This window comes from Phaseolus vulgaris, chromosome 4 (genome assembly GCF_051622355.1).
Source record: "Phaseolus vulgaris cultivar YP4 chromosome 4, ASM5162235v1, whole genome shotgun sequence".
Lineage (NCBI taxonomy): Eukaryota > Viridiplantae > Streptophyta > Magnoliopsida > Fabales > Fabaceae > Phaseolus > Phaseolus vulgaris.
Genome location: NC_143501.1, coordinates 10,884,025 through 10,956,113, shown reverse-complemented (window position 1 = coordinate 10,956,113; position 72,089 = coordinate 10,884,025). Strand labels below are relative to the sequence as shown.

General features: G+C 34.5%; 5 protein-coding genes across 6 annotated transcripts; 3 read left to right on the top strand and 2 right to left on the bottom strand.

Moving 5' to 3' along the window:
* Window positions 1-11,293: 11,293 nt before the first annotated feature.
* Window positions 11,294-12,367, bottom strand: LOC137837206 (ribulose bisphosphate carboxylase small subunit, chloroplastic 1). Its single transcript, XM_068646135.2, has 3 exons — window positions 12,184-12,367; window positions 11,950-12,084; window positions 11,294-11,839 (listed from the first exon to the last, which is right to left on the bottom strand). The coding sequence occupies exons 1-3, from the start codon at window positions 12,358-12,360 to the stop codon at window positions 11,609-11,611; spliced, it is 543 nt and encodes a 180-aa protein (XP_068502236.1). The 5' UTR covers window positions 12,361-12,367; the 3' UTR covers window positions 11,294-11,608.
* Window positions 12,368-21,782: 9,415 nt separating this feature from the next.
* On the top strand, window positions 21,783-22,262 carry LOC137838263 (uncharacterized). The gene has a single exon (XM_068647513.2). The coding sequence runs from the start codon at window positions 21,783-21,785 to the stop codon at window positions 22,260-22,262; it is 480 nt and encodes a 159-aa protein (XP_068503614.2).
* A 21,240-nt stretch (window positions 22,263-43,502) lies between these two features.
* Window positions 43,503-44,474, bottom strand: LOC137836350 (ribulose bisphosphate carboxylase small subunit, chloroplastic 1). The gene is made up of 3 exons (XM_068645081.2): window positions 44,242-44,474; window positions 44,008-44,142; window positions 43,503-43,897 (listed from the first exon to the last, which is right to left on the bottom strand). The coding sequence occupies exons 1-3, from the start codon at window positions 44,416-44,418 to the stop codon at window positions 43,667-43,669; spliced, it is 543 nt and encodes a 180-aa protein (XP_068501182.1). The 5' UTR covers window positions 44,419-44,474; the 3' UTR covers window positions 43,503-43,666.
* A 10,020-nt stretch (window positions 44,475-54,494) lies between these two features.
* Window positions 54,495-59,183, top strand: LOC137836422 (uncharacterized). Of its 2 annotated transcripts, XM_068645139.2 has the most exons (3): window positions 54,495-54,551; window positions 58,469-58,739; window positions 58,823-59,183. In XM_068645139.2, exons 2-3 carry the CDS (start codon window positions 58,473-58,475, stop codon window positions 59,057-59,059), a joined length of 504 nt encoding a protein of 167 aa, XP_068501240.1. In that variant the 5' UTR covers window positions 54,495-54,551; window positions 58,469-58,472; the 3' UTR covers window positions 59,060-59,183. The 2 variants fall into 2 exon arrangements, with proteins under 2 accessions (XP_068501240.1, XP_068501241.1); XM_068645140.2 differs by lacking the exon at window positions 54,495-54,551 and having other exon boundaries at window positions 57,881-58,739.
* Window positions 59,184-60,042: 859 nt separating this feature from the next.
* LOC137836420 (uncharacterized) lies at window positions 60,043-60,644 on the top strand. The gene is made up of 3 exons (XM_068645138.2): window positions 60,043-60,076; window positions 60,161-60,396; window positions 60,473-60,644. The coding sequence occupies exons 1-3, from the start codon at window positions 60,062-60,064 to the stop codon at window positions 60,642-60,644; spliced, it is 423 nt and encodes a 140-aa protein (XP_068501239.2). The 5' UTR covers window positions 60,043-60,061.
* The last annotated feature ends 11,445 nt before the right edge of the window (window positions 60,645-72,089 follow it).

Sequence of the window (72,089 nt, the reverse complement as noted above, 5' to 3'; positions counted from 1 at the left end):
TAAACTTTAGTTTCTTAGTTAGTTCGCATTGTTCTAATTAATTTCTTGGGTGCATGATTCAAGGGAGAGGAGGTAAGCATTCCCATGGAGTATACGCATGGAACAAAGTGGGTATTGATTAAACCAGTAAACGCATGCTTTACTGGTGAGTTTCAGTTGAATCAGATCGGCGCATGTTCAATCTGGTTTAGCTCTGTTGGAGGATTGAGAAAAGATTAATCTTTAGAGAACCTGTGAAGAATTCAATGGTGGAAGAACTTGGGATCAACCGCTTTTTATTTGTTATTTTAATTTTTTTTTTATATTTTCTGCACAACTATCTCAAACCCCCTTTTTATCTTTATTGTTATTGCAAACTTGTATTGTCTGCAGATAGATTTTAAACCCTGATCAACTGATTTTACTATTGGATTCGTTGGTAGACGACTTGGGGACATTTGTCCACAATTATACTATCATCTCTCTAGTGTTAGACAAGTCTACGCTAGAATCATATTAATTTGACAGCAAAACGACAGCTATCAAATTTGGCGTCGTTGCCGGGGAATTCAATTTGATTTTGGTTATCAGGTTTTTCTTTCTTATCTGCATAATTTTTTTTTCCCAATTTTTTTTTCTGCATATTTAACCTTTATTTTCTTCCTTTTAGTTTTTATTTATTTATTATAGCAATAAAAAAAACGAAAAATAAAATTAAGAAAATAAAAAAAAATAAAAAATCTAATATTTAGGATATCTGTTATTTTATTTTATTTTGATTTGTTTTTATTTTCTTTATTTATATTTTTATCTTTATTTTGTTTTGATTTGTTTTATTTTCTTTCTTTATATCTTTTATCTTTATTTTGTTTTGATTTTATTTTATGTCATATATCTTTTATCTTTATTTTTTTATTTTATTTTATTCCTTTATATCTTTTATCTTTATCTTATTTTTCTTTTATTTTATATATTTTCTGTTTTTAGTTATTTCTTTTGTTTTGTTTTGTCATCTTTATTTATTTCTATTTTTGTTTTTGTTTACTGTTTTTATTTTCTATATTTTATTTATTTTTACATAATATTTTTTTTCTTTTTTCTTTTTTTCTCTCTAACTATTTTTTTTAAAGCATTAAGTGTAACATTTGCATTAGTTTTTATTTTTATAGGATTTTGCATTTAGGGTAGACACTTCAGTTGCTTCTCTTTAAGTTTTTAAATTGAAAGCAATTCAGGGAAGACTCTGGCTAGGAAAGACTTGGTTTTTAAGTTTGTCCGCTTGTGACTCACCTCTCTTTCCTGGGAGTTTACTTGGTTTGCTTTTCAATTAAAAAAAAAAGTTTGCTCTGAGGCGTCTAATAGGTGTTGGTGTCCATTACATATCTCCCCTGTTTTCAATTCTAAAATGGAAAGGAAATTAGCTGAACAAATTTACAATTATGATAATCATTGTGAGCCATATTTGAAGCAATCTTCACAGTTTTATAAGCAATTTTTACAGCAATGTGAACCCTACTCTCAACAGCCTCAAAATTATAATTCATATTATCAACAATGTGAGCAGCCTTTGCAACAATGTGAACCCTACTTTCAATCGCCTCAACATTATAATTCATATTATCAACAATATGAACAGCCTCTGCAGCAATGTGAACCTCACTTTCAGCAGCCTCAACGTTATAATCCATATTGTCAACCATCTTATGAGCAACCTCAACAACAATCATATTATCAACAAAACTATTTTGATGAAAGTCAAACATCTTTTCAACCATTTGTGCAAACTGATAATACTCCTCATAATCTTGAAGAACCAACTTTAGAGGAGTTGATGAGGAAAATGACGGAGAGTAACACAAAATTTCAAGAATGGGCGACTGACAAATATCCAATTCAAAAGGAAGAACCAAGTCAAATAAAGGAGGTCAACATGAAATATGATCAAGAATGGGCGGCTAAAAAAATTGCAATTCAAAAGGAAGAACCAACTTTAGAAGAGTTGGTGAGGTGGATGGAGGAGATGAACATGAAATATGATCAAGAATGGGAGGCTAAAAAAATTCTAATGCAAAAGGAGGCTGATGTTATAGCAAGAAGAGAGAAAACTGATCAAATGATTGGAGAGATTGCAGATTATGTTCAAGAGATGAAATCACCTCATGATCCAAATATAACTCTTGATCCAGGCATTTATGGAATGTCTAACCTTGAAGCACCTACCTCTGCCATAAACACTCTAAAAAAGAAGTGGGGCATATCAACTGTTTTTAAAGTTAATCTGAATGATTTGCATGAAGTTGAGCTTGCTGAACCTAAGATTGCTACACCATTGAATGTTATTGTCCAACCTCTACTGATGGAGGAGAAATCATTGCTAAATCATGAGGGATTAAAAGTTGTGACATGTGAAGATCATTTAGTGCATCACATAAACACTGAGGATGAAAATGTGCTTGAGTTTCTAGGAGATTTTAACTTCTCCAATCCAATTAAATGTACAAATGTTGAGATAGAATGCACTAACTCTTGTGATGCAAGTCTTGATAGAGAAGTTGTTGATGCTGCTATACTTGCCGAATCTACTAAAAAAGATTGTGCACTAGCAGATGGCTCTGACATAGTTTTGGAGGTAATACAAGAAGAGGAAGAGCAGATGTTACCCATCCTTCAAGTAGACACTGCTAGTGGAGAAGAAGATGATATTATTCTTCCATCCTTAAAGCTTCAAAGAATACAACCTCCACTATTTAAGGTGAAGCCCATATCACTCATTCCATCATCTCCACTGGCTACACCTTCTACCATAATTGGAACGTTTGAAAGCAGCCTTTACCAGCCACCACCACCTCCTAACTTACATTTCATTCCATCTCCCACCCCAACTAGACCGTCTACTCTAGCTAGACTGTCTAGCCTTAGACCACCACCCTTAGACGATCCTCAAACAGCTAACCATATCAGATCGTCTATGATGAATAAATTTTTGTCTTCCATCTATACTCTAGAAAGTACCATCATCCATTCATGGAAGAAACTGTACCATTTCACACGCCCTCCAGACCTACCCCAGTTCCATCCACTATTTCAAGGCTTCTTCATCATAATATTTTTGTTACATAGTTTACCAAGGTACTGCATGCTTTGGTTAGATGCTCCAGCTAATAGTGTTTCTACACCATTGTGGATGAAGAGTCTTGGCTTATACTGTAGAGGGGATGGTTGAAACAGCTGCGACTGCCACTTCCCTCAAGCTGAATGAGGGAGTACTTCTTCTCTCACTTTTATTATACACATTTATTTATTGATTTTACATTCAGGACAATGTATGATTTAAGTGTGGGGGAGGAGAATCATAGTTTAGGATTTATCTTTTGTTGATTTATTTTTGTGTTTTTTGTTTTTTGTTTTAATTGTTTGAGTTTCTTTTTGCTTCTGTTAATAAATAAGCTTTTTAGGATTGTCTAATGGCTGACATGTTTTATAATTCTTGAAAATCTTGGTTTCTTGATCTTTGTTGTTTGGATTTTCTTAAAAATTGATAAATAAGTTGGTTATGAGAAATTTTGGGTTGAATCTTTTGATAGAATGTCCCTAGTGAGTTTTGAGCCTTAATTGATATATCATTTAATACTCTTTTTAGTGTGTTTTTACTCATGTTTGCTTCTACTCTAGAACTTAGCTTGATTCTTTGTTTTACAATTGTGATTTACGTGCATGAATTGATATGATAGAGGCATTCTTTGTTTAAATTAACCCACTAGCCATATTAGCCTACCTTTATGATAATCCATTTGTTAGCCCTTTGAGCCTATAGCCTTTTTCTTATTTTTAACCCTCATTACAAGCCTCAAAACAGAAAAACCATGTTTGTCCCTACCTTAGAAGATAAAGGAGCTTTGAAATTATTTGGGAATAGGTTTTTGAATAAGTGTGGAGGTGTATCTCATTTTCATAGTTTACCTCTTCATTTTTAAAGAAAAAAAAAGAAAAAAAAATGGATAGAAAAAAAAGGAATACAACAAGAGAAAGAAACACAAAGCAAAATAAATAAAATAAGAGTGGATCCTCTAATAAATTGGATTGACTGTCTACTATATGAAAAAAAAAAATATATCTTGAAATGAAAAGAGGAGTTGAATTGTCATAATACTTACACTTGTTTTTAGACCTATTCTTCATTGCTCCTTTGTTTTTCTATGGTTTTTAAGCCTATTTTCCCACTTTTACCTACCTTTACCTTAGCCTCATTACATCCCTTATGAAGACCTCTTGATCTTTGATTGCATGTTTTTTTTTTTATTGTTATGAATATTAGAGTCTTGCTAAGCATATGGTAGTCTTTGTCTGCATGGGTGCTGAGTGTAAATACAAACCCTACTAAACACTGAGAGTTGGAGAGTGTCCAGTGAAGTTCTGTCAATTTTGATTCAACCTTCGATTTCAATTACCTGCTTGTATATTAAAATATACAAATTTCCATTCACATTTTTCTTGATTCCTTGATTTCTTGAAATTATATCATGTTTGTCATTATGCATTCTTAGAATTTGCTATTTGTTATTTGCATTGTTTTTCTTTTCTTTTTAAACCTTAGAGTGTTTTGCCCAGGAGTGCAAAAGGATAAGTGTGGGGGTATTTGATGAGCATATATTTATTCACACTCACTAGCCTTATTCATAGATTATTGGACTATAATAATAAATAAATCCATTGTTTTAATTAATATTCTTATAATTGGGTTTATTTGGGCCTTAACTATTATTATTGTTAATTTTGTGTTTTTAGAGTAAATTATCCGGAGGAAGCATCTACCTTTGTGAATGGGCCAAATATGCAAAAGTCCAAGTTGCTTCTTGAACCAAAACAGAAAACAAATTCTGAGGAGAAGAAAGAGAAAATAAAATCTACAATATCTCAGAAACAGAATTGGAAGCAAATCTTCTGCAAAAATACAAGAATTATGGAAAGATAGAAACTTGGAAACGGTTAACAAAATATAAACTACAATATTCTCTCAAGATCCTTGGAGCAGAAAAGCCTATAAAAGGACACAAGCATCAAGGAGAAAAGGGAGAGCTTCATAGGGTTTTCTTAGTTTATTTTCTTCTTAGTAATTCTTTTGTTTTGCCTCCGCATGGAAGGCTAAACCTTTTTGGTTGATTCTTTTGTAATTCCCCATTGAGTTATGAGGTTTTGTTCAATAAAAGTTTCGATTTTTAATTCTCTATAGCAGTTGTTTTTATTGTCTAATCTCCTGGAAAACTGGTTTTCGTGAGAGGTTGTACTTGAACGCATGATTGAGAGTCTTCCTTATCTTAAACTTTAGTTTCTTAGTTAGTTCGCATTGTTCTAATTAATTTCTTGGGCGCATGATTCAAGGGAGAGAAGGTAAGCATTCCCATGGAGTATACGCATGGAACAAAGTGGGTATTGATTAAACCAGTAGACGCATGCTTTACTGGTGAGTTTCAGTTGAATCAGATCGGCGCATGTTCAATCTGGTTTAGCTCTGTTGGAGGATTGAGAAAAGATTAATCTTTAGAGAACCTGTGAAGAATTCAATGGTGGAAGAACTTGGGATCAACCGCTTTTTATTTGTTATTTTAATTTTTTTTTATATTTGATGCACAACTATCTCAAACCCCCTTTTTATCTTTATTGTTATTGCTAACTTGTATTGTCTGCAGATAGATTTTAAACCCTGATCAACTGATTTTACTATTGGATTCGTTGGGAGACGACTTGGGGACATTTGTCCACAATTATACTATCATCTCTTTAGTGTTAGACAAGTCTACGCTAGAATCACATTAATTTGACAGCAAAACGACAGCTATCAGTACTGCACCTCCCTGATATGGCCTGCAGCGAGGAGTTTTTGTGTTTCGTCTCTAATCGCCTGGCTCCTCTCCTCGTTGAACTTCCTTCTCCTCTGCCGCACTGGTCTCACCAAGTTGTCCATCGCCAAATGATGGCACAAGAAGTCGGGATCGATCCCGGGCATATCCGAAGCGGACCACACAAACGCATCCAGATGCCACTCTATCACCTTGGCGATCTGGTCCTGGAGCTCGACCTCCAGAGATCTTCCCAGCTTGAAGATCTTTCCTCCGATCTCTCTCTCGAGCCACTGCTCGACAGGTTTTGGCCTAGTTTCTCTGGCGATCACCGCCTTGGCGATTCCCAGCTCCCTCGCTTCCTCAGGGCGATTCCTCGCCTCTTCTTCCTCCAGACCGGCGTTCCCCTCCCCCAGCTCAGCATCCACCATCACCACGTCTCTTCCGGCGGTCTCTTCTATTACCGTCGACCTGAGCTTCACACCAGGGGGCAGGGTGGTTGCCACGTCATCACTTCCGATTACCAGGGCGGTACACTTCTGTAGGAGGCCCTTTAACAATATGGATGGACATGGTAAGAATTAGCTTCTGAATACATTCTGGTTCCTTGTGATGTATTTGTAAGGCATTTCTAATACCTTATCAGCCTTTGCAAGGGATGCACATTTATTATGAACCAACAACTCTCATTCTTATCATCTTATGTTATGTAAGAAGAGAGAATACTGTGTATGATACACTGAATATGTTAAATTTTGATGTCACCAAAAAATGTCTTGTTGGAGAGGGCTGGTGCCTTGTATTTGCAAACATCTTTTCTTTATATTATCTATTAAAGAGATTGCATCTTTCAATTTTCTAGATTCAGGAGGCACTGCAACGTGCAACTTATGACAGCAATTCTGAGGTTGGCATAATATTTCATTTAATGGATGCACTGGAATCACCACCTACATATTTTAGGACCAATAGTCTCACAGGTCCATATCAGGAAATTGTTGATGCATACGGGTAAGCCTAATATTTAATATGTTTATTGTGGCAACACAATATGTTAATGGATTGAATGAGATTACCTTCTTCGAAGTAAGAAATGTTGGCAATGTGCTAGGTCATGTAAATAGATCAATGATGTTTTATTAATGTATGTTGAATGTAATGGGCTTAGCTCATAGTTTCTGTTATTCTATTATGTTATCCTGTTATTTTTTCTATCTATAAATAAACCATATGTGTGTATTTTACCAAAAGATCCAATTGGTGTCATATTTGGTAAGGAGCATCCGGGTCGAGTTAGAGGGCTATCATATGGAGCTTGTCCCAGCCTTGCTTTCAAAGGATCCACAACAAGGCTAAGTGGTATGAACCAAGCTTCCTCCAGTTCAACTTCGTTAAATGTGGAGGACAAGGTAACTCAAATGGAAAATGAGCTTGCAACTATGAAAAATCAAATGAACACTTTGCTTGCATACATTATTTCAAGAAAAGATGTTCCAGAACATTTTGCTGCAATGGCAGCTAATTTGGTTCATGCATCAACCAATGAGGTATTAATATATTTAAATATTTATTGGTGTCTTTTATTTTATAATTATAAACATACAAATTCATTTACTTAAAATTATTTACTTCAGGCATCGGATTATGGAAGTGGTGCTCCATCGCCTAACCTAATCAAGTAATAGGATCAAGTGCTGGAAGCAAAACTAATTAGGGATGTGTGTTTTAATTTTAAACTTGATTAGGGATGTATAAACTTTTGAACAATTATGTGTTGTAATTTTAAACTTGATTAGGGATGTATGAACTTTTTGTGTTTTAATTTTCAATTACATATAAACTTTTGAACATTATTATGTGTGCTTTAATTTTCAATGAAATGAATGGATGATTATAACTTTATACATTATTTTATTTTATTATGAAAAAGTGGTGGTTAAATTTTATAATTGTATAAAATAGATTATAAAAAAGTGGTGGTTAAATTTTATTTATTTAGAATTAAAATTACGCCAGTTAAAACTGCCATTACTTACGTATATTATGGCGTCAAAATATTCTTCAATGAATGTAAATTGCGACAATATAACTGACACTACTTATGTATATTATGGCGCCAGAATCTTCTTCAATAAATGTAAATTGCGACAGTTATAACTGACACTACTTACATATAAAAACTGTCACTACTTACACCATGTTTAAAGTGGCGGGTGTTGCGGCGGGTAGCGTAAAACCGCCACATTAAACTTTGTGGCGGCCAGTTCTATGGCGGTTTGGCAAACCGCCACAAGCGTATATTGTGGCGGTTATAAACGCCAGTTTATACGAAAATAACCGTCACAATATACACTTTTTTTTTGTAGTGACGACAATAGTGGTTCTTGTTATACATTGAGTGTAAATGAGACTCAGAATTTTAATGACACCAGCGCACCCTTTTGTTACCCACATCAATGGTAGTAAGATACCTATCAAGTAAGTGTTGGTTAGGAATCTGAGAGGAACATCCCTTCAAGTGAGACACAAAACTCAATTCAGATGTAAATTCTTCAATAAAGACGAAGGAGGATGGCGTTACATGAATGTCTTTTAAATAACATCGAGGTAACTTTCTCCCTTCCCACAACCGCTACCTAACCGCTACCATTACTGACCGCTACCATTACTGTGATATCTCTCCAACCGCCACCACCCTGCGACCTAACCGCTACCACCGCACGACCGCTTTGCTCGATTGCCACCACCGCCGCATTCGTTCGGAGAAGACGCACCACCTCCGCGCACTCCACAGAAGATGCAAAGTGAATCCAATACGAAACGAATCGTGAAACCTAAAGAATGGAGGGAAGTAAAGCAAACGTCACGGTGAGACGCGGAGGCCATGGTCCTGGTCGAAAGTCCCCTGGGATGTCAAATGACTTCACAACGTTTTTCTTCTCGGACTTCCCCAACGGATTTGGAGAGATGGATATGCTAAAAATATTCCAAATATGGGCAAGGGTGCAAAAAGTTCTCATCTCGCGCAGATTGAATAGGTGAGGTAGAAGATTCGGATTCATGAGGTTCTTTGATGTAAGGAATGTGGGGAAACTGGAGAGGGAGCTTGATCAAATATATGTAGGGAATAGAAAACTCAATGTGAACGTTCCGAAATATCGTCGGCACCAAGAAGTACGACCCAGGGTGGAGAGAACGGATGCTCATCATTTGAACATGGAAAGGCCCAAGTTTGAGCATATGAAGATAGGGGTTACAAGTGAAAACATACGTAAAAAAGGGAAGGAGGTATGGGTGGATAACAGGGAGAAAAAAATAGTTTGCAGACGATATTCGAGGCCTCGAACGAAGGGACTGGAAGGAAGTAGGCTTTAAAACACAAACCCTAACCTTGCCTTGGATGAAGAGTAGTGTAGTTGGCCATTGCATTGCGGGTTTGGGTTTCAAACAGCTGGAAGAAGAATTTGTAAGAGGAGGGTTGAATATGGTTAGAGTGAGATCCTTGGGGATAACCTAGCACTCCTAACACCTAGAGAAGGAGAAAACATGGAGGAGCTAATCAAGGTGAATAGAGAGTGGTTTGATAGTCTCTTTGAAAGTATCGAACCTTGGACTGTGTCAAGGGTAACGGGCCACAAAGAAGTGTGGGTAAGGTGCTATGGGTTACCGATCTCCCTATGGAATAAAGATTGCTTTGCACGAGTGGTCGGTGACGCAGCCACTCTCATCTCTATCGACAATGCCACATTGGTGTGGGAAAATTTACAGTTTGGTCGTCTGAAAGTTCGTTTAGGGATAGAACGTTATATAAGGGTGGCAAAGAAGATGAAGATTAACGGTCAGTTGCTTAGTATTTCTATTGTAGAGGAGCTTCCACTCTCCACAGTAGACCATTGCAAGGGTTGCCATCACCTCTATGAGTCTTCTGATAGTATCTCCTCATCAGATACCTATGTTGAAGAATTTATCTTTTCTGTGGAAAGTGGTAAGGAAGAGCACAGTCACAGGGCTGGGGAGGATTTTCGGTTAAACGGAAATGAGGTCGGAAAAGGGAAAGGGGTTGGTGAAGAAAAGAATAAGTCAAAGGTTCTAAAGGAGGAATCTTCTTCTTGCAACAGGGTGTGTCAGCGGAAAGGTGATAAATCTGTCATGGATGAGGAAATGCAGAAGCAGAAGGCTTATGAGGAACCTGGGCTTGTCAACTCCTTTGATCAAACCTGCGGTTTTACCTCTTACATACCCTGCACCCATGCTGATATGGCATGGGTTGTGGTGGACTTAGAAAACATGAATACTTTCAGAGTAAATGACGAGGTTTTGGGCCTAAGTAAGAAATTGGAGGCCCACGAAGTGGAGGGGCAGTCGGAAGCGAGACCTGGTGGATCCAGGTCAGGGACAAAGCTATTGGATTACGGACCGAAGAGTGACGAAGGTAACTGTTCGGATGGTAATGATGGTTCGCAAGGAGGGTCGAGTGTGAAGTCCTTACAGGAGGAGCGAAACGGAATGAAGAAGAGAAGCAAGTCTGGTAACACTGGAATGATGAGTGGGATGGTGAAGAAGAGCTTGGCACATACGGTGCTAAAAAACTGCGAGAAACCCTGCGAAGACGTGGAAGACGCAGTAGGGCAAGTGATGATGTGTGAAGGAGGAGCTCTCTCGCCAAACCCAATAGAGGGTGAAGCATCTGTGGGGAAATTCTCAAGAACCTATCAATGTCGACCCAAATTGAAAGGTCTGATGGAATTGGGAGAACTAAACTCTCATCCTAGGCGCTCCGCAAGACTACATGCAAAAATATCGCAGGCTGGTAGCTCTATTATGTTCAGGCAAGGTATGTCCTATGCGTCTTTATCTGATGGGGATATTGAGAACTGTAACCAACGGTTGTTTGTATCTGACCCGGTGGTGGAACCGTCAAAACTCTGGGAGATCAGTAATCGGCTAGGGATCAAGTGTCGTTGGGATCAACAAGAGGTTGTCAAGGAATATTCGTGTATGGAAACAAGAGACTTGGAGTTTATGGGAATTGTCGAGGAGGGTAAGAAAGATGGGTCTTTATGATTATAGTAAACTTAAACATTAGAGGTTTGGGGGGAGGCACAAAGACACGGTATATGAGACATATTATAGGAAGGGAGGGAGCAGATTTATGTAAAAGGGTTGGGATACCCCGTTTGTATCCCTCTTAATTTAATTTAATTCTTTGCTGATAAAAAAAAAAAACCTATTAAGTAAGTGAAATATGTAAGTGAAATATGGGGAAAATGTTGTAAGAGGTTTGAAATATTTTAAGAACATTCATACATCATGCGTGACAACTATACTGTGTACTTGAAGAACACAGCATGATAACTTTGTTAACATCCATTGACCGACACAATTAACTTCAATTTAGTAAAGATTAGTTTCAACCATCTACAGGGAAATGCAAGTTTAATAGGTTCTTGAAATTCTTTAAAGACAAACAACAAAACTACATAAACTTATTCATTAGTTCTCATCCATTAATTTCTGAAATCAGAAGTAAAAAACACAGGATGATGAATTTCAAAAAGCAACAGCAAATGGGAATTGGTTTGATCCCCAGGTTCGTTTGTATGAAGAGCATCTGTAAGGAGATGTCAATTCATTAAATATATCAAATATATCTCCATACCTTAAGGGATTAAGCTCTAGCTTTCAACAGAAGATAATCCGGACAACAAAAGGGAAAAAACGAAATGAAAGTTTAGTTTAAGTACAAACAAGCAAAGTGGGGTGGCTAGAACTGTTTTGGAAATTTTGGAGACTTAGTAGCCTGGTGGCTTGTAGGCAATGAAACTGATGCACTGCACTTGACGAACGTTGTCAAATCCAATGATACGGATGAAACCATCGGGGTGAGCAGTCTGAGCCTCGTAAAGCTCCTTCAACACCTGAGAAGAATCAGTGCACCCAAACATAGGCAGCTTCCACATCGTCCAGTACCTTCCATCATAGTATCCAGGTGACTTGTTGTGTTCACGGTACACGAAACCATGCTATCAACACACATCAACATCAAACACAAACATCAACATCATTCATTCATTCATTCATTCATTCATAAATTAACCATAATAACCCTTTCAATTCAATTCAACAAATTCACCTCCAATTCGAATTCCAAGCACGGAACCCATCCTTTCCGAAGAAGGTAGTCTACTTCCTTTGCCAATTGTTCTTTTGTCAGGGGTGGCAGGTACGAAAGAGTCTCGAACTTCTTCTTCCCAACTGTTGGCCACACCTACTCATTTCATTTCCATCATAATTCAGTTAACAAACTAACTAACCAACCAACTTCCAAATCTTCACATTTTCCTATCACATAAATATCTTCTCTTACCTGAATGCATTGCACTCTTCCACCGTTGTTCGCAACGGAAGTAATATCATTGTTCATCTTCCTGCTTGGGAACCCTCCCAGGGACTTCAGCCCAGTGAAAGGAGCCACCATACCGGCACCGGCACCGGCACGGTTAACGGTCGTCACAGCGGGGGAGGAGATCATTGAAGAAGCCATTTCCTAACTTCTGAATTACTTCTTTCTGCTGCTATATTGCCTAGCTTCTGCTTAAACTGGCTATATATAATAGTGTGATTTGTGGAGTACTAACCCAATGGTGTGAAATGGAAGGGATTGGTTGCTGAGATGTTACAACCGTTGGATTCTATAAGTGGTGACATTACAGCATATTGACCACACGAGTGAGGAAAATTTTGAAAGGTAGCCTTATCGTTTGGTACCATGTGGAAGTGACACGTGGAGGAGGCTCCTTTATCTTATCTCTTCCTTGGAAGAACGTAAATGTGTGATGGTGGTGGAGTTGATATTATTTGTGAGTAGTTTGCCCTTTCTTCCCATTCCATATTTGCCTGACATATTATGTGATCATTATTTCTCATGCATGTTTTTTTTACTACTCGTGCATGTAAGAGTTGCCCCTTTATTACAGTAATGTTTTATATTTTAAAGGCGAACTTGTATTGGAAAAATATCAAGAGAACCTTATCAACTGACAGTTTTATCCCTTTTGGTGGGTAGCTAAAAATCATGCTTCATTCACCTTGGAGTCCTTTTAGTAAAACTCAAAATGTTCATTAGAGTATTTGTTAAGATATGTTTGAAAGTAACTGTAGCAAAGATAGGCAAAATGTGTATATGGTGTAGAAGGGTTGGTAGATGATGGGCTTATCATGCTTGGTTGATTAATGGCCAAGCATACATCGAAGATATAATTTGGTCATAACTAATGCACTCGACCAAACAATGTACAACAACCTTACCTTAAAAGTGCATTGCATGAGATAACAGTAATAAAGCACAAATCAAAAGTCAAGTATTACATAAAAGGTTCAAAGGGTGTGACCCTCATAATTTAATCTAGCAAAATATGATTTTCTGCCAATAACTTCAAATTTTGGTTGTGAAAGTTTATGATTATTACTAAAGAACAGAAATAGTGTTTTAGATGAAATTGGTTTAATAGTTGAAGGGAGAATGTTTCTGGATCTCTTTCTTTAGAGCACAACTTGGTCATGTATTGATTTTTCTCATTCGTAGTCCCCACCAAATGAAAAAAATATCTACATGATTTTGCTAACATTGCAACTTGGTTAAGATAAATTATATGCCAAAAATATCAATAGGATAGCACGTACCAATTTACTGACAGAAACCTTATATGAATCCTTCATTTTTGGACAACCAACTTAGATCTCCTTTATTCATTCTTTCCCATTTCAAACCATGTACCAAAATACTCTCTCTCCTCTTAGCGCCACCTTATTCAAGCAAAACCAATGAAATTTGGTAACGGAACCAGCACATGAGCCATCCATTCTATGTAATGAAGCAAATTGAAAATATCTTTTCACTCTACCTTAAAAAACTACAAATTCTAAGTTACACTTCTTATGGCACTAATTCATCTTTAGCCTCTAAAACAATATTATCCTTTATGCATCGATTCCACAGGAATCTGGCAACTCTACTTTATAGGCAATAGTCTTAATTTTCTGCATAACTCTGAATAATGGATCATTAGCTTTCGGGGATAGCTTGGCATTCCTTTAGCAAATCAATCCAGATCAAATCTCCTACTTCGGAAGTTTGCAATCTTCAGTGCTTAGTCATCGAGACACTCACTGTTACGATAAGGTTGTACATAGAATTTTTACAACATATCATCACCAAAGAAATTGACAATCAAAAATATCTAATAAGAGTATTAAAGGCCTATCATGGAGAACATAGTGCATCCCAATAAAAAAGATTGGGTATAAAACAAGATGATGTTCTTTGGGTACATACGATAGCTTAGAAAAACCTTTGGAATGTCTCCTTATAGTGTTCGTTTTGGTAAAGCTTGCATCTACCAGTTCAAATAGATTATAGAATATTTTCGGCTGTGAAAGCATGTAAATTATCATTTGATGAAGTTGGAAAAAATAAGATACTTCAATTACAAGACCTAGAAAATATTAAATTGGAAGCATGTTAGAATAAAATTGCAAGAACCTTGTTATTTTAACTGAGTGCTTAAACCAATAAAGTAGGAATCATGTTGCAAGTGTGTTTGACATACGTCGAAGGAAAAGAGCAGATCATGCAAGTGCAAGTGCTTTGTCAAACAGATGATAGTAGTATTCTAGAGATGTTCCACTTCGTTTGATAAGGTGTTGATGAACACGAGATAGATCTTAAAGCTAACATAAACATAAATAATATTTTCGTAGCTTAAGTTTCTATTGTAGGGAATGTCTGCATCAAGTGTTGCCAAGAGGATCCACACTCAAGACAAGTCAACATCAAAATCTTTTGGAGTTTTAGCTAAAGTTGTATTGCACTCCAATTATCCTGACACAAGCATATTTTAACCCTGACCTAGCTATCCATCCAGTACGGTGTGCATTTTACCATAGTTTGGTGCAAAAGGTTAACCTACCGAGGAAGATAAGTATGATTAACTATCAAGGATGTTGCGTGAAGCACATTTAATGTTTCTTAATGTTCAAGCTCAATCGACGATAAAAGAAAAAAAAAATAAGACATTGAAATGAGTTCAAAGCAACTCAACAACCAAAAAAGGGAATGCAACATTTACATTCTTCGAGACTATATAAAGACATGTTTTGAAGAGAAGAAAAAGAAGAACCGATATTCCGAAATGTTGAAACCTTGTTGAAATATTTTTGTATCCTTAAGGCATTGTAAGAACACAGTTTGAGTTCAATCTTTAGAAAACTAGAATGTCGAAAGACACAAACACTCTCTAGTGAGAAAATATTGTGTGTTGATCATAAAGACAATTTTATTTATTTTGAGCTAAGTTGGCTTTTCCAAAGAATACTTATGTTGAGCCAAAGAGGTGACTTGTTTAAAGAATATTTGGGTTGAACCAATAGTGGCTTGTTGAAAGAATACTTGAGTTAAGTCAGGACTGACTTGTTGAAAGAATACTTGAGTTAATCCATGAGTGGCTTGTTGAAAGAATACTTGTTTGCACTTCACATCAATAATCTGCTTAGTGGAACTTGATTAGTTGGTCAAGAATTGGACGTTAAAGGAAAGAGATCCGACATGGCAAGAATGGAGCCACACTTTCAAACTGAAGGAGCTTCTCTCACCATACCACCTACATTCTTGGGAGAAGACTTTGGTGGAAGGTATCTCTGAGCCCCTTCTTAGCGAAATTGGGCTTTCTTCATGGTTAAAGATGCTCTGCGCTCAGTCTTTCAGAATTCGCTCATCCATTTCTTCTCTAGATTTCAATTGTTCTGGCCTCAATCCGCTTATCGTATGTGGAAGCACTTAATGTTTTGAGTGTCTTTCATGAGGCTTGTCCTCTGTACTCAATCCACTAAGTGATTCTTCATACGCTATGCGGATTGACTCTTTTTGCTCCATCATTGTTTGCTTGTTTTTCAACCTTTTTTTGCAAGATTTCTGCAGATTTCTTCTTTTCTTCATTATCTCTAGGTGAAGTTGGAGTTGGAGAGCTTTTGGCATACTTTTCACTAGTTTTTACACATTTTCTACACTAATTACATGCCTATTGATCGATGAATTTTGTTGCGCAACTTCTTTATTTCCAATTTTCTCTTTGGATATTCTAACCATCTAGAGAATAGAAAAAAGGTTGGATCATTTGATGTTGTGAGTGTGTGTCATTGTTTCGTCCAAAATTTTTTGTTGTTGTTGCATTCTTTAGTGAGTCTTGCTCGTCTAATGAGCCTTGCTCATCTAGTGAATTTTGATCTTCTCTTATTATTTTTGTCTAGACTTGTTCTATAGATGAGTGAGTTTTGTTATACCACAACAAACCTTATGTTTGTTATCATCAAAACATATAGATGCTAATATCATGAGATTGTTGGGATGGGTATTAGATCATCTGCTAACTTAACAAAAACAATTTAATCAAAACTGAAACTGTTATTTTTAACCAATTAACTCCATCCTTTTTGAAAATGAAAGAAGTTCAAGTTCCTAAGAACAAGTTATAGTTGATAGAAAAACATTTTTTCAACTTCTAAAAATCTTAAGTGATTTTAACCAATTGATTCAGTAAATCAACCAGTTAAAATATCCACTTCAATCGTAAAGACTTGAGTTAAGAACATTTTAACAAATTAAAGTATTAATTCAACCCATTAAAATTCTCTTAACATTGTTAACAAGTTCTAAATAGTTTAAAAACAATTGTTGAAGTTTTTTTGCATCAATTAAGCTTGGGAAGAAATATATACAAACGAATTATATCAAAATCAAATGAGACAATCCTAGCTTGCATGTTCATTAGTAGATATTCTTCTTCTATTGTTTTAATTTGAATATCTTCTACAAATGATGACTCAATTGTAGAAGCATGAAAAATTGTATAAATTTTGAAGGAAATGAAAATTATGAGGATGAATCTAAGTGAGGTTAGGCAAACACTTAGTTTCTAGGGTGAGGTTGGGCCAATACTACTAGGAGGAGTCTAGAAATTTTTTTAGCATGAAGACAACTGTAGAGAGAACTTTGAACAAGTAAAAGTGTCTTCCAAATTGGACAACATTTCATTACTCAAATCAAAGTTAAAAAACATGTACAAGAGACTCCTATTTATAGGAGAAAGCCTATCAAATGAGAGTGTGACAAGTGTCTCCACCTTATTGGTGCAAGTCCTCCCCATTGGGAGAGTGACAAGTGACATGCCTTCGTTGGAGTAAAATCCTTTCCATTAAGCAGAGAATGCCTTAATGTCTTCCTTGCCTACATTTCTATTTGCAACCCTATTTTACTATTTTGCACCCTACTCTTTTCTATTTACATCCTACTCTACTTAGGCCTAAAATACAAGGCTAAGAAGAAAAAGACTCTCTAATATCTTCGTTAAAGCACGATCTCTGTCTATCTTCTTAGCCAAAAGTTTCAAAACTAAATGATTTTCATCATCAAATATATACACATACTAAGACAATTAGAGTCTTTATTCTCAATTATATGAATCTTCAATCTACATGAGAGTTTGAAAACATCAAATATAGCTCAGTGCGATCTTTAATTCCAACATCTTCAAGTATTGTATTACAAAATTTATTTACTCACTAACTATTTCTTTTTTATCAACAAAGGAACTATAATAAAATATAAAGGCTGGTGTCTATGTTTTTAAAACAAAGAACAAGAAAGGACTAAGATGGTTATATTGTATTTACATATTGTGGCATAAATAGTAGATGACTCTTAATATCTACCTTTCCTAAGTCTTGAAAAACTTTCTTTTTGTATTAGTAAAGCAACCAGAATAAAATATAAAAACACAAAAATGTCTATGTGTTTTTACAACAAACAAGTAACAAGTGACTATACACTATGGCATAAATAGGAAACGACTCTTATTATCCAACTCTCTCATAAATTTCTCGTAAACTTGACAAACTCGTTACATATAGTTTGTTCAATATTGCGTTAACATTTTTATGCGAAAGGCTAATAATGAATTATTTATATTATCAAGACAACTCTTTCTCATATATTTTATAAGTATAAATCAAGTTAAATACATTATATTTTCATCTTCCCCACACCTCTCTCATATATTAATATAATAATTAAATAATTAATTTTAGTTTTAGTTTTCTTTGATTTGAAATCGGTTTCCAAGTATGAAATTGTAAATCAAAATCAAATTGTTGAGTCCTTAAAAAAATCTAATTCATCCACAGCTTTTAGTTTTAGTCAAGTATCGAATTTCTTTTATCAAATTTTTTATTGGTTTTCCATTCTGAAAAGTTCTAACCACCATATGCCACCTACAACATTATCATAAGTGTAGTTTTATATGTAATTACTATATGGTCACGTATCAAAGGAATCAACTTCCTATATTTATAAAATTTTGTAAAATTATCATCCATGTCGGGATCAACTTTTGAGAATGTATCTTTAATATTTTGAAAAGGTGATTCTAAGAAGATGTACTGTTTTTGGATTGTATGAAGAAATACTCTTCTCAAATCCAATTTTTGCAACCTTAAAATTTGAGAAAGAAAAAAACATTTTGGTGGTGAAATGAAAAAGCCTCATGCCAATTTTCTTGGGTAGTTGAAATTGTGTGAATCTAAAGAATTTGAAACCTTGATGATTGAATGATGAGGTAGGTTAGCCTAGGGCCACGTGTGTCACATTCTGAAGAACACTGATATTGATACATGATTGGGGAAGAAGACATTTATATTGGTCTTCATTTTCTCCCTTTCACCCCCTTCTTTTTTCATCAGCACCACAAGTTTTAACTATGCAGCTGAACCAAACACTTATTGTCCAGTGCTTATCTTTCTACCTCTCAACAATAATGACCCCATTTTGGTGCCAGCACATGCCTTGTTGCCCTGTATCATTGTTTTGTTTGGTTAATTCTTGAAAACAAAATAGAAAAGATAGAAGTAAAAGAAAAAATAAGCAGGTAAAATGTGGTATTTGGATGAATATAAATAAAATTAGATTATGTAAAAAAATTCAATTTGTTTAAAGGAGTGAAAGTTTGGTTAATAAATTGTATAAAAGGGCTTTTACAATTAAAATAGTTAATTTTAACCCAACGAAATTAAACTTTTTATTAAAAAGTAGAACATAAAAAAATCAAGTGTAGCAAACATTTCTATCCCTTTAAGAAAAATAGTTTTGCGAGATTTATGAAAAAAAAACTTCATTTTTTTAAAAGAAAAAATTCATGTTAGGCATTACTATGCAACTTGACATTTTAGTTATGTTGACACCTCACGTAACAACAATCATCTGCCATCACACGGAAAAAATATTATTAAAAAGAAAAAAAATACAAAAAAAAAATATATGGGAGGACTACATCAAAACCCATATGTTAACAAAATTGATACATAGGCAGATTATATCTATTCATAAAGAATTATAAGAACAGACTAGATGGAAGCCTATTATACCAATGAAATGATTCTCTATGAATAAATCATAAATTAGCCAACTTATCAGCACACACATTCCCTTCACGAAAAATATGAGTAATCCTAAACCTGATTTTCCCGCAGCAATTAAGACAAATATTCCACCAATTATGAAGTATCCATGGAATAGTGGTCCTAGCATTAAAGCAACACAAATCAAGGTCAAATCACATTCAACCCATACATTAGTAAACCCCATCTTTTGAACTTCCTCCATAGCATATAGAACTCCATAAAACTCCGCAACCAGAGTAGTCTGAACATCAAGATATACAGAGAAACCACCAATAAACTCTCCTATACTCCCATGGAAAATACCACAACAAGTAGCAAAAGCAGGATATCCCCTAGCAGCCTCATTAGTGTTAATTTTAACCCACTCTGGCAAAGGGAACTCCCATCTAACAGGAAGAGGACGAAAAACTTTACCAATATGAGTATTAATACCAAAAAACTTAATGATGCTGAAATCCAACAAATCATTCTTCAATGAAGCTTTAGACGAATTTCCCACGAGACAAGTTAAATCTATAATTACCAAAATAGCCCGAGAAACATCAATCTTATCCTGAAATCTAGCATAATTCATCATACGTTAAATCATCCAAATAGAAAAAGTTATCACAACAAGCTTAAGCAATTTAACCAAAGAACTACCATCATTCTTAATAAAAGAAAGAAGATCTTCCTTATTAGAAAACTGAGGAATAAAAAACATTTTCTTGTTGAAGATGGATGTTGCCCCTTCAAGACAATGTGTTTCATGAAGCCAATTGTGTACATCGCTTTGAAGCTTGTATCTGTATTTGTGGTTGTCCTAGGCATAGATTAGTGGTTGTTTAAAGTGAGCTTTTTGCTTCTGACCCACCACTTAACCCTTAACCATGTGATAAGAGCAAGCACAATGTTTTCTAAAAATGTTTTTCACATGTTTTACCAAAATACTCTTTACTGCAAAGAAAATGAATATGTTCTTTCTTAAATAAATAGATTCTTTATTAAACTGATGTTTTGTTAAAAGTTTTTGATAACCTTGTTTTGTGCATCAAGAATCTTGACTTAGTCTTCATGCTATAAAAAAACGACTATGTTTTATCAGTTCAAATATCTCTAATTATCTTTTTGAAATGAATTTGTTCTTCCTTAAATGAATAAATTCTTTTTAGTCTGGTGCCTGGTTCTTAAGTGCTTTCCACATCTTTATCTTTGCACCAAGAAGCTTGGCTAAGACTCATGTAACTAAACTGCAACCTTTCAAAAACTCTCTTTGCTTTCGAAAATAACTCTATTCATTTTATTTTCAATATGTTCTTTTTATAACTTCTTTAACTGTTTTTTAAAAGTTTGTTATAAAATGTCTCTTATAAAAAGAGAGTTGGTTCTGACTTAAAGTAGTTGTTGAGAAAAAAAGTTTTACAAAAGAGATTGAGTATTTTCAGAGAAAGAGTATGTGTTCTTGAAAGATTTTTTAAAATTATAAATTGTGCTTGTTCTTGCTTGGTTCTAAGGTTTGGTTGGAGGTGTTGTCATAGTGTGTGCAATCAGCTCTACTGGTCTAAGTCAGATTTTTGCATTCTCTTTCCAGGTGTATTCATTTCATCTTTCTTTTTCTTTGTAAAGCGTGATTGTAAGACTCTTCTTGATAGGGTTTCTTGAAGAGTTGTGTGTGCTAAAATAGGGTTTTTCAGCAAGGTGTGCCATGTTCTTATAGGGTTCAAGAACAGTGGTTGTGTAATTCTTTGAATTGTGTTTTTAGTGGATTTCACCTTAAATTAGGTGAGACTAGATGTAGCTCATTTGAGTGAACCAGTATAATCTCTTTGTGTTCAAACTCTCTTCATCTCTGCACTATTTTACCGATTCATTTGTTAGTCTGTCAGAAATTAAATATGTTCTTTCTAGATTTGTTCATACTGTTCTTGATTTCTGGAAAATCAATTTGAAGCTTTTGTGAAAACCAGTGTGAGCTGTTGAACATAATTGGAGTTCATTGTTCTCTGAAAGTTAACTCAATTAATTGACAAGTTTCATTCAAGAGTTTGACTTTGCATTCAAAGATTGTATTTTACTGATTCTGCTCTCACATTTTATTCTGTGGAAATTGATGTGAACATTGCTAGCTGATTAACTCGCTTAATATCATAAAATGACATAACTGATATAATTGTCTTAATACACTAAGCAGAATAAAAATAAATTTGTTCATTGTTAAATAAATAGATTTTTTTTCCTCTGTTTTGCAAAAAGACCGAATTTGTGTGAAAGTTTTAAAAGCTCAATTCACCCCCCTCTTGAACTTTGACACTTTTGAACCCAACAATTGGTATCAGAGCTAGGACTTGTATTTTACTCAAGTTTGTTTGCAATATGTCTGGGTTTAAAGTGCTTTTTGCTGAGGGTTCGTCTATTAATAGACCCCCTATGTTCAGGGGGATGAATTATGCTTTCTGGAAAATTAGAATGAAATTTTTCATGGAATCTATTGACTTTGGTATTTGGGAGGTTGTGGTCGATGGACTTTTTGTACCGATGCAGGTTATCAAGGATGAAACAGTGAAGAAATCAAGGTCTGAATGGATTGTGAGTGAGAGAAAGAAAGCTCAATATGATTCAGTAGCAAAGAACATCATAACCTCTGCATTGAGAATGGATGAATTCTTCAGAATATCTCAATGCAACTCTGTTAAGGAAATGTGGGAGGTTTTGGAGGTAACTCATGAGGGAACGGATGATGTGAAGAGATCAAGAAAGCATTCACTCATTCAAGAATATGAGCTTTTCAGGATGCAACCTGAAGAAACCATTGTTGATGTACAAAAGAGATTTACCCACATTGTAAATCATCTTACTGAATTGAGAAAAGAGTTTGACAAAGAAGAGCTCAATATAAAGGTGCTGAAATCTCTTGATAGGAGCTGGCAACCCAAAGTAACTGGAATTTCAGAAAGCTGAGACCTGTCAAAGTTGTCCACTACTGCACTGTTTGGAAAATTAATGGAGCATGAGCTGGAGCTCAAAAGGCTTAAAGAGCAAGAAACAATGGAAAGGAAAACTAAGGGACTTGCATTGAAAGCAAGTGTACAGAATGATATCAGTGAGGAGGCAGAAGCTGAACATGATGAAACAATAAGTCTACTCACAAAAAGGTTCAACAGATTCCTAAAGAAGAAAGGCAGAGATAGGACTCAACAGAAAAGAAGGTATCTTAAATCGAATGAATCTAATTCTTCTAACTATACTTGCTTTGGTTGTGGTAAAACAGGACATATTAAGATGGATTGTCCAAACAATCACACTAAAGAAAAAACAGCCAGCAAGAAGGTTGAAAGAAGCAAGGGGAGAAGAGCTTACATATCTTGGGAAGAGAATGAAGTGTCATCAACAAGCAACTCTTCAACAGAAAGTGAAGAAACCAATTTGTGTTTCATGATGAAAGATGAAGGATCAATATGTGATTCGGTTAGTGACTTCTCCATGGAATCTGACAATTATGATCAACTGTTGGTTGCTTTCAAAGAAACGCATGATGAGGCAAATAGGTTAGCTGTTATATGCAGTAAATTGCAAAAAGTAAATAATGTACTTGCACCTAAGGTAAAATCTCTTGAGGTAGAACTGCATAAAGCTAAAACTGATCTTGTAAGTCTTGAATTGACATGTTTGCATGCTTCCATAAAGACTTATGAAAACTGTAAAAAGCTGGAAAAACAAGTTGAGTATTTGCTGGAAAATTTATCCAATTTCACTAAAGGTAGGGATAATCTTGAGTCTCTTCTAGGTTCACAAAATGTTGTTTTCAACAAAAATGGAATTGGCTATAATCCTGGAAAAGTAAACAATGTTAAAAAGCTTTCAAGTTTTTTTGTTCCAGCAAAAACTAGTTTTTCATCTTTTAATAGTGGCAAAAAGGCATATCATGTTACTTGCTTTTATTGTATGAAATCTGGACATACTTCTAGAACATACATTGCTAGAAAATACCTTATTCCTAAAAGCTTGGCCAAATGGCTTCCAAAGGAAAGGTATTAATCACTGCTAGACCCTAGACTAAAAAAGGTACCATGTGTATTGTCTTTGTTTTGTTTTGCAGAAAAGCAGCAAGAGAAATCAGTGGTATTTGGACAGTGGATGTTCAAAACATATGACTGGTGACCTAACTAAGTTCACTAGCTTAAAACTCAAAGCAGAGGGACATGTCACTTATGGGGACAATAATTGTGGAAGAATTCTAGGAAGAGGAACTGTTGGAACTGGAAATTCAACCACCATTGAGAATGTGCTTTATGTGGAAGGACTTAGACATTTTCTTCTAAGTATCAGTCAACTATGTGACAAAGGGTACAAGGTAAACTTCAAGTCAAATGGGTGCACAATCTGACATGATTCCTCTAGTAAGGTGTTGTTTACTAGTAAGAGAGTGAATAACATATATCTCTTTGATATATTGGAAACTAATTTTGTAAATGAATGTTTTTAGTCTAAAAGTGATGAGTCTTGGCTGTGGCACAGAAGGTTAGCTCACATTCACACTAATCACTTGAATAAATTGAAATCCAAGGATCTTGTTTCTGGTTTGCCTAATATAAAATTTCAGGATAACAGACTCTGTGATGCATGTGTGAAAGGTAAACAAATCAGAACTTCCTTTAAATCAAAGGACATTATTTCTAATAAGAAACCCTTGGATGTTCTACATATGGATCTGTTTGAACCCTCTAGAGTTGCTAGCTTGGCTGGAAATTTATATGCATTGGTTATTATTGATGATTATTCTAGATATACATGGACTCTCTTTCTTGCTTACAAAAATTATGCTTATAAGGCTTTTAAGAAATTGACAAAAGTTCTGCAAAATGAAAATGGCTGCTGTGTGAAATCTATTCGTAGTGATCATGGGGGTGAGTTTCAAAATGCTAAGTTTGAAAGGTTTTGTGAAAAACATTGGATATCACATAGCTTTTCAGCCCCTAGGACTACCCAACAGAATGGTGTTGTTGATAGGAAAAATAGATCACTAGAGGAACTTGCTAGGACCATGTTGAATGAATCTAAGCTTCCTAAATATTTCTGGGCAGATGCAGTCTGCTTATGTGTTAAATAGAACCTTAATTAGGCCTATCCTTAAGAAAACTGCTTATGAGCTATATAAGGGTAGAAAACCTAGTGTAAGTCATCTTAGAGTGTTTGGATGTAAATGCTTTGTACTGAATAATGGAAAAAAGAATTTGGGAAAATTTGATGCATAATCTGATGAAGGAATTCACATTGGCTATGCTTTAAATGGTCATGCTTATAGGGATTTTAATAAAAGATTGCTAACAGTAGAAGAATCAATGCATGTTGTATTTGATGAATATGATAATTACATGCCAAAACCTGTTTCAGATGACTTAGAATGTGATGATTTAAAATCTGTTTTGCATAAAAATGAATTGATTCATATAGATATTGATGACTCACATGTTGTCAAAGAACCTAGTGTTTCTGCAGATTTACCAAAAGAATAAGAGATCTCACCCTTGACAATGTCATTGGAAATATTGAAAAAGGTGTTTCAACTAGGAATTCTCTAAACAATCTGTGTGAGACAATGGCATTAGTTTCTCAAGAGGAACCTTAAAATCTGGATGAAGCTCTCAAGGACAACACCTGGATTCTGGCTATGCAAGAGGAACTAAATCAATTTTCTCTGAATGAGGTATGGTCACTTGTTCCTAGAATACCTGAAATGAACATCATTGGAACAAACTGGATATTCAGAAACAAGATGGATGAGCATGGGGTGATTACCAGAAATAAAGTCAGACTTGTGGCTAAAGGGTATAACCAAGAAGAAAGAATAGATTATGATGAAACATATGCACCAGGGGCTCGACTTGAAGCTGTCAGACTTCTCCTTGCTTTTTCCTACATAAAAGGATTCAACCTATTCCAAATGGATGTGAAAAGTGTCTTCTTGAATGGTTATATCAATGAAGAAGTATTTGTTTCACAACCCCCAGGATTTGAAGACCATTATCATCCAGAATATGTATTCAAACTCAAGAAAGCTCTCTATGGGATTAAGCAAGCCCCTAGACAATGGTATGAGAGGTTGAGTGATTTTCTTACCTCACAAGGCTATGACAGAGGCACATCAGATAAAAATTTGTTCATTAAGAGGAAAGAGGATGACATAATTCTAGTTCAAGTCTATGTGGATGATATCATATTCGGGTCAAACAATGTAGAATTATGTGAAACATTTGTGGAAATCATGAAGAGTGAGTTCGAAATGTCTATGATGGGTGAGTTGAATTATTTTCTAAGCTTGCAGGTCAAACAAATCAAGGATGGCATATTCTTAAGTCAAGCTAAGTATTGCAAGGATCTGTTAAGAAAATTTGGAATGGAAGTGCAAATCAATCAACACACCCTTCTCAACTAGCTGCCATCTAGATCATGATATTGCTGGAAATCCTGTTGATGAGACTAAGTACAGAGGGCTTATTGGGTCTCTATAGTATCTTACTGCCAGCAGACCTGACATAATGTTTGTTGTGTGCATGTGTGCTCGTTTCCAATCTGCTCCAAAAGAGTCACATTTCAATGCTGCCAAAAGAATTCTAAAATACCTCCAAGGAACAAAACAAGTTGGCTTGTGGTATCCAGGTAATATTTCATTAACCTTGACTGGGTACTCTGATTCAAACTTTACAGGCTGCAAGATTGATAGAAAGAGCACCAGTGTCACATGTCACTTGCTTGGATCAAGCTTGATCTCTTGGCAATGAAAAAAGCAAGCGTGTGTTGCTCTCTCTACTGCTGAAGCAGAGTATATTACTGCAGGCAGTTGCTATGCTCAAACCCTATGGCTGAGGTAGCAGTTAAATGACTTTGGTATCTTGCTTAATAATATACCTCTGCTATGTGATAATACTAGTGCCATCAATTTAACTAAAAATCATATTATGCATTCAAGGAAAAAACATAATGAAATAAGGCATCACTTTCTAAGAGAGCATATATCAAATGGAACATGTGAAATTAAATTCATTGGTACTGATTTACAACTTGCTGATTTGTTCACTAAACCATTGGCCCAAGATAGGTTTAATTTTCTGTTGAATGAATTGGGTATCATAAATGTTAATTACCCACCGAAGTAAAAATAAATCTGTTATTTATCAAAATTAAATGTGTTTATTTTTTTCTGATATTGGTGTGCATTAATGACTAGGAAAGAGAAACATTAATATCTCTCTTTGACTGTTTAACTGACATAGTGGGTATTAACCACCATATCTTTAACGGTTTTAGTCATGGTCTTGTAACTGATTTGATGCATTGGCTTCTTAATTGGAGAGTGATATGTATGCATCGTGATTCAAAATATTTTATGCCTCTTTCCAAAGATACTCTGCACAATACAGAGAATAAAATCCTCGTGTATCTCTCTGCTCTTAACTGCTTCATCAAAATATCACTATTTTTCTATATAAATCTGTTTTAAAACATTATTAATACTCACCTTTCACCACTTGACTCAAACCTGGTAAGGTAATGTCTTTCTTTGGTTATCTGTTGCTACATGTTGTTCACTCCACACTAATATGTCTCCAAGTTAATTGATGTGCAGACATAAAACTGGTTCAACAAATGGATTCTTCTTCACGACAGAAAAAGAAGAATCAGGAAAAACACAACAATTCTCAAGAGGTACTAGAAAATTGGTTTGCTGGAAATGAAGAGGGGATAACTGCTTACATACATGAGATGAGTAGAGAGCAAATCAACATACCCAAGGTATTAGAGTTTTCCTGGCTGAAAACTAAGAAACCGACTGAAACCAGATCTGCATTGAAGCATAAAAAACTGAAGTAGTTCCTAGAGATGACTAGTAATGTATATCCTGGCCTGGTTAAGGTCTTCTACACCAATTTAACTCTGGATGGGAAAAATCTTGTGACCTATGTGAAAGGCATCAAAATGAAAGTCACAAATAATGTGTGAAATTCAGTGGCTAGAATCAAATATTCTGGTTTGAAGGTTGGAAAAGGGAACACAAATAGGATTCAAGAGTTCAAAAAAATCCAATACTACAGGAGCTGTGTAAGAAATCCAACTCAGAGTGTCAACAGGTTCCATGCAGGTAATCTAAATTTAACTCCAAGATTAATTGTCTACATCATTGCATGGCAACTTATTCCTAGAGGCACTAATCATGCGGTTTTGCATGAAGAAGATTTAATCCTCCTTTATTGCATTATGAATCTGATCAAAGTAACTGGGTATACATTATCATGGAGCATATGTTGAAATCGAAAAGGTTAACTGATTACAGATTTCCTTATGCTATTCTTGTGTCAAAATTAATTGATCATTTTGGTATTGACACTACTAATGAGAGGAATGAGACCATCAAAGTTGTGAGTGAGATTGATAATTCAACTCTCCTAAAGATGAGATTTCACAAAGTAGATGACTGTTGGGTGTTTCTCAAAAGCAAGACTCACAGGGAGGAACGTGGAGGTTTAAATCTCAACAATGATGAGGGAGATGATGCAGTGCCTATGGAAGATGATACTGTGTAAGCTGCAGAATAGTCTTGCTATGAAGTTCATCACACTTCATCACACAGGATGGAATCCCCTGCTGACCATGTTAGGAGTCAAAGAATGAGATCTCCTTCTACAGAATATAGAGGAGAATCATCGGCACCACAATTAATGAATGAAGATGTTGCTGCAACTCACCACAACGCTCTTATTGCCTATCAAGCTCCAGAATACATATGTGAACCCATGTCCATGTTTGAGAGGCAAGTCCTGTCTCGACTTGATGCACTGTTAGAGGAGCAAAAGACCTATTTCGAGGCAACTCAAGCCAGGTTCCAGCATCTCGATCATCAAATTGAAGAAGTTTAGGTGCAGTTGGCAGAACTGTACTACAAGTAGTATAAGTGCCTTGTTTCTATGTTTATCTTTCACCTAGTTTATATTTCTGTAATCTGTTGAACAATTTGTATTGTTTTCTAGATTGTTATGGTTGGCTTTTATCTGGTTTTTTATTTCTCTATGCCAAAATGTTGTTTGATGAATCCAAAGGGGGAAAAATAGGCTAACCATGCTAGGTGATGCTAGGTGATACAGGGAGTTACACTCTAGGCCCTAAATCTGGTTTATGCTATGATTACTTTTAGCTTTTGTATTTTGGTATTTGGTGTAGTACAAGTGTTGATCTCTCTTCAAAGCAACTGAGCTATGGGGTTTTCTCTCCATCAAACAGGGGGAGATTGTTGAAGATGAATGTTGCCCCTTCAAGATAATGTGTTTGATGAATTCAATTGTGTACTTCGCTTTGAAGCTTGTATTTGCATTTGTTGTTGTTCTAGGCATAGATTAGTGGTTGTTTAAAGTGAGTTTTTGCTTCTGACCCACCTCTTAACCCTTAACCATGTGATAAGAGCAAGCACAATGTTTTCTAAAAATGTTTTTCACATGTTTTACCAAAATACTCTTTACTGCACAGAAAAGGAATCTGTTCTTTCTTAAATGAATAGATTCTTTATTAACCTGATGTTTTGTTAAAATTTTTTGATAACCTTGTTTTGTGCATCAAGAATCTTGACTCAGTCTTCATGCTATAAAAAATGACTGTGTTTTATCTGTTCAAATATCTCTAGTTATCTTTTTGAAAATGAATTTGTCTTCCTTAAATGAATAGATTCTTTTTAGTCTGGTGCCTGGTTCATAAGTGCTTTCCACATCTTTATCTTTGCACTAAGAAGCTTGGCTAAGACTCATGTAACTAAACTGCAACCTTTCAAAAACTCTCTTTGCTTTCGAAAATAAATCTATTCATTTTATTTTCAATATGTTCTTTTTATAACTACTTTAACTGCTTTTTTAAAAGTCTATTATAAAATGTCTCTTATAAAAAGAGAAATGGTTCTGACTTAAAGTAGTTGTTGAGAAAACAAGTTTTACAATAGAGATTGAGTATTTTAAGAGAATGAGTACGTGTGCTTGAAAGATTTTTCAAAATTAGAAATTGTGCTTGTTCTTGCTTGGTTTTAAGGTTTAGTTGGAGGTGTTGTCACAATGTGTGCAATCTGTTCTACTGGTCTAAGTCATATTTCTGCATTCTCTTTCCAGGTGTATTCATTTCATCTTTCTTTTTCTTTGTAAAGCGTGATTGTAAGACTCTTCTTGATAGGGTTTCTTGAAGAGTTGTGTGTGTTGAAATAGGCTTTTTCAACAAGGTGTGCCATGTGCTAGTAAGGTTCAAGAATAGTGGTTGTGTAATTGTTTTGAACTGTGTTTTTAGTGGATTTCACCTTGAATTAGGTGAGACTGGATGTAGCTCATTTGAGTGAACCAGTACAATCTCTTTGTGTTCAATCTCTCTTCATCTTTGCACTATTTTACTGATTCATTTGTTAGTCTGTCAGAAATTAAATCTGTTCAATTAAGAATAAATTTGTTCTTTCTGGATTTGTTCATACTGTTCTTGATTTCTGGAAAATCAATTTGAAGCTTTTGTGAAAACCTTTGTGAGCTGTTGAACATAATTGGAGTTCATTGTTCTATGAAAGTTAACTCAATTAATTAACAAGTTTCATTCAAGAGTTTGACTTTGCATTCAAGAATTGTATTTTACTGATTCATTTGTTAGTCTGTCAGAAATTAAATCTGTTCAATTAAGAATAAATTTGTTCTTTCTGGATTTGTTCCTACTGTTCTTGATTTCTGGAAAATCAATTTGAAGCTTTTGTGAAAACCTATGTGAGCTGTTGAACATAATTGGAGTTCATTGTTCTATGAAAGTTAACTCAATTAATTAACAAGTTTCATTCAAGAGTTTGACTTTGCATTCAAGAATTGTATTTTATTGATTCTGCTCTCACATTTTATTCTGTGGAAATTGATGTGAACGTTGCTAGCTGATCAACTCGCTTAATATCATAAAATCACACAACTGATATAACTGTCTTAATACACTAAGCAGAATAAAAATAAATTTGTTCATTGCTAAATAAATAGATTATTTTCCTCTGTTTTGCAAAAAGACCGAATCTGTGTGAAAGTTGTAAAAGCTTAATTCACCCCCCTCTTGAACTTTGACACTTTTGAACCCAACACTTTTGAACCCAACTTCAAATATGCAAAGCATTAAAACATTGAAAAAATAAATGTTGAATAGATTCCTCGTGCTTTTCACAAAGCGTACACATAGAACATATAACCTTTATGCTGAATCTATTGATCGGTAGGAAGCCGCCCATGTAAAATTTTCCAGAGTACTAGAGTTTTGGAAGACAGAATATATGAAGATCAAATGAATTTACCCAAACCATAGGAAACTTCTAGTTTCAAGAAAAAAGTTCTAGCCAATTTAAGAGTGAAACTAACAGACTCATAAAATCCAATTAGGAATATTCTGGGCCTCCATAACCATGATATGATTAAAAAAATGAGGCTTTGTAAAGACAATGGAATATTCCAATCACAACCATTCCAAAATTGAGAGACTGTATCCGAAATGCTAGCACCATCAGATAACCCTACAATATTATCTAAAGAAGTAGTAGAACACCATTTAAAAGTACCTGTACCAATAGTCCAAGAAGTATTGTCAAGTATAGTAGCATAAAACTGTTTAATTGCAGACTAAAGAGACGGGGATCGATAAACCATTTGAAGTTTGTACTTTTATTTAAGAACTTTGGCTTTCAGGGGAAAAGACCAAGGCTTGTTACTATAAGCAAAATTCCAAGCAAGCTTAAGCAACATTATTTTCATGATGGAGATTAATGTTGGATTTATAGGCGTTTAAACAAGAGGGGGTGAATTGCTTAATGAAAGATTTTCGCAAATTCTGAACAAGAATGAATATTAATGCAGAAACCCAGAAAAAGCAATCAGATAAGCCAATCAACAAAACTGTTTTAATTTGATTCCAGAAAATCAATTGATTGTTTATACAAATCAATCGATTGACAAATCACAGATCAAACAGTTTTATAAGCAGTGAGAGATAGAGAGATTGAACACACAAGGATTATACTGGTTCACTCTTAATATGAGCTACATCTAGTCCCCAGAAACCCCTAGATGTAACACCAGTTTCTCACACTTATACAAAATGAATTAAAGAACAACAAAGAATAAGAAGGATCACACCTGATACAAAATATGAATACAACAAAACCTACTCCACTCTTAACTAATGCAAAACTTTTAGCAATCTTGCAATCTTTAGAAAATCTCTTTGATCTTTTGTAATTTGATCTCTCTCTCAATTAGAGATTCAAAAACCAGTTATATAGCCTTAAAAATAGCCATTTCAGACTATCAATCAGGGGCTAAAACAGATTTGAAATAAGCAAATATAGTTTTAATGGATTAAACCAATTCTGTTATGTTTTCAAAAAAACAATCGATTGAAAGTGCGAATTGAGGTCAACCAATTTCAGCTTTTTCAAATCCTTTCCAAAACTACCAAGTGTAAAACAACCGATTGAAACGACAAATCAACAAGTTGTTTTTCACTTATTTTGAATTTTTTTTTTCTTTTAAAGAACATGATTGATTTAGTTTTGGATCAAGCTAAGAGTGGATTGACAAATTCTAATCTACCCAGAACCCATGCCTTCAAGCAACAACGTAGTCTTCAAGTAAACTTCATAGATTTGGAGACACCAAAGCTTCAAGTTCAACAATCTCCCCCTATTTGATGAAGACAAATCTTTGGTTTGCTTGGGATGTTTTGTTTGAATTTGTCAATACCTGCAAAACACAAAATTTGCAAATACAAGAGGTAACCCTTTCCAGATTTCATCAGCACCAAGGAACCATTTTTCACTTAGTGATTTCCATAAGGAAAGTCAGCAAAATCAGCGTGAAAAGATGGTTAAAGAGAGGTGCGAATAAGAATTTTATCCAGCAGAGGTTTATGCAACAATTTTAATCAAAGTAAGCAGCATATAAACCAAGTTAAAACATAATTTAAGCACACAATACAAACATACAAACCACAGAAACTTCTCCCCCTATTTTCTTCACAAATAGAATCAAAGGAGAGATAAAAAAAACAACATTTAAAAGAGAGTTTGTGAGTCAAGAATTCCTAACTCATTTCTGAGAAAGAAGAACCTGTCCTTTGGCAAAGATTTAGTGAAAAAATCTGCCAATTGCCTTTCGGTTGCAATGAACTTCACCTCACAGTCTCCATTACTCACATGATCTCTTATGAAATGGTGTCGGATCTCAATATGTTTTGTCCTAGAGTGCTGAACTTGATTTTTTGTGAGATTGATGGCACATGTGTAGTCACACAGTAGGGGTACTTTGCTGACTTTTAATCCAAAGTCTTGAAGCTATTGTTTAATCCACAAAATCTAAGCACAACAGCTTTCTGCAACAATGTATTATGCTTCAGTAATGGAGAGTGCTACGCAGGCTTGCTTCTTGTTATGCCAAGAGATAAGGCTGGAGCCAAGTAGATGACAAGTAACACTTGTGCTTTTCCTGTCCAGTTTGCATCCTTCAAAATCTGAATAAGAGTATCCAACTAAATGTATAGGACAATGATAAGGATACCATAACCCAACAATGGATGTGCCTTTTAGATACTTCAGAATTCTTTTGGCAGCTTTAATGTGTGATTCTTTCGGATTGGACTGGAATCTAGTGTTAGAATATATGGCCTTAAATAAGAGGGGGGTGAATTGTTTATGAAAGATTTTCGCAAACTTTGAAGGTATAATGAAGGTCAATGAAGAATCACAGAGAAAGAAACTAAGGACAGCAAAGCACAAAGCTGTTTTAGTTGATTTCCAGAAAATCAACCGATTGTTTTTGCGATTGAACCGGTTGTTTTTATCAGCAGTTAATAAAAACAACTTAAAATAGATATCTCTAAGATTAGGGAAAGATAAAATCACACAAACAGATTTATACTGGTTCACTCTTACACCAAGAGCTACATCCAGACCCCAGAAACCACTGGGTAATCCACCATGCAATCAAAACCATATTACAAACACCAGACACCAAAGTAGTGACCTTGAACCCCTCAAGAAACACATTACCTTTGGCAAACCACCCCAAGAGTGTTGATCTTGAACACCTCAAGAACACACAAACACTCCTTGGCAACATAAATACAAAAATACAGTAATCAAGGAATAAGGGAATAGAATACACCTGGGTATTACAAAGCTTAAAGTTCAGAATACAACCCAATCCTATTCCACACACTTAAGAATGATCCAAAGCTCTTTCAAATCTTGGAAAAACTATTTTTGATACACTCTTTTTCTTACTCTAAGATTAGGAGTGTAAAACCACATTTATATGGACCAACCAAGTGGTCAAAAGCATTTAATAAAGGAATCAAGGTAGTTAGGATCATTTAAAACATATTAAAACCACTTAACAGAATTCTGTTAAGTTTATCAGAAAAACAATCGATTGTTTTGTCGAAACAATCGGTTGAATTGACTTTGACAGCAAAGTCAAGCTTTTCAAAACCTTTTCAAAAACTACTAAGGTAAAACAACTTGTTGTTTCGAAAAACAACCTGTTGAAATTTCAACAGCTTTTTATAAAACCCATCTTTTCAAAAGGTTAAAGATTCAAATGAACTTGGATCAGCTTAAGGAGTGAATTAACAAGTTTCAAACAACTAGACAACACACACACACACCCAACAACAAGGTCTTCAAGCTTTCCTCTTGGATTTGGAGACATCAAAGCATCTTGTTCAACAATCTCCCCCCTATTTGATGAAGACAAATCCCTGGTTTGTTTGTGTTGTTGTTTTTGAACTTGAAAAGTCCTGCAAAACAGAATTTGTGCATATACAAAGCAAGTATACCAGCAGGATACCAAGGCACACAAAACCAGTTTTCTGCATAAGCCTTTAAGCAGAAAAACCAGACAAATAACCATAAAAACCAGTGCCAAAATTAGACTTGTCTGCAGCAGAACTATGGTGAACAAGAGCATGGAAGCAGCAGAATTTAAACCATGATAAAACTTGTGGACATAGGTGTAGTTGCTTCTTTACACTGCACCATTTCAAAACTTTTGAGAATTTCCTTACAATACTTGGATTGACTTAGAAGATGCCATCCTTTGATTGTTGGACCTTAGTCCCAAGAAGAAGGAGAACTCTCCCATCATCGACATTTCAAATTCTCCTTGCATAGCTACCACAAATTCTTTACACAAGCTATCATTAGTAGCACCAAAAATAATGTCATCAACATATATTTGGACTAAAATAATGGCAGAATTTGATTTTTTGATAAAGAGAGTTTTGCCAACCTTCCTTCTTTCATAGTCATGAGACAAGAGGAAGTTACTTAACCTCTCATTCCACTGCCTTGGAGCTTGCTTAAGACCATACAAGGCCTTTTTCAGCTTCTATACATGCTTGGGATGTTGATGATCTACAAACCCGGGTGGTTGTGAGACAAAGACCTCTTCATTGATAACTATGTTAAGGAAGGCACTCTTCACATCCATTTGGAACAATTTTAACCCGCTCATGGAAGAAAAGGCTAGCAACAACCTTACAACTTCCAATCTGGCCACTAGTGCAACAAGTTTTGCTTTGTTCCTTGTTATCACCCCTGATTCATCAACCTTGTTTCTGAACACCCATTTCGTCCCAATGATGTTCATATGATCTATTTTGGGACCAGGAGTGACACATCATTACTGATGAATTGATTTAGCTCCTCATGCATAACAACAGTCCAAATCACATCCTTGAGAGCTTCATCAACTGATTTGGGTTCAACTTGAGAGATTAAGGCCATGTGTCTGCAGTAGTTTGCTATGGTTCTTCGTGTAGAAACTCCTTTATTAATATCTCCGATTATGTTTTCCACAGAGACGTCTCTTGGAATCCTCCATTCCTTGGGTAGCTCCTCTAGTTGAAGAATATCAATCGGTTGATTCGCATAATCAATTGATTGTTTTTCTGGACAGGTTTCCAAATTCTTTAGAAAGATGTTTTGCTCATCTTCTTCTGCACAATTCCTCAAGGAACTTTGTTTTGCAGGGTTAGTTTCATCAAATACAACATGTATAGATTCCTTTACAGTCATGAGTTTTTTATTATAAACCCTATAAGCATGACTAGATAAAGAGTAACCAAGACAAATACCATTGTCTGCTTTCTCATCAAATTTTACAAGATTTTCTTTACCATTATTCAGAATATAACACTTACATCCAAAATACCTTTAGATGACCTATATTGGGTTTCCTTCCATTAAGCAGTTCATATGGAGTCTTCTTTAAGATAGGCATGATGAGAACCCAATTCATCACATAGCATTCAGTACTTATAACATCTGCCCAAAAGTATTTTGGCAAGGATGATTCACTCAATATTTTCCTGGCCAGTTCTTCAAGCGATCTGTTCTTTCTTTCCACCACACCATTCTACTGAGGTGTTCTTGGAGCAGAGAAATTGTGGAAGATACAAAGCTTTTCACAAAAGGAGCTGAAATTTTCATTATGAAATTCTCCTCCATTATCACTACGGATAACACATATGTTGTTGCAACATGTATTCTACAACCTCTTAGCTAGTTCTTGAATGCAGAGAAGGCATTGCTTTTTGACTCCAGAAACATTGTCCATGTGAACCTGGAAAAATCATCAACCACAACAAGAGCATAATAATTCCCACCAAGACTCATTGTCCTTGAGGGACCAAACAGATCCATGTGAAGAAGCTCAAGGGGTTTTGAAGTGGATACCATATTTTTCAGTTTAGAGGAATGTTTAGTTTGTTTCCCTTTTTGGCAAGCTTCACATACATGATCTTTTTTAAACTTAAGCTTAGGTAGCCCTACAACAAGATCATTAGCTATCAGTTTGTTCAAGTGATGCATATGAATATGAGAAATTCTTCTATGCCAAAGCCATGATTCCTCATGCTTGGTTAAAAGACAGTCAAGAGATGTGGGATTTGATATGTCAAGAAGGTAAACATTATTACCTCTTTTACCAACCAGTAGCACTTCCTGTGAATTGGATAGAGGAATCTCACAATTGTTAGGTTTGAAGGTCACTTGATACCCTCTATCACACAATTGGCTTATGCTGAGAAGATTATGCTTGAGTCCTTCCACGTGTAGAACATCATGAATCAAGAAGTTGTTTTCATTTCCTATAATGCCTTTCCCAAGAATCTTCCTTTTGTTGTTATCCCATAGGTAACATGACCTTCTTGCTTGAGGATGATGTTGACAAACTTGGATATATCTCTTGTCATGTGTTTGGAATAGCCATTGTCCAGGTACCACATATGCTTGCTTTTCATCAAGGAATCCTGCAAAAGACAAAATCAGGTGGCAAGGTTTGGTCCCCTAACAAATTTGGGTCCATAGAGGTTAACTTGGTTATTAGGAACCTTAGGATTCTTAGGAACCCATTTCAAAATACCCCTGGGAACAAATTTTTTTCAAATTTTACAAAACGTGACTGAGTGACCCTTTCTCATACAGAAGAAGCAAGAAACAACCGGTTGTTTCGACTTTTCAATCGGTTGTTTTTCTACAATGGTTGAAAAGGTTTTGAAAAAGCCACTGTTTTTTCTCTGTGGATTAAAAACAAGTCCAGATTTTCCAAAAACACAGTTTTGAGATGAAAGTACATTCTCAAAGTTGGATTTTTCTTTAGAAAGTTTATCTACAGTTTTCATATGATACAAAACTTTATTTTGAAGAGATTCACAGTTTTCACAAGAAGTAGAATCACACTTGCGAGAAGAATTTTGATAAATCATTTCCAAGTTTTCAAAATCAGTTTTTTATTTGTTTAATTCTTCTTCCAAGATTTTGACTATATTTTCCAACCAGTTGTTTTTATTTTTCAACTGATTGTTCAAAAGGGTAAACCTACAACCAGAAGAAGATATGTCATTATCATTCCAAACAGTTCCACTTGATCCTTCATGAGTGCTTTCAAGAGTGTCCCACATGTCCTTTGCTGAAACACACTTTGAAACTCTGAGAAACTCATTAGAATCAGGAGCAAATATTATGACCTTTTTAGCAATGCAATCAACCAAAACCCACAGTACTCCTTGGGTCAATTTTGTCTACGTGACAGGTAAGGAGTACATAGTCCTTAAAAGGAACGTCCTTTCTTGTATTCTTATTTTTAAATTTTCTGAACAAATATCATGTCTTCTACTATTTCATTGTTTTCTATAGGTTAGTTTTTTTTTTATCATGGAGAAGGATAATCACAAAGCACAACAATAAGGTGGCACCCTGAACTAGATTTGAGGACAAATGCTTTTGAGGGGGGGGGGGGGGGGGGGCGGCTGATGGAGGACCATCCTTACCTCCCAAGCCATCACACACAACCAATAAGATAAAAATAAATCAAAGACACTCTAGAAACCTTAACTTGACTCAAGCAAAGGTTTATAAAAGCTCCTTCTTGAGCAGGAATGGTCACCTTAAAACTCCTAAGCTTCATCATAGTTAAGTTAGCTTAACTAAGGTTGAGGTAGCTTATGGGACACCCCTACTACTCCTTGAGAGCCTATAAATAAGTGGCCCGTGCATTGTAAATTCAGATTTGGATGATATATGATTTGTGTTTATGAATTTTCAACACAATTATCTCCCAATCTTTCTTAGCTAGATGCTCTCAAAGCCTAGTGAAACTTCAAGGAAGTTGGAAAAACCTCTCCCTTTAACCTTACACTAAACAACACACCTTTAATCACCTATTCCATTTCAAATTTGGTGTTTCTCTTCATCATATCTTTCGTTTTCTTCAATCATATTCCAAACACAAGCAATAATAGATTCCATCATAATAGCAACCCATATTGTGACCCACACTTATTTTCACATGGGGGTTATCATAAGCTTGAAGAAGTTGTTGTAAGGGAAAGGGAATAAAGCACGACCTATTGTTACTTATGAGGATGATACAGGGGTCAATCAACCCCCATCACCACCTACCTACCACAAAAAATATAAGCAAACCCATATGAAAATATCGGGTGCATATAGTTTTGAACAATTACAGATAGTCCAATTACAAGATTAGGGCTTGGCATTCTTGAGTTCTTCGGAGCTACACCACGAAATTCCTCCTCTGAGGCAACCAACCAAGAAGCGATTATTCAATTAAGGCAGGAGATCACTAAACAAGTGACAAATCAGGTTATTGAGAAGGTTACTCAATAGGTTACTCAACAGTTGAGGCAAGAGTTTCATGAGAAGCTACAAACCTCAAGTATATCACAATAGACAGTTCCTGTCCACCAGACCTTTGTTACTCCCACTATTAGATTGAGCACATGGGGAATTGTGTAGCTGATGCACCATCAAGGGATGACATTGGCAAGATAAGCCAATTTGAGCTATCTGTGGACAATTTCACTCCTTGGTTGTTGGTCCAAGAGAAAGTATTTGAAGGGGACACTACTTTACATAATGTTGATCCCCCTGATAAGGTGAAGGTCACGATGGAGATAGTACAAGTTCTTGTTGATGCTCTAGTTTCTATGCCAACAAATGAGGTAACTACTATGCCACAAACATTTTAGACATTCATGGCTTGGGCCAGACACCTTGTTTGGTGTATTCTTGAACCCTTAGTAAGATAATAAACTGTAATTATTAATTTTTATTTATGTATGAATACATTTGTATATTTAATTTAATGAAAATGTTGTTTATTTTGTAGCAACCCCGTCGAAAACCAAGTTCGCAGATAAAGAAGAAAACTATTTCTATCGACAATCTTATAGCCTCATTATTAGAGGTTGTTGTGGCTATAGGTACAAACCCAGCGCATATTCCATGGGATGGTACTGTTTTGGGAAGAAACACTGACTCCCTTTTATATATACACATGTCTGATATTTTAGAGGTTGCATTTGGCAACTAGGAGTTGAATATATCTATAATTCAGTTTTGGATGATGCAAGTCTCTTAAACATTATTTAATTTTAGTTTGTATAATTTAAATCATTTATTATGTTTTAACTAATTATTCTTGTAGGTATTTGTTTGGAGTATGTGTTAATGACAGGAAACATGATATCTATGGATTCATGGATCCCCGATTAATTAATTTTATGAGAAATAGGATAGTTGAAACCCATTCATACATTACGAACTATCTGGTCACAAGGGGAAACATACATATTTTACCCCTTATATTAATGAGTAAGTACAAATTTTAAGTTGTCAATTATTAGTATTTCATCAGTTGTAGTTATACTAATGGGTTTTTCAATACAAACATCACTGGCAATTACATATGATATCTCTAAATGATCACATTGTTGCATGGTTTTGCTAATTAAACAAGAAGCCACCTGCGTATCTGAAGCAAATAGTCAATTGGTAATTAAATTATTAACTTATGTCATTTTATTACTGAAATGTTTCCTAACTTGTGTTTTTTTATTATGTAGCTCATATAGTGGATATAACATATTGAGAGGTCAACCAAGTGCAAAGTTCTAGAAGCTTACATGATTGCACCTAAAGGTTTTCTAATTTTCATTATTAATTTCCTAAGTGAAATAAATATCATTATTAAGTTTTATTTAATATTGGATTGTAGTGCAATAAACAAAAGGGAGGGTATGAATGTGACTATTAAATGCAATGGATGACAGTCATGGTAAGGCCGAAATTGACAAAGATTGGTATTAGGTCTCATGTTTAACAATTTTTTTTTATATAAAACTATGTGTGTAGTTTATGGACTAATTTGAACTTATTATGTGATGCAGTATTTTATGGATGCTCAACCATTGGATTTAGAATCAATGGACAATGTGAGGAACGCTTGGGCCACATACTTCATTAGATTTTAAAACACTAGGATAAATGATGTTTAGTTTTAGTTTTAGTTTATATGATTTAGTTTTAGTTTTGGTTTATATGAATTAGTGTATTTATATGTTTTTTTGCATTATTATTGAATCTGGTTGGGATTTTAAACAATACAGGTTAAATAAGAGGAGGAAGCGTAATAAACAAACTGTATTTTAATAAATAAACAATCATAGGTGACGATTTTTTTCAAAACTGTAGTCTATAAGGCATAATAGGCAATGATGTTAACTATAATTGTCGCCTATATACGTCTTTTTTCATACACAACAACAACATAGATGACGATTCATACAACAATCATCACCTATGCTTCCCTCTCTAAATTGTTTATATGTCATAGGTTGGGCGACGATTGATCAAGTAATGGTTGCCTATAAGATAAAAATAGGCGACGATTCAGACAACAATCGTCACATATATAAAAAAAATATAGATGATGACTAAAGTCGTTGTCTATATTAAATAATTATAGACGACATCTTCATAGACTACGATTTTAAAACCGTCACCTAACGACTTTAAAATCATAGTCTAAACACCTTTTTATAGTAGTGATCCCTTTAAAAACACCGTCATATTCAAGAGTGCATTAATCATTGTACAACACATAATGTTACCTATTTGGTAAACACCTTGTTCACATTTACATCCTGAACCTCAAATCGCATCAATTTACACTTGGGAACTGATCACTCATTGTTACAATTTATATACAACATACTTAATCTAATAAAATAAAACAAATAAAATAATTATATACTTTAATATTTCCTATAAAAATATATAAATACAATATTATATTTTTTAATCAAAGAAACACCCTTTTAAAGCCTTAAAATTTTTATTTGTTTTTATTTTTTAAGCTTTTTAGCTTAAGCAGAAATTTTCATTACTTATGCAATAGAAACCTTGTTCACGTGAAAATTGATTTGTATTGAACTCTTTTTATTAGGAGATTTTATTTGAGTAGAAATCATCCTAAATTGAACCCTCCTCATGGCAAAATTTTTGTTAAGCGACGAAAGACTTGCAAACTTGCGTAAGAATTGTGCCAAATTATCAAACTAGAACTAACATGTTCTAACCTTCATAAATAAGTAAAGTATAAAAGTTTTCCTACTCAACATCAAATTGGTTGAAGTTATCCCCATGCAACAAGCTTATTAAATCCAAACATCTCAAAATCATAATAGGTTTTTCATTTTTGGGTTTTAATTTCAATTATAAAACTAATAACCATTTCAACTAAACATAAGCAAGTTTTCAAGTATATACTTTGATCCACCACATGAACTTTTATGGGATAACACATACAAGTTATCAAAACAATTATCATAGTTACAAATCACTATCATAATCTCATAATTCTCACTGATTTATTTTTACCTATCAAAATAAAACAATTCAATAAATTCACATCACCAATATACTATCCATGGACAAAGTCCATTGTGACCAAGTCACATCAACACAGTCCAAATCTTTCACCTGATAATTTTAATTGGTTTTCCTTACCTAAAATTCTAGTTATTCTGAACAAAACTCTAACATGTTTTAACACCAGAAGTTCAATCATGTCAACAAAAAATTCTAGACTAACAAAAGTTTATATTTTCCCATAAAACTACACATACAAACTACCAAACATGCAACCAACCCAAGAAAAATAGAAATACGTAAGAAACTTACTCTAAACACAAATATAATCCGTTAGTTGTGTTCTCCTCTTTACTAACATGAGTAAGACAGACATAAAAATATGTTTTATAAATATTTATAAAATTAAGTTTAAATAGTTAAAAAAAATATTTATAAATTTTTAAACATAACTAATAAAATATTCAAACTTCATCCTATTTAAATCATTTCTATTAAAATTGACTTACCAAAATTGACTCGCATGTAGAATCACCCCACCTAGCATTGGAGAACATATCACCATTCTAATAATCCTATCTCTAAGGTCCCTGATTTGATGGTCTTCAAGGAATTTAATGATATGTTAAAATAATAGTAACTATAATAACAACAATAATTACTCTAATAACAATAATTGACTATGGTGGAGTGATGATCTTCAGACAATAAAAACAGTCACAGTGAAATACTATAAATATTTTTGTAATAAAAAATATTAGATTGATAAATTTTTTCGTTGTGTTAAAATCTCTTTTACTTCCATTTTAGTAAAATATATTTTGTTTTGAAAACAAATAAAAAAAACACAAAGATTCACTGTCAACTCAAATGGATCAAACTGAATTTTTATTAGAATTTGAGTTCAGAATCATTTACAAAGCCAGCATCTATATTATTCAAATTCAGCATAATATAAGATATTAAGTTTATAATTATCTATATTCAATTCCATTGGGGATAACATAATGTTAATTGAAGTTCCCCTATTTAATCTACTTAATTTTCAATTTAAGAATTGGATTGATGAAGAATTAATATTAAAAAAAAAAATTATGAAACAGTAAATTTGACAAAACTTGCTTCTAGGGTAAGTATTCACATCACAAACAAATTTTGAATAAAATCTCATAGATTTGTATATTCTCTATTGACTTTGAATATGTGTGATGTGGTCACGAGAGTAAAGGAGGTGAAACTTATCTTCTTCTCTAGTATCCTTGTTCACAAATGTAACTATCAAAAGGGTCCAAGCATTATCAATGCAACCTAAAAGGTGTTGAGATAAGTTACCTGTTACTACTCACAAGTCGCTAAACTTCATACCAACTTGTTACAAACATGTTGAGATTAATCGCGAGCTATGTATCAGATTCTCACAATTCCAGAAAAATTGTACTGTTACCAGAGCATGACCAAATCTGATTGTGTTTATCTGTGCGTTTTCCAAATCATAATTTGAAAATTGCAGTCAGGAGAATTAGAAATGGCAAAATCAAAATGGTTTACTGGCTATTTCTTGGAAAGAATAGTTTCTGAAACCAACAAAAAATTGAATCTGATATCTCTTTCTTTTCACATAATTAACAAAACGGTTTGGTAGTTGTTTGTTGCTATATACTATACAAAATATCTGTGCTTCCAAGAATTATGGGATTCATTTAGTTCAGTAGCTTCCTAGCAACATGTTCTTAAATTTAAGTAATGAACTTCATTTCTTGGAGAACTAAAGTATAAAGTAGAACATTCAGATGTGTGACAAAGTTAGGCCAAGCTCAACTATGCTGTTAAACATCATTAAGAAAAAACATTAAATTATTAGAAAGTAAATTTCAACCCACAAGAGGGGGATGCAAGGAGAATTGAGTTCTTGAAGTTATTTTAGAACAAAATGACACAACACAACACAACAGCTTATTCATTAGTTCTCATCCATTCATTTCCAATGAAGTCCGAAAACAGAAACCAAAATTACAGGAAGATGAAATCTCAAAATGCAAAAACAAATGAAAGTTTGGTTTAAGTACAAACAAACAAAGTGGGAAATTTTGGAGACTTAGTAGCCTGGTGGCTTGTAGGCAATGAAACTGATGCACTGCACTTGACGAACGTTGTCAAATCCAATGATACGGATGAAACCATCGGGGTGAGCAGTCTGAGCCTCGTAAAGCTCCTTCAACACCTGAGAAGAATCAGTGCACCCAAACATAGGCAGCTTCCACATCGTCCAGTACCTTCCATCATAGTATCCAGGTGACTTGTTGTGTTCACGGTACACGAAACCATGCTATCAACACACATCAACATCAAACACAAACATCAACATCATTCATTCATTCATTCATTCATTCATAAATTAACCATAATAACCCTTTCAATTCAATTCAACAAATTCACCTCCAATTCGAATTCCAAGCACGGAACCCATCCTTTCCGAAGAAGGTAGTCTACTTCCTTTGCCAATTGTTCTTTTGTCAGGGGTGGCAGGTACGAAAGAGTCTCGAACTTCTTCTTCCCAACTGTTGGCCACACCTACTCATTTCATTTCCATCATAATTCAGTTAACAAACTAACTAACCAACCAACTTCCAAATCTTCACATTTTCCTATCACATAAATATCTTCTCTTACCTGAATGCATTGCACTCTTCCACCGTTGTTCGCAACGGAAGTAATATCATTGTTCATCTTCCTGCTTGGGAACCCTCCCAGGGACTTCAGCCCAGTGAAAGGAGCCACCATACCGGCACCGGCACCGGCACGGTTAACGGTCGTCACAGCGGGGGAGGAGATCATTGAAGAAGCCATTTCCTTCTTCTTCTTCTTACTTCTGAATCACTTGCTGTTCTGCTGCTAGATGCCCAAGCTTCTGCTCCTACTTGCTTTATATAATACTATCATTTGTATAGTACTGATCCAATGGTGTGAGATGGAGGGGATTGCTTGCTGAGATGTTACAACCGTCGGATTCTATAAGTGATGACATTACAGCATACTGGCCACACGAGTCAGCAAAATTTTGAAAGCTAGCCTTATCCTTAGGTACCATGTGGAAGTGACACGTGGAGGAGCTCCATTATCTTATCTCTTCCTTGGAAGAATGTAAATGTGTGATGCTGGTGGAGTTGAGGTTATTTGTGAGTAGTTTGCACTGTGCCCTCATTCCATATTTACCTTACATATTTTGTGACCATTTCTCTTTTATGGTGAATACCCTTTGTCCTTTTCCTACAGTAATGTTTTATATTTTAAAGGTGATTTTGAATTAAAAAAAATAAAAATAGAACCATATCACTCAACTGACACTCTTATCCCTTTTGTTTTATAGCTGAAAACGTGTTTCTCTCTTCAGCTTACTCTGGCTGATTTTTATAATATTACTAAAAAAGTTCATTAGTTTGCATGTTATCTGCTAGATTTGTTTAGCAAGAATTGCAATGTAGATAAGCAAAATATGTATATGGTATAGAAGGGGTAGTAGATGATGGGGCTTATCATTCTTGGTTGATTAATGACCAAGCATACATTTTGAAAACATAATATCCACAAATAGCTATGGTCATCAGTAAATCCATGCACTCAACCAAACAATTCACAACAACCTTATCTTAAAATACATTCCATGAGATAACTATAAAACACAATATTCAAAGGTATTAAATGAAGTTCAAAGAGTGTGATACTGTTATAATTTAGCCTGGCAAAATATGACAAAAGCCACTGCCAATAAAAGAAATAGGCGACAAATTTTCGGTATGGAGGTTCATGACTGGAAAGCTGATAGTTTTAGATAAAATTGGTTAATGGTTGAGAATTGCACCACTGGAAACTGTAAAATTATCAGCTAGTTCCAGTGTATTTTCAAAGGATTTTAGCACGGTTATGTTCTTGCAAATAGACTTATTACTCTTTCTTCTGAGTTACATCTTTGTCTGGTTGTAATGATTTTTCTTATTCATACATCCCCACAAAACAAAAACAAAACACTTCATGCTTTTACTACTATTCAACTCAGTTAATTGTTCAAACCTTTTTTTTAAAAAAAAAACATGTATTGAAGGTGAGTATGGAATCATAGAATATATAAAAAAGGAACCATTGGGCATCTAGCATGATTGGTGTGCAGAAAATATCAACAGAATACAATTTTCAAATTTACTAACACAACCCTATAGAAATCCTTCATCATTGACAGCCAATTTATATCTCTTTTAATCATTCCTTCCCATTTAAAATCATGCACCTCCCACATACTTCCTCCCTCTTCAGCACCTTCTCAATGCACTGAATTCCTTATTCAAACAAAACCATTAAAATTTTACAATAAGCAATCTTTGAGTTATGAGGACGGGTTAGATGGAGGTCGAATTCCAAGACTCATGACGAGAAAGTAGTAAATTTCTGCATGTGTTACCAATGTAAGAAGGAAGGTCACACAAGAAAGTATCGTCCTTAGAGAAAAAAGAAGGTTTTAATCCTGGTAGAAGGTTTGGGTTTGGTAAACAATCTATATCTGGTTAAACAACTTTGATTGAAGACGATTATGAATCATCAAAGGTCCCTTTGGTGTCAAGTCGTGCTGATGGTTGTGAATGGGTCATGAACTCTAACTGTTTGTTTCACATGACACATAGATGTCTATGGTTCCAACAGTTTGCAAAACTTGAAGGCAGATATGTTCCTTGGTGATAACAAGTTTTGTAAGATGACTGACATTGGAACGGTTAAGTTTTGTCTGCATGGTGGAAGAGAATACTAGAAGAAGTTAAGTATATATCTATCATCAAACAAAACTTAATATCCCTTGGTGAACTTCAAAAAAAAAGGTATTATTCAAAATATGAAAGGGGTGTTAAAGGTGTTGATGGGGCCATGGAGTCATGAAGGGTGTAGGAAAGAATGACTTGTATGTCTTGAAAGGTGTTGCAGTATCTGAGTTAGTCTCTATTGCTGAAAGGATTGTCTACTCCAGTACAAAGTTATGGGACAAAAGGTTAGGACATGTAAGCGAGAAGGACTTAGTGGAATTAGACAAACAAGGCTTGTTGGGGAGTGATAGATTGATCAATTGGCATTCTGTGAAGACTACATCCAGGAAAAACCTTGTAAAATCCATTTTAGTATGGGTCAACAAAGGACGAAGAGGACCATTGATTATGTTCATGTTGATATATGGGGTCTATCTCCTACTCCATTATACTTAGGTGCTAGATACTTTTTATTGATTGTTGGAGGAAGTTATGGGTTTACCCTCAAAACATCAAAGACGAAGCATTTGAGAACTTCAAAAGTTGGGAGTTTTTGCTGGACAATCAGATAGTAGACTATAAAGAAGTTCATAATCGATAATGGTTTTGATTTATTTTCTGAACTATTTAAAACCTTCTACATAGAGTAGGGTATAGTGAGACATCGAACGATTGTACAGACTCTTCAACATAATGGCCTTGCATAAAGATTTAATAGGACTATTTGAAACAAGTGAGGTGCATGACATTCAGTGTTGGAGTTGCAAAGAATTTTTGGATTCAATCTAATATTATTGTTGCATATATGATAAAACAGATGTTCATCAACTGCTCTAGACATGAAGACTTTTGAGGAAGTCTGGTCAGAACATCCCCCAACCTTGATTATCTGATAATATTAGGTTGTGTTTCCTATATATGCTTATATTAGACAAGGTAAACTACATGCTTGTGCTATTAAATGAATGTTTCTTGGTTACCCAAAAGGAGTGAAGGGACACTGTTCTTGTCGGTTGATTTGATTGCCTTCGCACTTCTAACGATGATCACACGCCCAATTCTCTCTGCCTTCGTTCGTGCTTTCTTTCGATCGAACACCTGAAATTACAAAGACAAAGGGGCGCCCTAGAGGTCGTTTGCACTTCGACGCTCAAGTCAATACTGGGGCTAGGAAACACGAAAAATCTTAGTCGTAAAGCTCTGTGTAAAACTGTGTGTGTATCGCGTAAATGTTGTGTACCTTGTTAGGTTTATTACTGCCCTTTATATAGTCTAGGGTTTCCGTTGTTTCCGCCACCCACATTTAGGGTTTCTGAGGGTATGCCTTAGCGCCGCTATCACCCACTCTTAAGGCAATCTAGCGTGTAAGGCTCCCTTACTGGAGTGCAACCTTTGACGGGATGACCACTTAGGTACCAACTTGTGCACCTAATCTCTGGGGTCATCCGTCCTGGGAGTGCCCTAGTTGTTCATGTGTCATGCATGCATGCTACCCCTGGAACGTAACCCTCATGGGCCTTAGCACTTCTAGTGGTTCTTTACTAGTGTGACGCCTGAATGCGCTATGCACACCACACACATGGACCCCTCGTGATCTAGGTTTCTCCCTACTGATAACTGGTGTGTTGTCTGGGATCCACCTCTCGTGGTCCAGCTTCACTGTTTGAGTCACCGATGTCCGATGTCACGTCGCCCTCACTCTACTGTCGAGGACACATCAGCACATCTTGGTGATCGACGTCTGACCACTCGTCGGCACCCTAGGCGTGTCATGCGAGGCACTGGCCCATGCCGCTTGTGGGACCCAGCATACGTGGCCTACCTCTACTAGCGGTCAACAACATCCGAGGACTGGTCGGTACAGACACTTTTTATGATCTTTAAAGCCATTATTCAAGAAGTGTATCATTAGCATAGACGTTTTCAATGAAACTAAATAGACTTACAAATCATAAGTTTTTTGAATGTTTATCGTGTTGATAGTAGTGATGCAAAGAAGGCTGACATTTAGGTGAAGTTTAGTAGACGAGACGAGTCTGAAGTTGTTAGACCGTCTAATACATCTGAAAATGATATACGCTTAATTGATGTGTATGAAGATGATAAACATTTTTTACATCTATTGAAGATTAACATCTTAATGACTACAAATTATCCAAACTTAGAGCTAGGAGATCGATTAGAGCTCCGAAGAGGTATGGTTATGTGGAGTTCATTGCATACTCCTTGGTGGTTGCTAGTGAGGTGCTAAAAGATGGACCTTTTAGTGTATCGCCTACCTTAATAAGAAAGGAAAAGATTGAATGGTTAAATGCCATGAACAAGAAGATGAAGTTACTTCATCTGAATAATACATGGTCTCTAATTTGTAAACTCAAGGGTTCTAGGTTGGTAAGTTGAAAATGGATTTTCAAAAGAAAAATCCAGGAACTGACCAACAAAAATTCAAGGTGAGACTAGTGGTTAAAGGTTTTACACAAAGGGAAGAAAATAATTATAATGATGTTTTCTCTCCTCATGAGAAACACATATCCTTAAGGATGTTATTAGCAATTGTTATAAAGTTTAACCTTGAGCTTCATTATATTGCTACTATATGTAAACGATATTTTGATAGCAAACAATAGTAAACCTGAGGTACAAAAAGGTTAAAACAGAGTTGAATAACGAGTTTGAAATGAAGAACATGGGAGCTTCTAGGAAGATATTGTGGATTAAGATCATCATATGACGTGATTTGAAGCGTTTGTACTTGTCTGGAGAGACCTATCTCAGAAAAAAACCTTGATAAGTTTGGCATGAAAAACTTAAAACTTGTTTCCACTCCTCTTCCTTCCCACTATAAATTGAGTGATGAGCACTTTCCTAATATAGTGGAGGAACAAAGTTATAAGTGCTGAGGATAAGTGAAGATTTCACTAAACTTTCATGAAGAAGCATTTGATGAAGACAACATGTTTGAAGTTATATAAAAATTGATGGTCTTAGTTAGGTTAGAGTTGTTTAAGTAGCCTTTTGGACTTTGATTCAATCTCATGCCTCATAGTCATGGTGATGAACTTAAGCACAAGAGTCTCTTTTAAGAAACTTGCTCAAAGCTTTTCAAAACTATTTTACTGCACAAAAATTTAACCTTTTGTTTTATAAAACAATTGATTCATTTTACACTGCACAAAAATTGTTTGGATATCTTCAAAATTCTATTTTGTTCTTAAAATCAATTTTGTTCACAAATTCAGTTTTAACTAAATAATAGGGTGGTTATGTTACCACCAAGTGTTAGTGGAGCCCAAAAATCTGAATGAAGCTCTACAAGACAACAATTGGATCTTGGCTATGCAAGAAGAGTGAAATCAGTTTACAAGGAATGAGGTATGGTCTCTGGTTCGAAGAACATTTGAGATGAATATCATAGGTACTAAGTGGGTATATAGAAACAAAATAGATGAACATGGGATCATCACAAGAAACAAAGCAAGGTTGGTAGCTTAAGTTTATAACCAAGAAGAAAGAATTGATTATGATGAGACCTATGCTCTAGTGGCAAGGTTAGAAGCAGTCAGACTTCTCTTAGCTTTCTCATGCATAAAGGGATTCAAACTATTTCAAATGGATGTCAAGAACGCCTTCCTAAATGGTTTACAAAAATGAAGTCTTTGTTTCATAACCCCCTAGTTTTGAAGATCATAAATTTGCAGACCATGTGTTCAAACTCAAAAGGGATACGGACTCAAGCAAGCACTTCGGCAATGGTATGAAAGATTGAATGATTTTCTACTATCAGAACGATACAACCGTGGTACATGTGACAACCTTATTCATTAAGAAGAAGGGTAAAGACATTATACTTTTACAAGTATATATGGATGATATCATTTTTTGTTCATCAAATGAAGGTTTATGTGAAACTTTTGTAGAGGTCATGAAGAGCAAATTTGAGATGTCTATGATGGGGGAACTTAATTATTTCATTGGCCTGCAAGTCAAACATCTAAAAGATGGGTTCTTTATAAATCAAGCCAAATACAACAAAGATCTTTTGAAGAAATCTGAGATGGATCAGTGCAAAGCAATCAACACACCTATTTCTACAAGTTGTCATCTTGATCAAGACCCTGCTGGAAAACCGGTTGATCAAACTAAGTACACAGGTTTAATCAGTTCTTTATTGTATCTAACAACTAGTAGACCTAATATCATGTTTGTTGTTTGTATGTGTGACAAGTTCCAATCTGCACCCAAGGAATCTCATTTCAATGTTGTTAAAAGAAATCTTAAGTACTTACAAGGAACAAAAGAAGTTGGTATATGGTATCCATGTAATGTGTCTTTAAGTTTGGTTGGTTTTTCTGACTCAGATTTTGCTGGTTGTAAAATAGACAAAAAAAAAAAACACAAGTGGAACGTGTCGTATGCTTGGGTTAAGCTTAATATCTTGGCAATGCAAAAAACAAGCGTTTTGTTGAGGATAAGTGAAGACTTCACTCAACTTTCATGAAGACGTGTTCGATGAATACAACATGTTTGAAGGTGTATTAAAAATGTATTTCATGGTCTTAGTTCGGTTAGAGTTGTTTAAGTAGCCTTTTGCACCTTGATTCAACCTCACATTTCATAGCCATGGTGATGAACTTAAGCACAAGAGTCTCTTTTAAGAAGCTTGCTCAAAGCTTTTCTAAATTGTTTTACTGCACCAAAAATTTAACCTATTGTTTTATAAAAAAAATTGATTCATTTTACACTGCACCAAAACTGTTTTGATATCTTCAAAATTCTAGTTTGTTCCCAAAATCAGTTTTTTTCACAAATTCAGTTTTAACTAAATCAAAGGATGGTTATGTAACCACCAAGTGTTTTTTCAAAATATAATCTACTCTTTCAAGCTTCAATTTGTTGTTTTATAACAGTTATCAAAATTGTTTTGAGAAAGTTGTTTTGATTTGAATCGTATAAAAATGGAGCTTTATCTGAGTTCAAATTATCCCTTGTACATGCAGGGTGCATATAGTTTTCAAGTGTTTTCATTTAGTTTTTCAAGTAAGCTTAGTTTTTGAAAGTTTTTCTTAAAAACTTTTAAGTGTTCTTGTGATGGTTCCTTTTGGCTTGGGATTCAAGGTTCTGTCAAGTGTTGCAGTTGTGAGGGTCTTAGTTTGAACTCCTTAGTTTGCAAATAAAGTGTTTTCTTTCCTCTTGTAAAAGTGTTTGTGTATGTACTTCTTGATAGAGTTTCTAGAAGTAAGTGTGTTGTTGGAATAGTGTGTTTCACCTTGTAATCTTGGTTCTTGTAGGACTCAAGAACTAAGTGGTTTGTAAAGATTGTTTTTGTTTTAGTTGAATCCATCTTGGTATAAGGTGGGACTGGATGAGACTCTTGTTGAGTGAACCCGTATAAAATTGTGTGTGTCATTCTCCTTTCTTAATCACTATTTTAAAATTGTAATCTGAAAATCTGTGATGAAATAAATCTGTTGTTTCGGAATTGAATTTGTTGTTTTAACTGCTACTGGGTTAAATCATATTCTGTTTTTCAAGAATCTAATAAGACTTTAATATTTCTAAAAAGTTCAAGGTATCTTTAATCCTTGACTGGGTAATACGTGATTTAAAAATCAGATAAGCAATCTTGTTCAAAATTTTATCATATCAAAAACCAATTTCAAAAGGACTATTGAAAAGTGCTTGTTGGATTTATGTTCTTTTCTTTAAAAAATCTTTAACAAAATTGTTTCAAGTGGAACAATCTGAACTAAATGTTTTTAAAGGTACTGTTTTGGAAATCAAAATTAAAGATCTTGAATCACTTGTTTTTAATCTTCGAAGTGTTCTTTTGTTAAGTCATTGTGTTCGAGGTTTAACATTGTTTTCAATATTTTCTCTATATAAAGAGTAGAATTGATAAGTCAAAAATAACATCTGTTGATTTTAAAACTAATTTGTTATATTTCTGAAACTGCTTCCTGAAACAAGAAAATCAATATGTTTTCCTTTAAATCAATTTGTACTTTTTCTCTCTGGATTTCTTAAATAGCATTTTTGCGAATATTTTCCTAAGTACAATTCACCTCCCCTCTTAGACTTAGACTCTCATTATCTCAACAATATGAACGGTCTTCCATATGCTAATGTCGTTAGTTTTGTGATGTAAGTTATGGTCTACACAGGCCCTGGCATAACTTATGACGTGACGATTGTAAGAAGGTTTATGTCTAATCTTGGACGAGCACATTAGCAAGATCTTAAGTGGATCCTTCATTATTTGAAAGGTTCACTTGGAAGAGACTTAGTTTATGGTGGAGCTAAACAGTCTATTGGATAAGTTCCAACATAATGGTTTGTTGACTCAGACTTTGTTATGTGTTTAAATACTAGAAAATGTATCATTGGCTATGTGTTCTATGGTACTACTATTAATTGGAAAGTCAGTCTCCATAAGGTAATGGCTTTGTCAACCATTGAAGGAAAGTATATTGCCATGACATAAGTTGTGAAAGAAACTTTTTGGCTTAAGGGTCTAACCAAGGACCTGAGGTTGTAAGACTAGGTTGTAACAGTCTACTGTGACCACAATAGTGTTATACATGAGAGAACGAAGCAAATTGATGTCAAACTGAATTTCTCAAGAGAGTAGATTGGCATAGGATCTTTGAAGGTCTCAAAATATCATAATCCCTCTAATATGATCAAAAAAGTTTTTCTTAGAAGCAATTTCTTTCATTATCTGAATCTAATCCAATAGAGAGGTGACTACACTTGTAATGGGCTTAAGGAAAGTGAGTGCTTTATCACTCAGAAGATTTGTGGTAAACTAAAGTAGATATTTGTGAAGATTTGGTTTAATAAAAATCTATGTTCAAGATTCCTATATCATCTAAAGATTAGAGTGTTTATTGGTTCAAGATTATCTATCTTTACCAAAGCTTCTAACTAGACTCTCTACTACATCAGTTTGACTTCCAGTGTTAGTTGGTGTTTCTCAATCACTACTAGAAAATCATTAAACAAAAACAAATTTTATAGACAAAAAATAGTTAGTTGTTATATCGACTAAATTAGATACTATTTTAGAGACTAAAAAAGTTATTGATATCTAAATTAGTTTCTATTATTTATAAATAGTTTCTAAATTTGTATCTAATTAACTACCAATTATTTAGGTTCTAAAGTTGGTATCTAAAATCTTGATATCTAATTAGTTACCAATTTGGAAACTATTTATCAATAATTGAAAGTAATTTAGATACCAACAATTTTTAGTTTCTAAAATAGTATCTAATTTAGTTAATATATAGCTAATAATTATTTTTGTTTTCTAAAATTTATTTTTATTTAATGATTTTTTTATAATAAATCGTAACTGAATCACTATGCATATGCACGTGACTTTACAACTATTTGACGCATCCTCTTTTGGAAGTTAGTTAAACATATTTGTATGTATAAATAGGACCTTGTAATGAAAAAATATCTTCAACTTATAATTAAAATTTTAATAATAAAATAAATTTTATGTTGATATTAAAATGTCAGTATAACTTAGATGTACGTTAGTATAACTGAGATGTACGTAATCTTTTATTTAGACGCAGTTTACCAAGAAAGACATTTATAATTTAAATCTCCTATACTAGTACAAAATTTGAAAACAACGACCATTTATTTAGTGCGGCTTTGCGTTTAAACGCATTTGTAAAAAACGCGGTGGCCTTTTTGTAATTAAATTGATTTACAAATGCGGTTCTAGGGTAAGACCGCATTTGTAAATCAATTAAAATGAATTACAAATGCGGTCTTTACTATGACCGCAGTTGTAATTCATTTTAATTGATTTACAAATGCGGTCTTACCCTAGAACCGCATTTGTAAATCAATTTTACCCTAAAAATAGAAGCGCGCCACTGGTTTTCACTTTCACTTTCGTCTTCTCCGCTCTTCGTTTCAACGTTCTCAGCTCTCTCCGCTTTGCATTGTAAGTTTCAGCTCTCTCTGCTTCAACGTTTGTTTTCGTTTTCGTTTTTGTCATTGTCATTATTCACTTCCTTGGCATTGTCATTTCGTTTCCTTACTCGTTTTCTGCATATAGGTGGTTACTGTTCTATTGGTTCGCTGGTTTTTTCTGCTCCGCCATCGCCACTGCTTCCGCCACCGCCTTCGCCTACGCCTTCGTCTTCGTCTCCGATCACCATCAACCTAAAGGTTGGTGTTGTATTTATTTAATATTTTGAATTTATATTTAAAATTTTGAATTCATATTTAATATTTTGAATTTTTATTTTTCTGTATTATAATATATATTTAATTAATAACTAATACAACTTGGAATGTATAACTAATAACTAATAATTTATATATTTGTGTGTATTTTGAATTTTTGTATTATATAATTTCTATTTTCTTAAATTTATATTATATATAAATTCTATTTTTGTAATTATTTTTATTTTTTGCACTTTCTCTTTACATATCTTTCTTTTTTTCCCTGGCATCATTTATTTTTTATAATTGTCACTTTAAACTACTTTTACTTAAATAAAAATGAATATGATATTAATCTTTATGGAATTATAATTCTATAGTGTATTAAACTTTGTTCTAGAATTTTAATTTTAGAAGTGAAATATTTAGTTAGTTGTTAATTACATTTTAATAAAAGTTTTATGTTATGTTAGTTATTGTTACTTTTAGAATAGAAATATCGTGTTTGGATTGAGTCCGGGGGTGTTCGACCCTCGGCAAATGTGTGAGATTGAAGAGAATACTAATTATTAGAAAATCCTAACTATATTCCAGAATATATAATGGATCGAAGTTGGATTAATGTTGTTCGTATAAGTGATGAGTACGAAAGGGGAGTAGAGGAATTTATACAATTTGCGCAGCGTAACGCGATTATTAGTGGTCATGATGGAGCAAAGATCAGGTGTTTGTGCGTTAACTGTTTGAATGGAAGGATACTGGATGTGAATATCATGAGGGAACACCTGCTATGTGATGGGTTTCTTCGATCTTATACAACTTGGACATGGCATGGTGAATTATTAAATTTACCACGTGTTTACGTAACTGAAGAATATGTGGGTTCTACCATGGATGAAGCAGTACACGATGATGGAGATGATGATCGATTGGAGGACATGATTCGTGATGTGGGAGCTGAGTGTTTTGCAAAAGCGCATGGATATGAAAGTATGTCAAAAGATGCAGAGACTCCTTTGTATCCTGGATCAACTAACTTCACACGGTTGTCGGCGGTGTTAAGATTGATGAATTTGAAGGCAATAAACGGATGGACTGATAAAAGCTTCACGGAATTGCTCCAGCTGTTGAAGGATATGCTTCCAGAGGGAAATAGTCTACCTAATCGTAATTACGAGGCAAAAAAGATTCTTTGTCCAATGGGTATGGAGTACAAAAAGATACATGCATGTCCTAATGATTGTATATTATACCGGAAAGATTTTGAATTGTTGAAAAGTTGTCCGAGGTGTGGGTTATCACGTTATAAGTTGAAACAAAAAGATGATGATTCTATTGATGACATGGAAAAGCATGGACCCCCAATGAAGGTTATGTGGTATCTTCCCATCATTCCAAGGATGAAGCGTTTGTTTGCAAACCCAGACGATGCTAAGAATCTTAGATGGCATGCAGATGAGAGGAAATGCGATGGCATGTACCGACATCCAGCTGATTCTATTCAATAGAAGAAATTTGATGATGACTTTCCAGAATTTGGTAAAGAATCAAGAAATATCCGACTTGGTTTAGCTACAGACGGAATGAATCCGTTTGGTAATATGAGTACAAATCACAGTTCATGGCCTGTATTACTAGTTATTTACAACTTACCTCCTGGATTGTGCATGAAGCGAAAATACATGATGTTGTCTATGATGATATCCGGTCCGAAACAACCAGGGAATGATATTGATGTTTATCTAAGTCCCCTAATTGAAGATTTGAAGTTAATGTGGGACCAGGGTGTCGAAGTATTTGACGGATTTGCTAATGAAACTTTCAAGCTTCATGCCATGTTATTTTGCACCATCAATGACTTTCCGGCATATGGTAACTTATCAGGTTATAGTGTTAAGGGTCACAAAGCGTGTCCAGTATGCGAAGAAGACACTGCTTCTCAACAATTGAAACATGGAAGGAAAACAGTATATCTTCGGCATCGGAGGTTTCTTAGAAGTCATCATCCTTACCGGAGGTTGAAAAAAGCCTTTAATGGACACCAAGAGGGTAGTGGTCCACCAACTCCATTAACCGGTGTTGAGGTTTACGAAAAGGTAAATAACATAGACCACACCTTCGGCAAGTCCAAAAAAAAGTCATCTGTGACAAATATTTGGAAGAAGAAATCAATCTTCTTTGATCTTCCGTACTGGTCGAGGTTAGAAGTCAGACATTGTATAGATGTAATGCATGTTGAGAAGAATGTGTGTGATAGCTTAATTGGTACACTTCTTAACATTAACGGGAAGACGAAGGATGGTCTAAATGCTCGTTTAGATTTGATTGAGATGAACATACGCGGCGAGTTGGCACCCATACAAATGGGTAAGCGTACATATTTGCCCCCAGCCTGTTACACAATGTCAAAAGATGAAAAAATTAGTTTTTGTCAATGTCTAAAGGGTGTGAAAGTGCCACAAGGACATTCCTCAAATGTGAAGAGTCTAGTGTCAATGCAAGATTTGAAGTTAATTGGGTTGAAGTCTCATGATTGTCACATCTTGATACAACAATTGTTGCCGGTAGCTATCCGTGGGATCTTACCAAAAAATGTTAGACACACCATAACCCGTTTGTGCTCATTCTTCTTTTCCATCTGTTGTAAAGTCATTGATCCCTCAAAACTAGATGAACTTCAAAATGAAATTGTTGTTATCTTGTGTGAATTGGAAATGTTTTTTCCTCCGTCTTTTTTTGACATCATGGTTCATCTAGTGGTGCATCTGGTAAGAGAGGTTAGATTGTGTGGACCAGTGTACTTAAGATGGATGTATCCTGTTGAGCAGTATATGAAAATTTTGAAAGGTTATGTGAAAAATCATTATCGTCCAGAGGCTTCAATGATTGAAAGGTACATAGCTGAAGAAAGTATTGAATTTTGTTCAGAGTACATGACAAAAGCAAATCCAATAGGTGTTCCAGCTAATTCATGGCACCACAGGCGTTCTACAAGTAAATGTTTACGTGGTGTGAATATTGTAAGCAAATCTCGATCAGAAGTCTTGCAAGCACATTTGTACATATTGAATAACACAGATGAAGTTGTACCTTACATAGAAGCTCATAAAGCCATTGTGAAGGCAAATAACCCAAGACAAGCAGAGCAATGGGTCTTGATGGAACATAATAGAACTTTCATGCCTTGGTTTAAAGATGAGGTGTTCAAGGATTCAACGGCATCAGAGACCTTGACTTGGTTGGCTGCTGGATTGAAGTTTGATGTCATTTCATGTACAGCGTACGAAGTGAATAATTGTATATTTTACACGAAGTCCCTGGATGAAAAGAGTACAATTCAAAATTCTGGTGTTACTCTTGAAGCCGAGTCAATGCAGTTTTCGACTTCGAAAGATACAAATCCAGTACTTGGATCAATGGCATACTATGGGTTTATAGAAGAGATATGGGAGATTGACTACACTAAGTTTTCCGTTCCAGTTTTCAAGTGTAAATGGGTTGATAATAAAAGTGGGGTTAAAATTGATGAATCAGGATTCACACTAGTGGACTTTCGAAAGATAGGGTATCGAGATGAGCCATTTATAATGGTTCAACAAGCATCTCAGGTTTTCTATGTGAAAGATCCTACGTCAGAACATTGGTATGTCGTTTTACACGGGAAAAAACAAGGGGAAGCCATAGATGATATTGAATATGGCGAAACTCGTTCATTCACACCAATGATAACTAATAAAGATGACGATGTACTTGATGATGTACATGCAACCCGTAAAGACCACAGTGAAGGAATTTACATATAAACATTCAACCCACATGCAACATGTAAATAAACATTTATAATTTTATGTATTATTTTTATATGATTTTAATTCGATGCACATTAACTAATGTTTGTTACCTAATTTTTTTAACAGAGACATGGATGACGACCAGACTCCAGTCAGACCTCGATCTGGGCGAGGTAGTAGAGGACCTACTAGATTGAAGCGTCTTGCATTGAGACGTGCTGCTGGTGAGAAGACACATGTTGACATTGACGTCAACACTGGAGTGGCTTTTGGTCCTAAGGCAGATGAGTTTATGAGCTATCTTGGAGTTGTTTCTCGTGAGAGGCTCTCCATTTTGATTAATTCATGGGATGAGGTTTCAGAGGTTGATCGGAACATGCTATGGGAGGATGTTCTGGTAAGCTTTACATTATTATTGTTATCATATAATGCTTTTTAATATTGATTAATTAATTTTAATTTCATGATGTTATTTTGCAGGCAAACTTTGACATTCCTGATGTGGAACCGCTTCGATCAAAGATATTATCCAATATCGCACTTAAATTTCGTACCTTTAAGTCAAGACTGACATCGAGATACATTTTTGGCGACCTTAAAGACGAAAATCCATGTTTAAAGTACCAACATATTGATGAAGAGACATGGCGTCTTTTTAGAGAAAGCCGTGAAAATGAGGCTTGGATGGTAAGTGAAGTAACTTTTTTGTTTATATAACATTAATAAGTTTATCTTATTTACTTCAGTTTGTTTATTTCAATTATGACAGGATCGTCGGAAGAAAGCTCAAGAGATAGCTTTGAAGAATCTTACCCCGCACGTTATGTCTCGTTCGGGGTATAGAAAACTTGAGCAAAAACTGATGGTGGAAAAGGAGAAATCTCAACAGGGGACGTATTCTGAGAATGTGGAAACAGGGGTCACTTCTCCTCCACCACCTTTTCGCCATGAAAAATGGAAGAGGGCCCGAATTAAAAAGTCCGGTGCACCAAGTTCTGAGCAATCCGGGGTTATAATCGAAAAAATTGTAAGTTATTTTTGTTATTTTCAATTTTTTTAAAGCATTAATTATATTAATGATTGAAAATATGATTTTTGTGTACTCTTGCAGGATTCCTTGGAATCCGACGGTACATTTGTTGCTGAAGGTCGTCACAATATCCTGGTTGAAGCAATTGGACGACCTGAACACTCTGGTCGTGTTCGTGCCGCTGGACAAGGGGTCGGAATTAAACTTTATTTTGGAGGAAGGAAACTCAAATGAAGACTAAGTTACGTGAAGAAATAATGGAGGAGATGAGAAAGGAGACTGATTTGATGTGGCTGGAGATGAAAAAGGAGAATGATCGAATGCGACAAGAGTTTCTATCGCAACAAGTTTGTGCTGAGCCGATTGAACCCCTTGTTAGTCCCACTCCCAAGAGCACAAAGGGGAGTTGTGCGGCTCCTCCAACATCAGGGGATGATATCAATGGGCAGACAGAGGATTGTGAGCTACTGGTAGTGGGCGGCAAACTTCCTCGGGTGGTGGCACTTGGAAAAGTCTATAAAAACGCCACCACCTTACATAACGTTCCTCTCTCCCCTGATGTGGCGAAGGTAACTGTTGAAAAAGTACGATTTCCTGATGCTCGTGTTCCACTACCTTCAGATGAGGTAACCACTGTGGTCGATGCATTTCAGACATTCATTGCCTGGCCCAGAGAGCTCATTCGATCTATGCCCGAACCTCATGTAATAATTTCGTTTCATTATATTATTTTTTATTTATATTTATATATTACATATAATTTAATACAAATGTTGTTTATCTTGTAGGAACCTTTTCAGCCACCAACTCCGAAAAAGAAGCGTGAGGTTCCAGTTGACGATCCTATGGCTTCCCTACGTCTCATTGCTAGTCAGATTGGCAATGATCCTTTTCCAGTTCCGTGGGATAATACATTTTTTCAAATCAACACTGAACTGCCACTGATGATTTACAACACAGATTTATCAGAATTTATATCTGGGAACCAGGAGCTCAATATAAGTATAATTCAATTTTTTATGATGTAAGTATCTTTACCTATTATTCAATTTACTTTATGTTAAATTATTATTGATTATGCTTTAACTAAAAACTTGTAGGTTTTTGCATAGAGTCTGTATCACTGAGGGGAAGGAAAATATGTATGGATTCGTAGATCCTGCATATACTAATCCCGTTGGACCAAACTCAACTGAGACTCAAGCATACATCACTAACATCCTGGAAAAAGAGGGAAAACAAATTTATTTATGCCCTTACATTAATGAGTAAGTTTAATTATATGTCATCAATTATTATTATTTCATGTTTTAAATATTTACTAACTCTTTTCAATGATCATATAGGCATCATTGGCAGTTACTTGTCTTATCAATGGTTGATAAGACTGCTGTGTGGTTCTGTTCCCTACACAAGAAGATGCCCACAAAATTTAAGGATATCATTGATACGTAAGTATAGTATAAACTTAACTTTGTATATGTTACTAATTAACCATCTACTAACGAGGTTTTTTGTATTAACCAGTTCATGGCGTGGATATAACATCCTAAAAGGTCGATCCAGTTCAAATAATTTGAACTACATAAGAGTAAAGGTTTGTAATTTTTTTCTTTCTCTATTATCATTGTTTATCAATATACTAACATATTACTTTTTATTGAATTATATAGTGTAATAAACAACCAGGAAGCTATGAGTGTGGCTATTACATTATGCAATGGATGATTACCATTATAAGACTAGGTGTTAAAACTGGTTGGAAGGAGGTATATGTTAAATCATTTTTATAATTCTTGAACATATATATATCTAGAAACTAATTTATGTCAACTTTGCAATGCAGTTATTCACAGAAGAAACACCAATGAGTGAGGAAGGCATTTCATATGTTAGAGATTCTTGGTCCACATACTTCATTAATTTTTATAACTCTAGCATAAGTAAACAACATTAGTGGTTTTATTATATGTAATTTGATCACTTGTAAATGTACATTTTGATGATTTCAATTGGTTACTACATTTTTGTATTTGTCTGGCTGAGTTTAATCATTATGCAGGTTATTTAAATATATGGTTTCTGCACAAAACAGGATGTACCAAAAAAAAAAAAGCACTATTTACAAATGCGGTCATTTACCAAGACCGCATTTGTAAATAGTGAATTCGCATTTACAAATGCGATCTTAGTAAATGACCGCATTTGTAAATAGTGATTTATGAATGCGGTGTTTACCAAGACCGCATTCATAAATCCTAAACCCCAAACCCACTCCCTAATTCAGAATAATATACAAATGCGGTTACCTAAAATGACCGCATTTGTAAATGTGATTTATGAATGCGGTCATAGGACCGCATTTGTAAATTCCAGATTTACAAATGCGTGTTGATCAAATGCGGTTCTATGACCGCATTTGTAAATTTAAAATAGCCGCATTTGTTTAACTTATCTACACTAGTAGTTTGAAGGATCTCCCTTTGAAATGTCAAGATTTCAATTATTTTTTGATTAAATGGAAAATTGCTACTTTAGTGGCACACACTTATCCAACCTGCTTTCAGAAATCAATCTTATACAACTCATATCTGACACATTTTCTTACATAAATGTATTAGGGACAACATGACAATAACATAGAATGGAAAAGTATAAATAAAGTCAAACAAAACTATATTTTAATATACTGTTTATATTTTATTAATATCTGAATTTCTAATTTTAATATAGATCATATTCATATTGATGGACCATCTTCATCATTGTATCATCATTGGTCGATAATCTCTAACATAAATTATTACAAAACATATCAATATCAACTTAATATTAAAATATTATATACAAGTTATGATAATGATTGTTTCTCTATCTGAAGAAATAATATATAAAAGTTTAAAAATAAAACGGTCTGGATTTAAAGCATACATATTTTAGATCCAACTCAACTCAACTAAACCACTTTACAAGATAAGAGTTATTCTTTATATAATTATTATAATATTTTTTCATATGACTGGTGGATTGGTATATATAATAAAAATATAATGAGAGTAAAGGAGACAAAGAATCAGAATTCTTTATAGACAGCTGCACCTTGCATGTACTTTGGAACACAAAGTTAAAATTTAAGATATAACAAAGAAATTAAAATCCATCCAATAGATTTCACATTTAAATTGTTTCAAACAGTGCTGCATATGACAAGAGTTCTTAATAAATGGTGGGAAATCAAGTGTTTGGATGCCACAAAATGTGATAATGTACTTAACTACATACAAAGATCCAAAAAATAAGAAATATAAGTGAGTACAAGTGGGGATGAGCAGAACAGAATAAGAAAAAACAGTGAAAAAGGCAAAACAAAAACAGTGATTACTGAATGATAAGACTAAACTTATGAAGCACACTGATTAGACAATTTTTTAGTAACAAAATTCTCGAATATGATCAACACATGTAACAGTACTTACCAGTTCACTGTGTAAAACTTTGTTAGTTTTACATGCATTAATCACTAGGGTCTATTTTGACAAATTATTTCATAAACATTTTAAAAAGGAAAAATAAGATAAAAAATTGAAATGATTTTTTTCATAAAGCGATTATTAATTATGCATTATATAAACTATCTCACATAACTCTTTTGAAATTTTTATTTTCAACTTATATTAATTCTTTGTTCTTATTTTTCTCTTTTAATAATATTTAGGAAGAAACTTGTTCAAATAAATTGTAAAATTCACTAATTTATTAGTGTAAAAATTGTGTTTAAGGACAATTATACAAGGTCGGTATCAAAATGCAATGACATTTTTGTAATTACGGTAAAGATATAGGCATAAGTTCCTTTACAACCGACGCCTTTAGTTAAGAATAAGCTAAAAGGTTCTGGTTATAAAGGGAATTGTCACCTATTTGAGGAGAATAGGAGTTGATTCCCTTTATAACAGGTTAGCATGCTCTTGAATATAGGCACTAGGATTTTAGTAAACAAGCATCGTCTATAGTCATTTTTTTTGTGATCTAAGTCTCTTCCACCTATATATATTTACTTTATTATATTAAATTATTGATTACAGTGTACATAATTACTTGTAGGTATTTGTCTGGAGTTTTTATTAATGAGGGAAAACAAGATGTCTATGGATTCTTTGATCCCCAATTAACTAATCCAACTAGAACTCAGAAAGTTCAAACTCAGTCATATACTTTGCCCCTTATATTAATGAGTAAGTTCAGCTAATATAAGTCATCAATTACTAGTATTTCATTTTTTAAAGTTTTACTAACTATTTTCATGGATGATGCGGTGGTCACTGACAGTTACTTGTGCTATCGGTAATTGATAGCATTATTGTGTGGTTCTGCTCACTACACAAGAAGCCATTGCAAAATTTCAAGCAAATAGTTAAAGTATAATTACATTATGAACTTACCTGCATATAATACTTAAACGTCTACTAACAAGGTTTTTTTTATTCATCAGAACATGGTGTGGATATAGCGTACTCAGAGGTAAACACGGTTCAAATTGTCAAAAGCTAACATGCACTAGTGCAGAAACATAAAACAAATGCGGCTATTTCGAATTTATAAATGCGGTTTTATAGCCGCATTTGATCAACACACACTTGTAAATCAAGAAATATAAATGCGGCTATATAGCCATATTTATAAATACCATTTACAAGTGCGGTTATTTGCTTTAACCGCACTTGTATATGCCAAATCATTAAAAAAAAAAATTTAAAACATCGTCAATCTTGTGTGAAACCAACGTTGATGAAGAGTCACCGGAGCGCCAACAACGGTGGCGGCAGCAGAAGCGACGACGGACAGGGAAGCAGCAACGGAGCAAACCAAAAAATCCACAAGAAACCATGAAGACAATGAAAGAGTACTGAGCAATGCGAGAAACCAAAATATGTAAGAAAAACGAATGTCAGCCAACGAAACAGTGCTTCGAGACCACCAATGCAGGGAAAAAAACATATATAACAAAAACGAAAAACATTTATGCATATATTTGTGAAGATGAAGAGGAAGAAAGAGAGTTCAAGAAACTTACATTGCACAAATGGAATGTAGATGCAGCAGAAGGAGACGAACTCAGAGTGCGAACGCGAAACGAAGGCAAAGACGAGAAATAAAGTTTGAAATTGTGTGTGGCGCGCTTCAAAATTTAGGGTAAAAAAAGGATTTACGAACGCGGTTAAAGGTAAAACCGCATTCGTAAATCAAAATTTGATTTACGAATGCGGTTATTCAAATAACCGCATTCGTAAATCAAGCGCTTTGATTTACAAGTGCGGTTATACAAATAACCGCATTCGTAAATCAAGTGCTTTGATTTACGAATGCGGCTATTCAAATAACCGCATTCGTAAATCAAAATAATTTCAAAAATGCCACCGCGTTTTTTACAAAAGCGGGTAGTGCAAAAGCCGCACTAAATAAAACATATCATTTTCTTCTTTTTGCACTAGTAATGGTTGAATCTAAATGTTTGTAATTTTATGTCTTCTTATCTTCATTGTTTGTCAAAATATTAATATTAACTTTTAATTAATATTGAATTGTAGTGTAATAAACAACCGGGAGGCTATGAGTGTGGCTACTAAGTTATGGAATGGATGGTTACCATTATAAGGGTAGACATTTGAAAAGATTGGGAGCAGGTAATAATATTTAAATTATTCTTTATAATAAAAGTATATGTACCTTAACACTAATTTGAACTTATTTTGAAATGTAGTTTTTTATGGATGCTCAACTACTACCTTTGGAAGCATTGGACTATGTAAGAAATGCTTGGGCCACATACTTCGTTAATTAATTTAGGATTAGGAAAGCTAATGAATATTACATAGGTTTAAGCGATATAGCATGCTTCTAATGTATAGGAATTAGACAAATAGTAATATTTATTAGTGTTTGTAATTGATTTATCAATATCTATAATTTGATTGTTTGAAAGAATGTGTATCTAGCTGGTTTTTTTAAATGAACAATTTAATTAAGAGCAGAAAACGCATAAAAAAAATTAACTAAAAAACAAAATACCATAATTAATGGCGGTTTTTGCCAAAACCGCCATTTAAAAGACACTATAGACAGTGGTTTTGGTCAAAACCATTGTTTATACCCTTCTCTGGATATGCTTTGACCACATTTGATGTGCCTTGTACACTATGGTTAGTTAAAATAATCACCGCCTAGTTGTGTCTCATACATTGCAATTTTGAACCGCCGTCTATAAGTTAATAGTAAAGACTACGTGCTGATAGATTGCCATTACAAAACCGTTGTCTAAGATCTCTAAAAACTATTGTCTAAGATTTTTTCTATGCTAGTGCCTTCACCAAATATTCCTTTTGATGCTCCTTTGAGCTTGATTGAAATAGTTGCCTTATCTCACTCCATACAAATCATCGTGTCATAGATCAATTAGAAGAAGCCTCATTTTTTTTCAGAGGATTGTCGCATCAATCCTTAAAATCTTTCAGATTAGAGGATTTAAATGAAGGGAAAGAATATGAACATGTGTAAACTATATATATGATAGAACATCGAATAGATGAAGAAGGGTTATGATGACAATGAGTCCTCTAGAAGAACCAACATCGTCTAAAAGGCAATTGTTTTTCTTTTGGCTCGGTGCACCGCTACCTCACTCGTTCCACCTCTTACAAGATTGCAGTACATCATTCTCAAATGGAAGCACCATTTAGTTTTTAAAAGGGTAAAAGAGGTTTTGTCAGATGAAAACGAAGATAAATCAATTTATCATCTGAACAAGGAGTTTCTATGTTGGCCAACGCATAATATATTGGCATCTCTAATCGAGAAAGAACAAGATCTTTGGACGTCTCATGACTTGTGTTTGTTTGACAGATACAAGAGTTTCGTGCAGTTTAAACAAGTGGTTTTAAACCGAAAGAGAAACCTCTTCAATATGTCAACACCCTTTCTTGCATACCTTTTTTGAACATTACTTTTTCACCATCTAAAGCTCATATATGCACAATGTAGATGAAATACTATTATCCTCTGCCTACAACAAAGACCTTTATAATTGTGCAACCAACTTGTTGTATGGTGTTCTACCCATAAGACAACACCCATTTGCAAACACTGCTTAAAAATGGTTAAAGCTCATAGGAAAAAGGTGTTGGAATTGTAGGCCTTAAATAAGACGAAGGTGAATTGTTTTTAAAATACTTTTTGCAAACTTTGAAGGTATAAAAAATCCAATGAAGAATCAAAGAGAAAGAAACCCAGTTAGCCAAGAAACAAATATGTTTTATTATGTTTCTAGAAAATCAAGTGGTTGTTTATGCGATTCGACGGGTTGTTTTTATCAGCAGTTAATAAAAACAAACCAAAACAAATTTAAATGAGATTAAGGATAGAAAGAATCACACAAAAAATTTATACTGGTTCACTTTTATCCAAGAGCTACATCCAGTCCCAGAAACCACTGGGTATTCCACTAAGCAATCAACAACCTTGATTACAAACCACAAACCCAAAGGGTGATCTTGAACCCTTCAAGAAAACACACCTCCTTTGGCAAACCACACACTACAGATTACAGAACACCCTCTGTATATGTACAAAACAAGTATACAGTATTCAAGAGAGAAAAGGAATGATCACACCTAATACAGATTGAATTCAAAAGTTACAAAGCAATCCTATTCCACTCTTAGAAAAAATCCAAAGCCTTAAGCAATCTTGGAAAAACTTGATTTGAAAGCAATCTTGTGAATCAATAACGAGCCTAAAACAGATTATATATACTCCAATCGGTTGTTAAAAACATTTAATGCAAAAGGCAAATTAGTTTCAAATCCATTAAAACAGATTGAACTAACTTAATAGAATTCTGTTAAGAAAATTAAAAAATGAATCGGTTGATTTTTCGAAAGAACCGATTGAATTGGTTTGACAGCAAATTAAAACAGTTTCAAATCCTTTTCAAAAACCTCTAAGTGTAAAACAATCGATTGAAAAGATAAAACAACTAGTTGTTTTTCCACTTCTTTGTAAAACACTCTTTTTCAAAAGGATTTGATTTAAACCAACTTTGGATCCTAACTAAGAGTGGATTTACAAATTCAAACTACCCAATACCCACACACACAATTTGGAGACATCAAAGCTCTTATTCAACAAAAGGTCTTAAGAAGAGAAGACAAATGGAGATGAAACAAGATGAACCCATACATGCAGCTTTCTACTACATATCATCCTCAAACTAATGGACAGAATTAAGTTGTTGATAGATGTTTGGAAACCTTCATAAGATACATGTATGCAAATGATCCTCAGGATTGGTCAAAATTGCTACCTTAGACTAAGTGGTGGTACAATACAACTTGTCACAGTGCCATACATACTAGTCTTTATGAAGTATCTTACAATAAAAAACCTCCAACTTTTCTTCCTTATTTACCGGGGGAATAAGAATAGAACTAGTTGACACAAACTTGTAGAAGAGAAAAGAAGCTTTGAATATGATTAAGTTCCACATGATGCAACAAGCTGATAAACACAAAAGTGATAGAACTACATCCTTCTAGGAAAACATATTAAAAAAAATTGTAAGGTAGCTCCAAAGTATTTTGGGCCATTTTTTATTGAAGACAAAATTGGAGCAGCAGCCTATAAGTTACATTCTTCTACTCATTCTAAAGTCCACACTATATTTCACGTTTCTCAACTAAAAAATCATGTAGAAGCTGTGGCATCAAGTTCCGTTCCTATGGATGATTGCAATGTCATTGGAGGCAAGGAACCAGAATCAAGATTACATGGGTTAAAGGCATAAAAATCTAAAAATGAAAGAATAATCTAAAAAGATAAAAATGAAAATTAACTCTCTCCCTTTTTCTATTACGTAGAAATGTCTTATAAAGACCCTAAAAGTTATTGTAAGTTAATCCTTATAGGACAATTGTTTTCTCTACTAACAGAAAGATATAACCATAATATTTCCCTTAGATATGACAGCTAATGTTTCTAAATGTAACCTTTAAATTTTGCGGGCTTTGATGTTTTCCTTATGGGCCTTGAAGATATAGGCCTAATATCAATTTCCTCCTCCTCGGGAACAACCTTGTCCTCAAGGTTTGTGGGTATTGGGTAAGCTGGGTTAAATGGGAGTGAAACAAATTGAATAAAATGTTGAGATTCAGGATATGAGAATTGGGTCGTGGGGATTGTGTGTAGGGCGTTAATTGGACCGTGAGTGTAAGTTGGGTTAAGTGGGAGTGAAGTTGATGGAACAATGTGTTGGGCTTTGGGGTATGATGACTGGGTTTTGGGGAGTGTGAGTGGGGTTTTAATTTGGTTGTGAGTGGACATGAAAGTTTTGGGCCCTTTAAATGACTTGTGCACGAAAGGTTCTAGAGTGTGGGGGTAGGTGAAAAGTTAGGGACAAATGGTGTTACTAATGAGGGTGCAGGTCCACGTGGTTGAGTTGCGATGGAAGGGTTGTGAGGTTTAATATGATTCGTTGATGGTCGACACATAGTCGTGACTGAAGTGGGATGAGTTGGGTTTGACGTTACGAGTTGGTTTCAAATTTCGGAGTGAGAAGTGGCGCTTTATGAGTTTGGGAAAAGTGTTGGGAGTGGGTGTGAGATGGACGAGGGTGTGTCATCTTTTTATGGAAAATGGAAAGAAGGGGGTGGTTTGGGGTTGTGATAGGGTTTAAGCAAGGAGATGTGGAAGACAAGGTGGATTTTGGAGGAGGATGGGAGGAGGAGTTCATAGGCAACCTCGCCGATGCGACGATTTATGGGGTTAGGACCGTAGAATTTCTGGGAGAGCTTTTTTTGACCCTTGGTGAAAAGAGATGTTTGACAGTAAGCTTGGCGGCGAGGAGAACCCAATTGTCGACGTCGAAAGTGTGGTGGCAACAAGACTTGTTTGTTGTGAGTGTCATTCGTTATTGTGTCTTCACGAGGATTGCTTTCAACTGATGCAGCATCTGTGTATGTTCGTGGAGCGTGATGTCAAGGTTGGACTCTATGGTTGTACCTAAAACGTAGGCGAGAATTGTTGGTGGAGGTCGTCCATATAGAGCCTGAAAAGGAGTGGTTTTGATGACGGAGTGATACAATGAGTTGTACTAGAACTCCGCTAGATGCAAAAATTTGTACCAAGTTCGTGAATTAATAACATCTCGCGTAGACTTCCAAACTTCTATTGATAACTTCTATTTGACCATCAGTGTGTGGATGTAACCTATGCTAAATTTTAATTTTGTTCCTTGTAGGTGAAATAGTTCTTTCCAGAAATGGCTAAGGAATAGAGGATTTCGATCATAAATGATAGACTTTGGAACTCCATACAATGTGCAAATCTCAATAGAAAATTGGTTAGCTAATTGAGTGGCATTGAAGGAGGTGGGTAGGGTGATGAAATGAGAAAATTTGGACAGTCTATCACATACTACCCATATGGCGGTGTGGCCAAAAGATGAAGGTAAGTGGGTGATAAAATCAGTGGTTAAATCTTCCCAAAGCTTGGTTAGTATAGGTATTGATTGGAGTAATCCTAAAGGGTTTTTATTATTGGGTTTGTTTTGTTGACAGGGAAGACACTGTTTAATATATGTTTTTGTATCACGGTACATTCAGTTCCAGTAGAACAATGTTGTTAGTCGTGTCATGATAACTTTGGAACCAGAGTGACCCGCTAAGGAAGTGACGTGAAAGTTTTACAACATTGAAACAATAGACCTATTATCGAGGTCTTAGTTTAATTCATGAAGTGCCTGAAGAAATTATTTGGGAGTTTTTCCATGACATCAACCAAAAGTATTTTGAGGTTAATCCTTGAGGACAAGAATTTTGTTAAGGAGTTATTTGATACAGGTCTTTGTATCAAGTATGTTATATTCGTTTGTTGATTATTTGATACAATCTCTCTTCTCTATTAATTCAATACAATTTTGGATTTTATTCTTTCAATGGAAATTCTATTTTTGCAATTCTTTCTTCTCCTAGAGTTCTCTATATAAAATAAAAATAAATAAAAAATAAATCAAGGGTTAAATGGTTCATATGAAGCTAAAAAACAGTTATTTCATAGGAACGCTACTATACCTGCAACTGTGAACAAAATATCTTTTCTTAAGAATGAATTCAAAATAATCACTCATAAGTCTAAAATGAACCATATTGAGCTGCATAGGAACAACTTTTGAGTAGTGAATTTGTTGGATACAAAATGTTTTGAAGGAAACATACTCTTAAAATTAACATAAGAGAAGCTTTTGATACTTGACTGGAATTTCCTCATTTATGTTCTAAAAAAATTGGTTTTGATGACAAGTTTTGTCATTGGATTCATTCTACTCAATCTGAAGATTAGTGTATAAAAAAATCATATATAAAATGCTCATGCTCATGACTTATTTCAAGAGAATATTGTTAGAAGTATGGTAAAATTATTTTATAATAGTAATTTAATTTCTTTAAGACTAAGGAATAGATGGTTGAATTGCATAAGCTCTTTAAACACGAGTTCTCATATTGATAGTTTAAGTTATTTTGAGATTAAAAATTAGGATTTCTTTTATGGTATTCCCCTTTTATATGATTTTCGAAGGTTTCTTTTTGTTAGTGTTCGGTCCTCTTACATTGAATTTCACTTTTTTCTTGCTGATTGTGATTATTAGGAGTGTTGGTCTAGTTAAAATTATAGCCAATTTGATGACATATTAGCGTTCTTATTTTTATTAAAAGTTTAAAATATATGTTCATTAAATATTTCTTATAATTAAATTTAATGTTTAATGACAAATTTTATCTTCAGCAGAATTAGATATGAACTAATGTTTTTTATTAGAATGGGAAATATAATTTCATAAAAAACACAACAAAATATAAAATTTAACTGACAATATACAAGGATAAAACAATTTTTTTAGATTTTTATTTAATCAACGATGCATTTTACTTTTAATTTCTATCTTTTCTTTTCAGTGTCTTTTAAAAATATCACATTATCTTTAACTTAAAAATTTAGCTTTGCAATAATACACTAATTTTTTCTAATTATTTTTGTTTCAAAACTAACATTATGAAAGAGAATTAGTCTAACCTTACTCAAATAAAAAAATACTTTTTATATAAAAACTACGTGTTTTCTACACATAAAAATACAACGTGGTGTATACTTACATTACAAATACAGGCTCGAGAGAACATGCAAAGCATGTTGTCTTACTTTTGGCAATTTCTTCCTCCCCTACCATATTCTCTTCATGCACCTCTATAAATATTTTAATTTTAAAATTACCCTCAGCAAAAGGTGTAGAATTTCTCTTCTTTTTTTTGTTTTTTCAAATTGTCTAATTCATAAATTTTCGAAACTCTAAAATTTGGAATATAATTTTGTATTCTAAATAATAAATTTTAAAATAAAAAAAAAGGGAGGTGGCAATGGAAAAATGAAAAAAGAAATGACAAAATTGTTATTTCACGTAGAGTGGTGCAGGAAGAAAGCATTGAGGTGCAAAAAGAAATTGCTTTTACTTTTCCTTCATTAATTATGGGCCTCTGTATAATATTATGGGGATGACTCATTCCCATGCTTATTTTAGTTTACTTAATTCCTAGTGTTAAGGAATAAAAATACCACTATAAATGATTGACAAATTATGAATTTAAAATAATCCCTTATTTTAGGGAAGAA

Bases quoted from the DNA above. Each gene is read 5' to 3' on its own strand.
- LOC137837206 (XM_068646135.2), bottom strand. From the start codon at position 12,360: ATGGCTTCTTCAATGATCTCCTCCCCCGCTGTGACGACCGTTAACCGT. The intron at 12,085-12,183 runs GTAAGAGAAGAT...TGAAATGAGTAG, and splicing joins GAAGAGTGCAATGCATTCAG to GTGTGGCCAACAGTTGGGAA. The intron at 11,840-11,949 runs GTGAATTTGTTG...GTGTGTTGATAG, and splicing joins GCTTGGAATTCGAATTGGAG to CATGGTTTCGTGTACCGTGA.
- LOC137838263 (XM_068647513.2), top strand. From the start codon at position 21,783: ATGGAATCTATTGACTTTGGTATTTGGGAGGTTGTGGTCGATGGACTT.
- LOC137836350 (XM_068645081.2), bottom strand. From the start codon at position 44,418: ATGGCTTCTTCAATGATCTCCTCCCCCGCTGTGACGACCGTTAACCGT. The intron at 44,143-44,241 runs GTAAGAGAAGAT...TGAAATGAGTAG, and splicing joins GAAGAGTGCAATGCATTCAG to GTGTGGCCAACAGTTGGGAA. The intron at 43,898-44,007 runs GTGAATTTGTTG...GTGTGTTGATAG, and splicing joins GCTTGGAATTCGAATTGGAG to CATGGTTTCGTGTACCGTGA.
- LOC137836422 (XM_068645139.2), top strand. From the start codon at position 58,473: ATGGATGACGACCAGACTCCAGTCAGACCTCGATCTGGGCGAGGTAGT. The intron at 58,740-58,822 runs GTAAGCTTTACA...GTTATTTTGCAG, and splicing joins TGCTATGGGAGGATGTTCTG to GCAAACTTTGACATTCCTGA.
- LOC137836420 (XM_068645138.2), top strand. The intron at 60,397-60,472 runs GTAAGTATCTTT...AAAAACTTGTAG, and splicing joins ATAATTCAATTTTTTATGAT to GTTTTTGCATAGAGTCTGTA.